General features: G+C 40.8%; 3 long non-coding RNA genes across 3 annotated transcripts; 1 reads left to right on the top strand and 2 right to left on the bottom strand.

The window, feature by feature from the left end:
* The first annotated feature begins 12557 nt into the window (after window positions 1-12557).
* On the top strand, window positions 12558-24433 carry LOC108388605 (uncharacterized). The gene is made up of 3 exons (XR_001851121.3): window positions 12558-12845; window positions 21720-21907; window positions 23513-24433. It is a non-coding gene; the product is annotated as an uncharacterized lncRNA (long non-coding RNA).
* A 3353-nt stretch (window positions 24434-27786) lies between these two features.
* LOC118966938 (uncharacterized) lies at window positions 27787-29421 on the bottom strand. The gene is made up of 2 exons (XR_005053698.2): window positions 29059-29421; window positions 27787-28932 (listed from the first exon to the last, which is right to left on the bottom strand). It is a non-coding gene; the product is annotated as an uncharacterized lncRNA (long non-coding RNA).
* A 3028-nt stretch (window positions 29422-32449) lies between these two features.
* LOC140850082 (uncharacterized) lies at window positions 32450-63764 on the bottom strand. Its single transcript, XR_012132825.1, has 4 exons — window positions 63683-63764; window positions 34011-34132; window positions 33765-33853; window positions 32450-32787 (listed from the first exon to the last, which is right to left on the bottom strand). It is a non-coding gene; the product is annotated as an uncharacterized lncRNA (long non-coding RNA).
* Window positions 63765-72089: the final 8325 nt, after the last annotated feature.

Below are 72089 nucleotides of genomic sequence, written 5' to 3'. Positions count from 1 at the left end.
TAAAACTATTGGTAAATCAAAGATCAACGCATGCTTTAAATATCCTTAATGTTGATCACTTAAAGGGTATCAGATGATCAGCTATGGAGGTACTCTTTTCTGATAATATTCCTTTCTCTTAATTAAAAAAAAAAAAAAAAACCAGTTACTGTGTGCTGACCTCCAATGAGTTCTGCACAGTGGTATAGAGGGCATGTCAAAGTGTGGGCAAAGGGTCTGTTTGTTTCTATGCAGAAGATCAAGGCCTAGCTTGGATACCCAGAAAATGAACTAAGATACGATATGAGGAGGAGCTTCTGGCATCAGCACTCTCTGGAGGACTTGTGCCGGGGGATGATCATCAAAAAGCCTCTACAGGGATCCGGACGATGCTGCGGTTGTGGCTGCATCCAGCCCACCGTCTCCTGGACTTGCCATAAGAAGGAGGAGGGAGATGTCTAGGCTGGCATGTGCATACAGTGAGACAACGAATTTGACCGGATCTGTACTGTTGGAACTCAACCAGGAGTTGGGAGGGGTGCAAGTTGTAGCACTCCAAAATCTCATGACTATAGACTATCTATGGTTAAAAGAACATATGGGATGTGAACAGATCCCAGAAATGGGCTGCTTTAATTTGTCTGATGGTTCAAGTACAGTTGGACAATATCCATCATATCATAGATAAATTTTCACAAATGCCTAGGGTGCCTAAATGGTTTTCTTGGCTTCACTGGAGATGGATGGTAATTATAGATTTGCTTTGTTTATGTCACCGTATTCCTATTATGTTAATATGTGTGTGCAAATTAGTTAGTAGTTTAAAACCTATACATACTTAAGGTACTATATAAGAAGATATGTCAAAGAAATAATCAATCCTCCCATGTTTCCTTCATATGCTACATCTATAGCTTTTCTTCTTCCTTCCTAATTACAACCCTTAAATAGAATTCATGCCTCATATCGAATTTACCGAGTATCATAATTCCTCCAGGTTGTAAAGATACCTCGAGACAAGTGCTGGGCATAGAAGCCACAAGGCATAAATCTGCAAAGAAGTAAAAAAGCTAACCTTTGCAAACAATATGGCTTCTCTCTCACTTACCAACTTTACATTTCCCTGTATGGCCCCGGAAGATGACTGGTTAGCCAGAGACGGGTAAGATTCCTCAAGGGAGGAACAACCTAAGACAGGCACAGTCGCAGGGGGGCCATCAGGTGAGAATTTGGGGATCAACAGAGGTGAGGCTCAGAACCTCACCCCCCCTGCTTTGAGAGAAATCTTCTGCATCCGTGGATGTCTTGCTGCCCTTGTCTAGCCTGGATTAATACTTAGTCCATAGGCACACACCTGATCATCTGATCACCTACATTTGCCTTCTTACAGCACTAAACTATGTTTTCTACCTTTATCTTGCATCTACCTACCACTTCAGCATTTTATTAAAAATAAAAATAATAATAACAATAGGAGAAATGTGGGATCAACATATAAATCAAGTACAAAAATCAAACGAATATTCATATTTGACCTGATTGTTTATAGGTCATACTGCATGATCAAAACCGAAAGTTTCTGTGATGAATGCCCTTGTACTGTTCACCATGTAAGAATTTATACACTATGTAAGAATTCGTTCACCATGTAAGAACTTGTTCGTTATGCTTCAGAAGATTGGAGACTGATGAGAATTAGGCTTGAGATGGATTAATGATTGTACATTGAGCGTTGACCCCCCTATACTGAATTTTATTGTTGTTAACAACCATTTGATCAATAAATATGAGAGATGCCCTCTCAAAAAAAAAAAATAATAATAAGCCTCATGATTTGCATTGGGGAGGAAGAAATGATAGAGTGAGTTCTCTACTGCTTCCTGTTTTTCTATTCAAATTCAGTTTTTCAAGGTATATTATCCACAATTTATTATACAGTGAAGTGTCTCAAGTGATTTCATGTCACTATTTGAAACTAGAAAGACAAACTGAATTCAGTTTTCAGTTCTCACAGGGCATAGAAAAATCCTGATCAACTGTTAACCTCAGATGGTTTAGCAGTCTGAGCTGGTCTTGCTTAACCATCCTCTTCCTTTTCTCTAGTCCCCAGACACAATATCATGACACCCCAACAAACCGGTTGTCAATGGCCGTTCACAGCTGCAGTAGTTGTCTTTCCTCTCCCCTAACCCCCCCACTCGCTGCCCGCCACACACACACACACACACACACACACACACACACATGCATGCAGCTTAGGAAGGCTGAAAAAACTGAAGGCGTATTTTCCATAGCACTTCAGCTCATGGTAATAACTTCAGAGTAAATGTTGACACACAAGAAAACAGTAGCCAACTGGAACTGTAGCTTATGAAATGAACTACAAAGCAAGACTTTATTTGCAGAAACCAATTCTTTTTCTGTGCTGCCACAGGGCTTTATCCTCACCATTAAGATGGAACCACATCTTTTTGACAGCATGAAGCCAATCGGGAAAACAATTCTGAAGGTTCTTTAGTCAGAATGCCATTTCTACCAGAGAAGACGAACCTAGGTCCAGCCCGAGAAGTTGTGACAGAGGGAAGCCATTCCCCCAGCGGCATCTCCAGCCTCTTCTCATAAGCCTCCGTAATAAATGTCTGCAACTATCCCTGTCCTTTCCTATAGGCTTCCTCCCCCAAAGCAAGGGGTATGTGTAACGGAACCTTCAGGGAGAGACATATGATGATTTTAAACTGATTAAGAGCACTTGAAGATGATTGTCTCTTCCTGTTTCATCTTCTACCAAGATCTCCCCTTCTTTAATTTGGTCACAAAGTGGTTGCCTTTTAAAAAACCTATTCGGCTTTTGGAAAATCCACAAGAAGAAACAGAATATTCACACACCGCAGAAAATGGGTACTCAGCTGCTGATAAATTTCACTGTACTCTCATCTCCAACCCTTCTGCCATCAAAAAAAGAGAAAAGAAAAAGACAGTTAATCAGAAATTTAAAATCTTACAGTCCTTTTGAATCAGTGAGCTCTCACTGAGAAAGGAAGGAGAAGGTCAGAAGGAAGGCAAGGATGCCAGAGGGAGGATTAACTACTCAGTTCTCCCAACCCCCTAAAAAAAAAGGTCATTTACAGATTATACACCAAGAAGCACCAAGCCTTGGAATGGGACCTGGCTTGGACTTACCACCCTGTCTCTTCTAGTGAGATAGAGTAGCTTTACTTCACTTGTCAAACCTCAGTTTTATCCACAAAATGATAGTGTGGGAGCAATGCCCAGAACTTAGTAAGTGCTCAGTGTTGGTAGAAATGTTCCTAATAACAATGATAATAACAACCAGTGACTTTATTGACAATTCACCATGACCCAGGCACTAAGACTAATTTTACTCTGCTCAGCTATTCTGTGAGGTAAGTACAATCATTCTTCCTGTTTTCATGACTAGAAAGCTAAGGAACACAGATGTTAAATAACTTGCCCAAAGTCACAAAGCAGCTAAGAAACTAAGCCTACACTTGAACTCAGGAAGCCAGGCTTAGAGCGGTGCAGTCCCATGGACCTTTCTGCAATGCCTGAACTATTCTGTAATAGTTCTTATCCAGTCACTGGCCATATGTGGCTGTTGAGCACTTGAAAGGCGGCTAGTGTGACTGAGGACTTGAACTTTTCATTTTATTTCATTTTATTTCATTTTAATTAATCTAAATTTAAATAGCCACCTGTGAGTATTCGCTCTGGTATTGGAGAGCCCACCTCACCAGGCTACACTATTAACTACAAAGATTAGGTACATCCAGCATAAGCATGAGACTTCAAAAAAAGATAGTAATGAAATAGGGATTCGTTTATTTATACATGTGGCTATAATGCAGGGAGGAGTATTGTCTCATTACTACTAATATATAGTTGCTATAGTCACATTATATTTCTTTTCATGTGGCAAACTTAACTTTTTAAAAATTTCAGAAGTATTACACTGTGTTTAAACAAAGAGTCACATTCAAAAGTGTGTAATCTAGTAAGTTAAAGTTCTTCTCTCCACCACTGCCATCCTGTCCTAATCCCTTCAGACCACACAAACTCTATTTTGAGTACATATGTACATGAGTACACATGGAGGGATGAAAATAGGACCAAACCCCCTTTATTGTGCTACAATATTTTTAAACTGAAAACTACATCTCATTCAACCTTCCATATTGATTGTATATGTATCTTCCCCACTCTTACCTAGTAACTAGTTCATTGTAAGCCTGAACCATAATTTATCTGATCCACTACTGATGAATGTTTTTTGTTAATTCTAAATTTTTCCCTTCAATGTTAATATTGAAATAAGTGTACAATCACCATAGAGTTGCAGCTCTGTGAGAATGCTCCTAAAAAGTGGTTCAGTGGACACCTTCTTTTGCCTAACTAAAAGATACCCACTCTTCCATCCCTTCTTTGCTAACAGAATTGATTTAGTTCAGGTTCCATGCCATCAATCCCTCGAGTCAGCCTTAAGCCCCGATTGGTCTGGGCCAATCATGTGGTCCCATTCCCACTGGCAGTCTATGGTTAGTGGCTAGGCATCGAACTTAATACTGCCTACTGGGAAAAGGCAGAAAATGGCTGGGGCCTTGAGTTCAGGGCCCGTATTGTGTCACATCTGGAGTTGCTGCAGCTTTCACACAGCCACAAGAGGACCTAGTTTGAGACTGAGGCAAAGAAGCCAAGGATGGCAGAGGGGGAAGTCCTTCCTCTGGACTTCTTGTAAGTAAGATAAGTTGTTTTTCCTTTCAGCCAGTTGATTTGAAATTTTTTTACTTACAGCCAAAACTATCCTAACCAATACAAATGGACTTGCTGGTTGAAAGGGTATGCATGGGATTTATTATGAGTACCCCAAAGTCATTTCTGTTCAATCTTTTCATAGCATGAATGCAGAAAGGATCTCAATGGTTTGGATGCATCTTCCATCCTCTGGAACAGGATGTTGCTTTACTGGTCCATTAGTTCAAGCATATTTGAACAGCTCCTCATCAGCAACCCCTGCCTTCAGATGCACACAGATGATACCATATTAAATATAAAATCAGAAAGAATATTCCCAAACTAAAGATGGGCATCTTCCAGAGCTGTGCTTCCTGGACGTTTTCATATCATGTCACACATAGTAAATGATAATGTTTTTGGATGCACTGGGGTAAATGGTTAATGGTACTCAAAGCCAAGGGCTTTCAGTCTAAGGGTTCTAGCTGGCCTAGGTCCTGCCTAGCATCTCTGAGGGTAGAAGAGAACAATATTTTGGCTCACCTGAAACTCATTCGGGGAATACAGCTTATGAGTGCTACTATAAAACTATTCATCATAGTGTAATGTTGGGGGAGGCACAGGGAGGGCTGTGCAACACAGAGAAGACAAGTAGTGACTCTATAGCATCTTACTACGCTGACGGACAGTGACTGCAATGGGGTTTGTGGGGGGGCTTGGTGATGGGGGGAGCCTAGATAATGAGCCTACATAATGTTCCTCATGTAAGTGTAGATTAATGATACCAAAATAAAAAATATATATATTCATCATATTTCACTGATTCTAAGCAACATATTTTCCTACATTTTAATCTCTTTGAAATTCAGATGCATCTTATAACTGATAGCACCTTATAAGTGCTGTCAGCCAGGCAGCAAGCATTATCTTATTGACATTTTCTACCTTTGCACAAATTCAATCTGTAAATCTTACGTTAGGCCCCTCTGGTAGGTTAGCAGAGCGCCAGCAGCATGGGGAGTTATGGCTTAATGATACAGAGTTTCCGTTCAGAAAGATGAAAAAGTTCTAGAGGTGGATAGTAGTGATAGGTTGAACAACAATATGAATGTACTTAATGCTACTGAAGTGTACACTTACAAATGGTTGCAAAATGGTAAATTTCATGTTACATGCATTTTATCACAATTAAAAAAAAAAAGGCCCAACATTAACCTTGCAGAAACAGTGTCAGTAGCTTAGATGCAGAGACAATAGTGGGCAGCCTTCTAGGAAACACTGCATCTTGACTTGTGTTGATGGCCCAGAGGATGAGATTATGTGAAAAAATTAGACAGTGAGGACTCTGAATATGAAGTCCTAGTAATTTATTTCTCTGATAGTTTTCCTTAGTATGTATACACAGGAGTTGAGACAGTAAATTCAGTCCTGGCAACTCCCTATTTAGCCCCCCCAGAATCACTCACCACCCTTTCCTAACCTCTGCAGGCTGACCTCTAGGGACTGTACTGGCAGGCCCCTCCCATTGGATTCAGCCAGTGGGAGGCAATGGCTGGAGCCTAGAGACTGAGAGGAAAAAGCAGCTAGTATTTACTCCCCTGGCTGTCTCCCTGCAGGGCTTTGGGTTGACCATGGCTGCAGTCCTCCCCTCCACAGGGGCAGCTCCTTCGGGATCTGTTCACCCTGGGGCCTGGGCACGTCACCTGTTTCCCCTGCCAGCCTCGAGGGCACTTTACCTCCCCACTGGTGTCCCTCAACCCTGCCCACAGCCTTTGTAAATATTCTTTCTTCAGTCCCTCCAACTTGTAAGGGTGTTGTTTCCTGACCTTTTAAAAATCAGAACTTTTTCTTAATAAATCTCAATTTATTATATCTTAAGTAGCCTGGAGCCTCCCTCCCTTAATCTTAATAAAGATATCTTAATAAATCTATAAGAGATCTTTAACATTTTTTGAAAATCTAAGATACATAAGCACCATGTTGTTTAATTGGCGACACTTTTCCTTTCTTAGTGGCACATAAATAATGGTGCATCTTACAATCACTGACTTCTCAGATTGGATGAACTAGGGTATAAAATCTCCAATATGCTATAAAGGGTTAAGGAGATGTTTCCAATATTACACTTCCAGAATCAACTTGGGATTATAGCCAGGCAAGTCTAATATTTCGAAATATACACAATGCAGCTTAGCGCCAATTTTATTCCCTGAGTGACTACCAGCAGCAAAATGTTTCTGTAAGGTTCTCAGGAGCAGGCTTTCTCTGAAGTTCTTTCGCTTTGCCCTAGGTCAGTCAGTCTTCCCGCTCTCCTTATAAGCCCCTCCACACCCATCCCATACCCCCACCAGCTCATTTTTCCCAGCATTACTCTGACAGCTGCTTGACGAGCTAGTCCACCTCCAAACAACAACCAGAATATTTTCCAAAAATAATCAGAGCTGATCCAGCCATTTCCCTGCTTAAGATCTTTTGGTTACTTCCCATGGCTTTCAAGATGGAATTCAAAATTTTAAACATAGCACATGAGGCCCTTCATTGTCTACCCATGCCAGTCTCCTAGGCTCATTTCCCATTGCTCACTTACATGTGATACTTACACCTGCGGGGAATAAAGACATGCTGATTCCTAAACACAGCATACTGTTCCACATTCCCATGAGTCTCTACTTGCTGATTCCTTGAACTAGAATGCTCTTTCTGCCCTTCACTTACCTACCTCCTAACTCATCCTTCAATATTCTGCTCAGTTATCACTTCCTCTGGGAAGCCTTCCTGGATAGTCCAGGTTGAGCCAGAGGTAGTTGTCAATGCCATGTGTGTGCACTTCACACCACCTGCTACTGCTTACACCCAGGGGCTGCAGGAAGTCAAAGGGTGTTCAAGAAACTCATTAATACAGTTTAGTTATTTTCTGCTTCTATTGCTTTTCTTGCACTGTATCAACCAGGATGCTTTTGAAGAAACTACTGTTCTTTTTCTCAGCACTTAATTCTGCCCAACGGCTAAAGCAGCCAAGACTCAAAATAGTAAAATAATCCCTAAAGTGGTGCTACCACAGGGCCCTGGAAACCAGCCTCACGTGCTAGATAGACTGGAGATTTGCACTGACACTAAGCCCTAATTATGTTCTGTGCTTTTAACTTTGAACCTGCTTTGTACTATACTCTAACCAGTTAAGCACCTGAATGATACCCAGTACAGTATAGCTGCTAAGATCATACTCTGAGCCAGAATGCCTGGGTCTTCTACCTTCCTTTGGCCACTGACTAGCTATGAGCCTTGGGCAGGTTATTTAATCTTTGTGCCTCACTTTCCTTATCTGTAAGATGGGAATGATATTAACAGTATTGACCTCAGAGTCAATTATTTAACATATGTGGATGCTTGTAACAGCGTCTGGTACAAATTAAGTAGTTTAACTACTAGCTATTCTTTGTATTTTTCCTATTAAATGGCAAAAAAAAAGAAAAAGAGAGAGGCACATCTGAAGAGCAAAGCAGTCTTTTCAGGAGGAGCTGTTTGCTGTGAAGTCAATGTGCCTATTTGATGAATTCACAGATCAGAATCATGAGACCTGTGCGTAATACTGCCAGGGGTCTGCTGAAGAGACATCATCTTCCTTCCATCTGGTTCTTCCAAAGCTACCCAAGTGACATAGATTTTTATTTCTTACACATTGCACATAGCAGCGTGAACAATGAGTTCTGCGTTTTTCTTTTCCTGCCTACAGCTTTATCTGTAAGATTCCTCTGGGTCTGTAGTGATTAGCGCATGAAAGCTGTGTGCACTGCCCACATGAATAAGAAAAACTGAAGTCAAAAAACAAGAGAACTTTAACAAGAAACAAAGTGGTTCCTGAAATCACATGTGGACTAGATGGTGGACTTCTGTTGCTGCTGGGGGTCCCAAGACATGTGTCTCCCCACCCTCGACTATTTGAAGAACATCTGAGAGTGCTTGGGAATTCTTTGGAAAAAAACTATTAGTGATGCAAGGTTACCTAGAATCCTAGAATTTCACTGCTGGAAGATGAGATTAAACATTAGATACAGATAAGTTATCAGTGTCCAGCAATGTGGCTCCTCAGCTCCTGGTGGAAGATTTTCTAGCACCCTCACATCTCCCCACATTCAGACGTGGAAAGAAAATGCTCTTTCAAAAAAAGTGAAAGGCTACACTGTTAGAGTGATATATAGTTTCCATTGCAGCTATTGTTTTTGTTTATCCACCTGGAATGTTGGAAAATAGGAGGGCCTAGCTATCAAAGGAGGTTGCTGGGGGTGTCCTCTGGCCTGGCGACCCCGTTCTAACAGTGCTCTCTGCCGCTCCAGGGCCCATGTTCTCCCTGTTCAGCATGCTTTCCATTTTGTATTTTTATTATCTTTCTCTGGCATGAGAATGACCTCCAAGACCAGGATTTTGGCTCATTTTGTTCACTACTGCATCCCTAGCATCCATGGCACCCCTGATAGGAGGGTAGAATACACAGGTTGCTGAGTGCCTGAGGTCTACGAGACAATGCAAGGTTTACAGTAAGCAGCATCCCGAGCCTGCTGATTTTCCTAGTTCATACTCCATCATCCTCAGCACTGAGTAAACCACAGCCCTACTATCTGGTTAGCTCTTTGATTCACCATTAGTCACAAGCAGGAGACAAAGCAAAAGATTTCTAAGCAAATCACTTAAGCATAAAGTCAAACCAGACATAACCATGTCAGGGACTCCAAACCCTACCCTCCTTTAGGGGAGAGACTGAACTCATCTCTTTGTTTGGAGGACTGCTCTCCCAGCCAACCACTCCACCCTACACCCTCACAGAGCCATATGCATTCTCCCACAAAGCTGGTTTCATTGGAAGTTGGCATTTCAGAATACCTCATGGACACACTTAGGCACAAAAATCAGGGGGAAGTATCCTTTTGACAAGTATATCATCTTAAATCTCAAATGAATATTAAGTACTTGAGTTTGAATCACTTTATTTCACTGCACAAATATAATTCAGCCATCTCTCTGGTAAAGGATTGAGGAACTGAAGCTAAACAGTCATTGATGGTAAAGTGGGAGAGGTGGGAGAATGGATAATAGCCATGTAAGAATACAGGTTGCCTTAGGATCAAGACACATTCCTGTGAAAAGCACCTGCTATGTCCTACACCACGAGGCTCTAATATCAAGCAACTGATTACTTTTTTCCACAACTGATTCTTTCTCCATTTATCATCCCTCTCCCATAGGCCAGCTGGAATATCACTAAGTAAAAAAGTGGCTTTTTAAAATCAAGTGTCTCATGGAGACAACCAGGAAACCCCATCTTCTGAAGCATCCCACAAATTATATAAACAGTGACCCACTCCCTTATTTGACTGTCAGCAGCAAGGCACAGGAACCATTTCCTTCTTGCTCACTACCCTGTGCCTGACACCTAGCAGGCACGTCATGAATACTTGTTGGATAAATGCCTTTATTAATAAGGAGTTTTGTAATTCCTTGGGTCAAGCAGTTCCCCAGCCAAATATTCATAAAATCACAACAGGGCAATGTCAATAAAACAGGACTAGAATTTGGTGCCAGTCACTGGCCCATTGCACAGTGCAGGCTATTTACAGGAACTCCCCAAACAGAACCCACATTCCAGCAGGAGGAAAAGAGCAGTATCTCTATACAAAATATCCACCCCACCTCCCAATCTTTCAAAATACTTTCTTGGAAAAAGTGCTTCCTTTCCATTAATAAAAACCTCTTTTAATAAATAAAAGTGAATTGGACCTAAATCAGAAACAGAGTTGAGAACAGATCGCCAAACTCAGTTCTTACAGGATCTCATTTACTTAGCAGGTCACTTGAGCAAAAGGACCACTATCCATGGCTTTTGTACAAATACATTTCCTTTCTCAAGGGTAGAGAGTTGCAATTCCTATAAGGCACTGCACACCCACACACCCATTCATAAACCCGTGGCTCTCTTTGCTCAATAAGAGAGGCCAGTCTTTTGAGTACCTTTTAAATAACCTTGAAAAGCCCAAAGTTTTTTTTTTTCTAAAACCAAAAAAAACTGTGCAGTCAGGAGTCCACCAGGTTAAAAACTGAAGTAAGGGAGATTTGGGAGGATTTTGTTCCTATTTAACCCATTGGCTTCAAAGGAGTTGGCCAAGTTCCCCAAGCAGTACTTGGACGCCCCCCTGGACCCGCCCCTCCCCCACGGGAAAAGCGCAGCGACGTGGCCGCAGGGACTACCCCGCCAGCACCCGAAGCCCTCGCCGCGATGGTGGTGGTGGTGATGGTGGCGGCAGCGGCGACCACGGTCTCCAGGGACAAAGTTCTGTAGTGCACTGACTTCTATCATATTCAGAGTCGAAGTGTCTCAGAACTTTGCCTCAAAAGACCAAACAGGCTGTCTTCCTCCAGAAGTTTCTTCCTGCAGGTGTGCACACCCCTCACCCCTAGCTAAGACAAAGAATAACTCATTAAAAGCAATTTAGCCCAGGATGCGACCGATAATGGAACGGATCATTAATTATGGAAAGTTACTGCCGCAGTCAGCAGAAGCAAATGCCCAAAAGAAATAGTGTTTCAGCAGCCCGGTTCGACCAATTCTGGTCGCAATGTCACAGCAAACGGGCTGCGGGACTCACACACCCTCCCCCTCCTCTCCACCCATCGCAGATTAGAACCCATTCCCAGTCGAACCCCACCTCCTCCTTGGTCCTATTTACCAACTTTTGCAAGCAACTAACTTGCTCCATCAAACTTGTGGCAACTTTTTACCTTCCCTCTGGAAAGTTGACGGGGGAGGGGGCTGCACGAAGACGAATTCTCGGAGCTGGAAGGCTTAAAGGAAGGAGAATACAGGCCCAGGAAATGCCCCGCAGAAGGGACGGCCCAGGAAAGCAAGGCTTTGCGGGGCCTTCACAGATTCCCACCACTTTATTCCCGGTCTTCTCGCAGCTCACGCCCAGCCCCAGAACTCGCGTCTATGCAGTCCGCTCCACCCACCCGCTCTTTGGGGTTCACCTTGCCCCGCGAGGCAGAAAGCTTCCTGCTGACCCCGTCGGCGTACGACCACCCCCCTTGCTCACACGCCCCAAAACTGCCCCTCTGCTTTTAGCCCCCACCCTGCATCCCCTGCCCCCACAGTATATGCGAACCCCTCCCTCCCAACCAAACAGTCCCCTCCCCCTACATACCGCACCTGAACAGCTGTTGCACCCATGCAACAGGTCTAGAAAGTGTCTTCCCCACCTTCATCCCCAACCTCCTGCCACCGTCCCCGTCCCTACGGACCCCCAGAGCCAGGCCCGGAGGTGCAGTGTCCCCCGGGCCGGGGATGTGTCCCCGGGCCGGGGTGCAAAGGCAGCTGTCGAAGTGCGGGGTGCCCAGAGGCACCTCGGGGTCGGAGCGGGTGGTCGCGCTCCGGCCTCCCTCGGCCGGGACGCCCTCCCGTGTGGCCCCTTCTGCGCCCGCCGTGGGCTCCGCAGCCTGTCCTTCCAGCGCCGGCCGCCAGGCATTCCCGGGCGGGCTCCCCCCTTCGCGCTCCGCTCTGCTCCCTTCCATCTTGACTTTTGCCGACGTGGAAATTTTGGGTTTGAAGACGACCTGCGCTCTTATTGGCTGCCGGCGGGCGGGGTCGGAGGTCACGGCTGCTCTAGCTATTCCGCGCCAAGGAGAGCTGCACAACGGCTCGTGTCAAGTCAGCAGGTTCCCTCCGCCTCCCCGGGGGTCACGTGCGCCCCGGGCGGGCCCTGGGGCCGCCTCCTTATGCAAATAGACCAGCGGCGCGGGGCTGGGGGCGGGGAGTGGGCGGGGCGCGTCGGCCAGGCCGGGGGTGGGGCTGGGAGGGGCGGGGCGCTCCAGGTGGCCACCTGGCTCGGCGTCCGGCCTCGCCCTTGCCCAACCGCCATGCCGCCGTACCCCTTCGCCTCTGGAGAGCAGCCGGCCCCTGTACCCGGCCAGCCTCGCCGGGCCTAAGGAACCCGCGGTTTGCAAGGTGCCTCTAAATGCCCTCTTCCTCCGAAGCCCCTTCCACCAGACCCCAGGCGAGCCCAGGTTGAGCCCCCAGTCTCTTCTGGGCTGCGGAAGAGGAAGCGGCAACGCTGTCCGCAGGGCAGAGAACGGTATGGAGACACCGGGGAGGGTAGTTTCCTCCTCTGGCAGGGAGTTGAGAGAACTAATAGCGAGATTCCCGGTAAGAGAATTCTAGGACAAAGCAAAATCAAGAATTCTTCGGGGTTAAAAGTATTCCCTTTTAATTAACTGCCTACCCCATTCCCCAAATTAAAAGGCCAAAATGCTAACGAAAAGTAAAGTGCCAGTTGATTTTTTTTTAACCCTCCTACAAAGACCAACCTAAAGGCCGATCCGTCTCCACCCCGATCTCTGCTCAGTACTGGACGCCGGAGAGTGGAACTCGGGACCCGTTCTCCCCACATCTGGATGGAGGTGTCACTCGGGGGGAGCTCAGAATTCCCCGAGAAGTCCCTGGGCTGATAACAGTAATCAATTCTTAACGTGGTTCCCCAAGCACGCCAAAAAAGGTGCTTTTCTGGAAAGAAAGGCAATCAATAAATAGCCACAAGAACAGGATGTCATCCTTCCCTTCCCTTCCCTTTCCCCAAGGAAAAAAAAGTAACAGCCTTGCAAAGGTAGAGCCCGTATTCTAAAGGCAGACTCTGATGGTTATTGTAGGATCTGCCAGTTTATAGTCACCCAGAAAAAGAAAAGAGCCTGCATTAAAAAAAATAATAAACCTCAGAATTGGCCTAGTTTTTTTCCTTCGTGTAGTAAAATATCTGTATCATCTGTATAATTTCCACCATAAGTGTGACCGAATGATACAGAAAAGCAAAATAAATTTTCATGGGAAGATTCTTACCTGTACAATTCTTCCCATCCTCTCTTCTTAATTTACTCTCTCCTTCTCCCCACTTCCCCCTATGGAAAGACAAATCATTGCTCCTTCCAACTGTTTTATCCTGAAGGGTCTTTTCTCTCCTCTCTCCTCTTTCCTTTCTTTTCCCTCTCCACACTTGGTTGTTTATCTGACCCCTCCCCGGGTTTGCAGGGGCCTCTCCCCGGGCATTGTCTCCTCCGGCCTCCCAGCCCCTCCTCGGCCAAGGCCTGCCGGCAGTGCTTGCTGGGCCTCGGAGTTGGTCTGGGGCCGCCTGTTCTGTTGTGTGCACTGGAATATTGATTTTTCAGTGTGTGTATGCGCCGGCTCTGTAAAAATCAATATTTCAGTAGCTCGAGCACAGCCCAGGGCAGTGTAATGGAGCCGGCCTGCTGATGTAACGTGCGGGGTCCACCCTCAGCGGTAGAGGTCAGTCAGAAAAGGCAGTGTGTTTTCCTATTTCATTGTTTACCAAAGAGAGAGGGAAAGAGTTTGCATACCGTTGTGTACAACAAATTCCAGGACAAAGTAACATTAGGGCTGTTGGGTAACATGCAAACCAAGTTACAAAATCATATATTCTTACTCAAAAAGTTGATAATGGAAAACCTCTGATTATCTGCTGTAAGAACGCCTACATAAAACACAGGGGATGGGAACGTTAATATTTGCCATCAATCCTACCAAATTTTACAATGAGAAAATAAAAATAGCTTCATTCCAGAAAAGGGCTAGTTTTTCTTTTAATCCTGGATATATAGATCATTATTCATCTGCAGCCCCTAAAATATGCTTCTGATTAATGAGGACAAAAGATTTATGGCATGATCTGAATTTTTAAAAATCAGTAATGGTATCTACCTGTAGCTATCCTCTTGACAATTGCAGCAGATGTGAGAAGATGCTAGACTTGGAGTCAGGCCATTGGGTTCTGGCCAGACATGCCCCACCAAATACCTGAATAACTAAATGACCTCTAAGTACACTAGACTCCAACACCTATGATTCTACAGAAAAAAATAACATAGTTAAAACCTCCAAAAATAAAAATGCAATTAGGCCGAGCATATACCATGGATAAGAAAAATGTTAGTTCCAGAAGTGTTGCAGAAACAGAAGTAGGTACGTTCCTTATGTAGTTGTGTTTTATTGTCTTTTAAATTATATTCCAGTGTGATCTTAAAGTAATTTGGCCTTTTTTTTAATGCACTTCCTTTGACCTAGCATTTCTAAGAGATTTTCCCAAATTATTAGTATCATGAGAAAGATTTTAGAATATTGAAACATTAGAAACAACCTATCAAATAATATAGGATTCATTAAATAAAATGTCATAATGGTATATTCATTCAGTGGAACAAAGTAATGTTAGTGTAGTTGGGTAACATGCAAGCCAAGTTATAAAATTATATACTCTTACCCCAAAAAACGATAATGGAAAACCTCTGATGATTATCTGCCCTATTAAATATGGTGGTGCTGAATGTATATTAAAATGATGTGGAGGATTTATATTTATTGAAATACAGTACAGATAAATCTCTTATCTGTCTATGTGTATCTTACAGTGGTAAAGGATATGAGCTCTGGAGCCAGATGGCTTGAATTAAAATCTTTCTCTACCACTAACTAGCTGTATGGCTTTGGTCGACTATAAAGGAGGTGTATGTTCCCTATCCTGCTATAACAGATTACCACAAACAGTGGTTTAAAACAACACAAAAATTAATTTTCTTACGGTTCTGGAGGTCAGAAGTTCCCTACAGAGAGGTTGAAGGAGAGAATTCAATTGCTTACCTTTTCTAGAGGCCCCTGCATTCCTCAGCTTGTGGCCCCCTTCCTGCATCTTCAAAGCCAGAGCTTCAACCTCTGCTTTTGCCATCATGTCTCCTCTCTGCCTCTCCTTCCTGCCTCCTTTTTAAAAGGATCTTTGTGATTACATTGGGTCCACCTGGAGAATCCAGGATATTCTCCCATCTCAAGATGCTTAATCACATCAGCAAAGTTCCTTTTGACAAGTAAAGCAATAGGCTCTAGAGATTAGCATGTGTCCATAGTTGTGGCCATTATTCTATCTACCATATTGGGCTAAAGTCAAGGTGCCAGGAGGGCTGTGTTCCTTCTGGAGGCTCCAGGGGAGAATTTGTCTTCTTGCCTTTTCCAGCTTCTATAAGGCTGCCTGCATTACTTGGATCATGTTCCCCTTCCTCCAACTTTAAAGCCAGTAACGGCTGATTGAATCTTTCTCTTATATCATTCCCACACTGGATCTTCTGTCTCTGAGTTCACATGTAAGATGTTGTGTTTACATTGGGCCCACCTGGATAATACAGGAGACTTTCCCTATTTTAAGGTCAGCTCATTAGCAAACCTAATTCCATCTGCTACCTTAATTATCCTTTGCTGTGTAACGTAACACATCCATAGGGTCCTGGGATTATTAGGACATGGGCATCTTTGGGAGACCAGTATTCTGCCTTCCATACTCAGGATAATGGTGATAAACTGTTGTGGTGTCAAAAGGTTGTGAAGAAAATCAAAAGAACCAAGACATATGAAGTGTTTAGAACAATGCCTGGCATATAGTAAGCACTCCATAATAATCAGTCCACAGTCAGCATTCCGTAATGATTACCTGTTAAGTTATTATCTGGAAAGGAAGTGCAGACTATAAACAGTAGCTGCAGCTGGAAGACAGGATTAAAGATGATTTTTACTATATTCATTTTGCTCGTTTTTTTTTCCTTTTTCTACCATGAGCATATATTACTTGCTCACTTTTTAAAAACTTAAAAATGAGACAAGTTAGTAAAGAGGTTATCATAGTATAATGAGAAAATAATTTGATCTGGGGTTAAAAGCTTCAGGTGCTCATCTTAGCACTGCTACTGACACAAATTATGATATTGGGCAAGTTACCTCTCTGCATTTCACTTTTCCTCATCAGTCTTATAAAGGAGATGAATGATATATTTTGCAAGGTTTTTCCAGTTCTTATATTATAAAGAATACCTACAAAATCAGTAAGAAAAAGACAACCCTATAAGAAAGAAGAAAAAAGGATAAAAGGCATAAGAAAAAACAGAAGAAAAACAAATGGCAAATAAGCATAGGTAAAGATGTTAAGCCTCATTAGTAACAATGAAATGCAATTTAAGGGAGATAGTAAGATACTTTATAACCACTAGGTCAGCAAAAATTCAGATGTCTGACAACATAAAAATGAGAGAGGATGTACATGAATGAATGCTTACACAGTGCTGCAGGGAGTATAAATTGGTACAACTACTTTGGGGAACATTTGACATTACCTTGTATTGTTGATCATGTAAAGTTGAACATTCACACAGCCTGTGTCCAGTGTTTCCACACAGAGAAACTTGCACAAGAATGATCATGGCAGCACTGCTCATTACACTGAAACAATGGAAACAGCCCACAGCAGAAGGGTTAAAGGTTGTCTTTTCACATGGTGGGTTATTTGGCAGCTGTGAAAATAAATGAACAAAGCTCCACACGTGGCTATAATAAAGCTTAGAAACAGTGTTCAGTGAAAAAAAACAAGTACCAAAAGAGTACAGGTATCATGATGCCATTTTGATAAAGTTCAAACACAAACAAAACCAAAAAATGTTTTTTTGCTTGTTTTTAGGGATTCATATTAAGATACAGAAAGCAAGGAAACAGTGAACAGAAAATTCGAGATAGTGGTTACTGGTGGTGCGGGGAGGGAAGGAAGGTGAGGGGATGTATGTGACTGGTAATGTTCTGGTTTTTAAATTGGACAGTAGGCTCAGAAGTGTTCATTTTATTATAACTTGCATATGTATGAGATAATGTGTTTTCTGTATGGACAAACGTTAAATTTTAAGAAGATTTTTAAAGAATACTGTTTAGGGGCTTCTGTGTTCTGATCCAGGATGCTTTACTTCCTGTAGTTGATGCTCATCACTTAGATTCCTTTCAAACTCATGAAAGTGAACTTTCTATTGCCAATTGGTTATTTGCAATCCTGCTAGTTAAACAGACTTCACACCAGCCACCTATACCTGGGCTGTGCAACAGTTTTCAGTTTATGCTGCAAGTGAATCTCATACGCTCTGAGATCTACATCCCCAGGGGTTTTTATACTGCCAGAAGCTTATTACCACTCTGATTCACTGCAGTTTTGATTTCAGTGATGAAGAATTGCATTCCTTGTTCCTCTGACATGTCTTATGTCATTTCGTAATGTTTGTCCACCTAGTAATGGTCCAGAGAGGCTTGGTCTCACGGTCCTGCAATAATCCTGGCACTTGTGCAATTTTTGACTTCCATCTTCAGTCCCATAGTCTCCCAAAGAATAAACCAGCTTTGTTGATTTGGTTTTCTATTGCCTTGACTCAAAGTGAAGCATTTGGAAACAATTATCAGAACTCTGGAGTACCTTAAATATCAATGTTTCTGGTGAGAGAAATGGCTTGCACAGGATTTGCCAAGAGAAGTTGATGCCACATGCATGGAGGAGACTAGATGAGAGCAGTCTTTGGGGCAGCAGTGACACCTGGCATCCAAACATCAATATTTACATCATCCTTTGGATGTTAGACGCACAGTTGGGTGGAGTACTCACTTTTTTAGACTCACTTCCTAAGGTGGAATGGCCCCCTACATCATTACATAATGCTTTGTATGAGGTCTTTGGAGACCACAATTTTTTTAACTTTTTATCATGAAAAATTCCCAAAAATGTACAAAAGGAAAGAATATCATGTAACTATATTCTATAAAAGAGATATAAAAATTATATTCAGAGTATAATGAAATTCATCACCAGTTTCAATAATCACTAACTCATGAAGAGTCTTGTTTCATTTGTAACCCACCATCCTCTCCAGGATTATTTTGAAAAAAATCCCAATCTCATTGGGTGTATAGGTATTGTGAACACATCACCATAATAAGCAGTCTTAAAGATCCTAATAGAGTATTTTTACTAATGGCAATATTGAGTTCCTCTCTGCAACACTATTACAAGCTATTTATTTTAATCAATTAAGTGAATGAGAGAACAAAAGTTTTGCACTCAAGACTACTTTAACGTCCCAGTGAAGGGCTTTCTTGAATAAATTCAGTGTATGGAAAAATACTTCAGTACTTTATAGTGGCGGGAGGGGAGCAACAGAACAATTTAATTTTGTAGAGGTTTCTATTTCTTCAGTGTCACTATGAGAGTATTGAAAGAGTCCATGAAATAACATCAGGTCTATTATAATAGTCTCAGCTGGTCTCTATAAACCATCCTACGTAACAATCTTCCTATAGTTATCTCCCTAAAGCCCACCTTTGCTATTCTTTTTATAAACACGAGTGCCTATTATGTGCAAAGCACTGTACTGGGCACAGGCACGGATTCCAAAAGAATCAGATATAGCTCTTGTTTTAGAATAAAGAATTTGTCTGGTCTTTGTCCTGAGTTCGTGGGAGGGGGCTTCTAAACCCTTTGAGTTTTCCAAGTGATTGGAATGCCTTTGTTATTCAAGGTGGAGGACAGACAAGCTGGAGGACACCTGAGTTTATGACAACCAAATGGACTCACAGGGGCTGGGAGTGATGGAAAGAACCAGCCATGTGATTAGAGGGCTGGGGCTTTGATCCAGGTGATACGGCCCTCATCTCCAGGGAAGGAAGAGGGGCTTGAGATTGAGTTCAATCAGGTAACCAGTGATTCAGTCAATCATGCCTGAATAATGAGACCCCAGCAAAAATTCTGGACACCCAAAGCTCAGGTGAGCTTCCAGGTTGTGAACGTAGCAATGTGGTTAGAGGGTGACATCTCCTAAATCCACACTGAGAGGGCACGAGGCTCTGTGTTTGAGACCCTGGCCCTGTGTGTCTCTGCATTTGGCCCTGATTTATAATCTTTGTAATAAAACTGTAATCATAAGAACAGCGCTGTCCTGAGTGTTGTGAGTCCTTCCAGCGAATTATGAGGGGGTGCTGGGAACCCCTAAATTTGTAACCGGTTGGTCAGAAGTGACAGTGGCCAGGGACCTCCTGCAGCACAGTTGGTGTGTGAAGCCGAAGTGAGGGCAGTTTTGTTGAGGACTGTTCCCTGTATCTGTGGAGTCTGCAGTAGCTCAGAACTGCACTGCTGTATTGCACACCAAAATTCACAGATTAGTAGAGGAGATATGACATAGGTGCTAATAAAAATTAAAAGTGTCATACAACAGTTACAGATGTGCTGGGGCAAACAGGAGACAGGAAAGAGAACTTGCTACTAGGGACACTGACAGAGGCCTTGGGGAGAGGTGGCCCTTGCCTGGAGGCTTTAAGAATTGGACATACAGAAGTAGTAATAACAAACAGCACTTATTGAGTGTTTACTCTGCATCAGCCTCTGTTCTAGTGCTGTAATAAAGTATTTAAAATGCACAGTCCTATGAGGTGACACCAATATTATCCCTCTTTTACAGGAGATCAGATTAGAGGGTTGGGGCTTTGAGGTACCCAGAGATCAAGCAACTTTCCAGAGGTTGCACAGCTCAAAATATCGGTTTGAACCTAGACAATATGAGTCTAGCATCCATGTCTTTAACCACTACACTGACTGCCTTTCAAGTGAGAGGAAAGAACATTCCAGGAGGAAGGAAGAGCAGAAAAAGGTATAAACCTAAGGGAAAAGAAGGAATGTCGGATAGGTACTATTTTTTGTTGTTGCTGGAATAAAGGTGATACACAATGCTATATTGGTTTCAGACATACCGCATAGTGATAGACAGGTACTTTGAATGCCAGACTAAGGGCTTTGAACTTGACTCAGGAGGCACTGGGGAGCCGAAGGTCTTGGGGATGGGCTTTCTCATGGGATTCTGTGGGCTTTCAGGCACTGCGATGAGGTAGCGAACTACCACTGAAATCATAGTCTGTTCCTCCAAACCAGCATGCTGCTCTTCCCCTCCTAGGGACAAATCACTCTCTTCGTGGTACTCAAATTGTGGTGTCTAGATTCAGAGCTCCAAGAAGGAGCCTCTCATTCTCATTTTTTAATCTCTCATGGCAGGCTAACACACACTCCAGGCACATTTGTGGAATGAGTGGATGTACTAGGTTGTACCACATCAAATTACTAATACTTGACCCTTTCTGACATACAAAAATGGTAATTATGATTTCAACCTATTTTAAGACATTGCATTACAATTAAATGCAGAGATTGACTAATGTTAAAATTCAAGTACATTACTGTTAAAGTCATTAAAGCAGGCATGGAAAATTTATAAGGGACTATTGTTTGGTTGTGCCAATGTACAGAATTTAAACTGTAATTTTGAATATTGTAGTATATTGGAGATAAATTGTATATATATATGTGTGTTGTGTGTATCTAATACACATGTATTGGTATATTGTAGAATATGTGTGTATATGTGGAGAGAGACATAGACAAAAAAGCCTATCCATAGGTTATTTCTACAAGGACTATTATCCATGCAATCTGATCCTGATGTCAAATCAGTTCAAATTCCATTCCAACCAGGTTTATAAACTTGAGGTAAAGCTCAGTACAGTGGATCAAAGATAAAGAAGAGAAAGAGAAAGAGAAAGAAGAAAATTGGATAAACTTTATCCAATAGTTGATGTTAGATACATTGTTTCATAGAGGATTCCTTCTCAGTGGGTAAGAAGAGGTCATTTTTAACTGCCTTCAACCAAGAAGTTAGGAAATTTTAATAGGTGTCACATTAAAGATGATGCCATCGATCAAAGGAAAAAGAGCTGATGTTAGTGTGCCTCCTAAAGCAAAAAAGACCTTCCTTTCTCAGTGAGCTCATGGCTGGTTCCAGAGGGTCAAGCATCAAAGCTAAACTCCCAAGGGTGGGGAGTCATCACCTGTGCAGCATAACCAAGGGTAACGAACTAGTAACACAGACAGCGTAAGTGAAGTATGCAGCATGCAGCCCAGACTTTGCATCCCCCAAACTTCCAGCAAGGAGATTACACCCACAGAAGAATTGCAATTCAAGAAGGGGAATTAAAAGTAGATTGAAATCCAACTCAAAATCCCACCCAGCAAATATGTTTTTATTCAGTGTGTTTATTTTGTTTAATTGAACAGGAGATTGAAAAAGCCAATTTATTCCTGAAAGCAGCTCAGACCTGCGTGTTGCTTGCTGCCTCCTGAAACAGATCTACTTAATGGAAAAGACTTTGCCTCAAGATTCTCTGCAAAATATGGTGCTCTAAACTCAGTATTCAATAGAGATCATTATTTACAAGCTAGAGGAAGCAGAGCAGTTGGACAAGGTATGTGAGTCATCTGACTTTCAGTTTGCAAAGGGTGCTCTTCTTTCACAAGGCCTAAGGGGAGGCCAAACTGCATAAATGTTCCCCCTAAATTAAAAAAATATTGATCAAATGGCATCAGGTGTATCTCACATTTACAAATCACTGGGAAATTCTGTTACAAATCTCCAGCTACTTAACTTTTCTTATTTTTTAAAATCGTATTCATCACGATTTTCCCTGCCCTGTCACTTTCCTTTTTTCTTTGCTATTTGCCCAACAAAAATTTAAAAAACAACTTCTATTTACCCATCCATCTGCCCTCAATTATCTACTATTGGTTTATGTCATAACAGGAGCTCAGGGCAGGTATGCTTTAGTATTTTCTCCTAGTTATAAAAGTATTTTAACATTTTAATCAACTAGAATTCATTGCCCCATATGGTATGAAATGTGAATCTACTTATTCTTTCCATATTCTTTCCAATTATCTCCACTAATACATTGTTCATATTATTTTGTTACACTTAGTTTGTCACAGATTAAACGGATATATACTTTAGCATCTATTTCTAGAATCTCAATTCTATTTCACTTGCTTATTTTATTTTTATTTTTAATTGATGTATAGTTGACATACAGTATATGTTAGTTTCAGGTTTACAACATAGTGATTCAATATTTAATATACTTTACAAAATCCTCACCACAGTTAAGTGTAGTTACTATCTGTCACCATACAAAGTTATTACATTATTGACTATATTTCCTAATCATGTACTTTTCATCCCCATGACTTACTTATTTTATGACTGGAAGTTTGTACCCCTTGATCCTTATCACCTATTTCACCCATCCAACCACCCCTCTCCCCTCAATCAAACTACAACCACCAGTTTGTTCTCACAATTATGAGTCTGTTTCTGGTTTTCTTTGTTTTTTTTTTTTTAATTCTAGTTGTAAATGAAATCATGATATTTGTTTTTCACTGTTCTGACTTATTTCACTGAGCATAATACCCTCTAGGTCCAGCCATCTTGTTGTAAATGGCAACATTCATTCATTTTTTGTGGCTGAGTAATATTCCACTTTGTGTATGTACCACCTCTTCTTTATCCATTCATCTAGTGATGGACACTTAGGTTGCTTCCATATTTTGGTCATTGTAGATAATGTTGCAATAAACAGAGGGGCAGAGTATTTTTGAATTAGTGTTTTCATTTCTTTTGGGTAAATATGCAGAAATGGAATTGCTGGGTGTATGGCATTTCTAGTTTTAGTTTTTTAAGAAACTTCTATACTGTTTTCCATAGTAGCTGCACCAATGTGCAATCCCATTAGCTGTGTACACGGGTTCTCTGTGCTCTACATCCTTGCCAACACTTGTTATTTCTTGTCTTGTTGGTACTAGCCATTCTGACTAGTGTGAGGTAATATCTCATTGTGGTTTTGAAGGTATTTTAAGTTTTCTAACACTATAATCAGAAACACCCCAGCTTCTAATCTTTATACTTCATAATCAGAACTAAGTTTACCCACCCTCAATCTCTCTTTAAATCTCTCAGATTTTGGGTCCCATGGAAATAATAGTATACTCCTAATAGAATTGCTTTTCTTTTTCTCCAGATTCTCAGGCATTTTCTTTACCAGGGAAGAGAGACTTGGGGAACCAGTTGTCCAAGCTGGGATGTCTGCAGGGTCTTCTCTCCAGTTGCTTGCAATCCTGCAAAGCATGGTGGTCCATGCCAAGCACCCCAGTTGCTTACCCCTGATTCCCATCCCCTTCTGTTCCTCTTGCTCTAACAAGAGGGAGAGGCTGTTTTTCCAGAAGTCCCTCTTGGTGGGAGAAATCAGAAACCCCAAAAACTCAGGAAAGTGAAAGAGCACAGCCTTTTAAAAGGAGAGGTCAATCCTAAACTCTGAGAACCCGCTCCCCTGTTTTCTGTCTATCTAGTACCTTCTTTCGTGTTCAGATTTCCACTGAGGCTAAGAAGTCTGGACAAATGCCTATCTTCTTGACCTTTATAGCTTTCCTCCCTTTTGTTCCTCTCTGCTCCAAAGAGCTTTTTCTTCTTTTTTAGCAATAAAATAATTATATAAACACCCTTCTGGAACTCTTCCCCGAACTACATGAAATAATACACCCACCCCCGTACTCCGAGCTCCCTAGCCCCTTCACCCTCCTTCTGCCCACCCAGCAAAGCATATGTTTACTCAATGTTTTTTCTCCCCACCTTTCCCAAAATTGTAAGCTCCCTGAGGGCAGTAAGTTTGTCTTTCACTACTGTGTTCCCAGAGGCCAGCATACACATTATAGGCATTCTATAAATATTTGTTGAATTCATGAATACATGTGCCTTGATTGGACAGTATAAACAGAGAATGAAACAAACTTGCATAAAACAATTTTTCTAGTATTTTTTCATGTAAGAGTGTGATGAATATCTGGTAAAGGGTTACAGAATTACCCAACCGGTGTTAAGACTGTCAAAGGCATTCTGAACCTGTCCCTCATAATAATAGGAAAATAAATGGCTTTTGCTTTCAGATGCATACTGTAGCCTGACATTTTTTGTGGGAACTTTTTATTTTTTAAAGTAATAATCTGACAGACAAATATGTGAAGCCTTTTTGTTTAAAGCATATAAAATAAGAAATCATCAAACTCAATGAGTTTTTCTTTCTTTGTATGCCTCAACCACCACCAACCTGACACACCTTTTAAAATAATTTGATTATCTTTTTGGAGAAAAGTCACCTTCACCAAAGATCATATGAAAAGTGCACATGCCTTTTTAACCAACATCCTTTAAAACAGTGACTACACAATCACATGGTACTTTCTGAAAGGTTCCAAACTAGTCAAAAAGTTTGTTTCTCTAAAAAATGAAAGAGGAAAAGGGAGGACATATGTTATAAACTTATTTAATCTTACAGAATGTTTCACTTTTTATAATTTTATTTCTCCACTTATTGTCAATGTCACAGTAAAGTGTGTGACTGTGGGTAAAATTGTAACATTTCCAGATTATCTCGCCTGGCTTTAGCTCATTTGCATATCCTCAGGGGTGGAGAGAAGTTCATCTCCATGTTAATGGGCAATTACATGTCTGGGCAACTACATGTCTGAACCTGAGAGTTTAAGGGGAGGGGCTGGCTTGCTTGCTTCCTTGCTTCTTCCGGAGCACGGGAGAGAGAGATGGTGCTGGACTGCAGTTTGTAAGCAATAAACGGGTTTTAAGCTTGCTTTATTTCTCCCTTTGACTGATTTCAGTTTTTATAAGTATTTTGCCTGGGGATTTCCTCTCCGAACTTACAGTGATTTACTCAAGATCAAGGACTCTCTTGTTAAATCAAAAGCTGATGAGTACATTATAAATGCAACTCAGTTCAAATTTACCAACCTACACAGCAGGGATAACTGCTCTGCATTCCATTTTGGGTATTAAACATGAGTGGCACTACTGGAGCTGATACTGATCCTCAGGCTTATTTCTACTCACTGACCAGATTTTGATTGCAAGATTCAATGACCTCAACACTCTGCCCAGTGGAGGAGTCTTTGCATGATGCATAACACCAGATGCTCCCGTTCTGCTCCTCCTACCTGGACTGAAACTGAGGTAGTGAAGATGTCTAACTTAACTAATTATTAATAATAAACACTCTTCTTGAAAAATAATGAGCATATACCATGCTAGTACTAGGAAGGGTGCATACTATTACAAAATCATGTAGTTTTTTTTTAATGGTGGGAAATTAAAGTCACTCAAAGAAAAACTAAATAGAATGTCATCCTCCAGATGCTCACACACACATCATTTTCCATTGCAAACTCAAGTGTATAGAAGTCTAAGTCTATAGAAGTAAGTGTGTGTGTGTGTGTGCCTGTGCATATATATATAATGTTTGTTTTATAAACATTTTAAATTACATCTGCAACTTGGCTCCAATTTGCTGGCTCATGTAAACTTCCCTTCACTGACATCTGTAATGCAACAGAAAAAACCTGAGCAACCAGTCCTTCCAAAGATCTTTAATGAAGCTTGCTTGGTCAAAGAAGGGCCAATTGGTCTGTTTGTGATCAAAAGGGTCTTTCAGTTAGACACTAGGGGACTCTACCGATGTAGGAAAAAGACAGTGGGATGCATCTGAACTAAAGAGCCATCTAGCAAGGGTGCCAGTCCAGAGCAACCTGGACAAAGCTCAACAACCTCACAGCCCATCACTCGTGAATGGCTCACCCTCAGGGCTGCACCACAGTAACCTCAACTGACTCTGACCTCATTACCCCAGAAGAGTAGTATTTCCATTAAGGTAAGTTAATCTTTAAAAATGAAGCCCTAAATTTCAGCAACCAGCATACTTTCCTTCACTAAAGGCATGCATGCCTTCCGGTCCCACCTGTTTTTATTCTGTTTAAAAAAAAAAAGGCTGCTCCAGCCAAAGCAAATCCTCTCTCTCTCTCTCTCACCAGCCGTAAGGCTGATCTCCCAACCGCCTGGTATGGAACTGAAGATGCAGCACACTGATTTGGCCCATGTTTTTTTTTTTTCATCGATAAGGTACCTGTTCACTGGTTCATGTGTCATCTGATGAAAGCAGTGATGACCTTTTCCAACAATTGGCCTCTATCTTTACATTGGCTTTCTGCACTTGACTGGGAGCCATGAAGATCACCTTTCAGGCACTTTTCAACCTATTCCTGTAAAATGGCAATAAAACAAAGTGGCACAGAAGTAAAGGACTTCTGTGACTATACTGAGGACTAGATAGAGGCACTCTTAGCTTGTGAATGTAAAAATGTCACAGATCATCTCTGAGCATGTTCCAGCTGGAGGCAAAAAAATGCTTCGGGGTAAACATATGGACTACATGTGCAGAAGCACTAAAAGTTTGGTATGAAAGTTACATATGCAAAATTACCACAAAAATCTCTGCTGTGATCATTAGAAAATTGCCTTGGAGTGTGGGTTTCCAGCTCACCTTCCAAGCTATGCAATTCCTTCCATAAAACCCCAGGCAGCATTATTCCCTTTCCCTGGCCTACCTTACCTCAGGATGGCACAGTAAATGTGCCTGTTCCAAGCCCTAACTGCTAAGATAACTGTAAGAAGTGATCCCTTTTTGGGGAGGTAGGAAGAATAAATCAGAAGGTTTGATTCTAACCTCTAAAAATCAATTTTTAAAAATTGGTACACATCTGTACTTTCTAAAACAGACATCTTAAATACCGCCTAACTGTGTTTGCTTTGGCAGACACATGGGTAACTCTTATGACAGGCAGGCTTCCATATCCGTATTTATGGCAAATATGTCAGAATGTAATCCATCTCAGTGTCTGTGAAGGTCTCAACAATTACGAGTTATCATTTCCTTCTCATTATATCACTTTACTTCTTTTCAAAGACAGACATAGAAATTACCATGAAGTGGAGAATACTCAAACCTCAGAAAAAATAGAACACCACTCTTACAGCTGAGCAGATGGGTGGTATATATAATATTTGTTTCATTTCTTGTCTCCTCTTTGACTGATGCAATGTAACACACCACAACTCAATATTTTCAAGGAGGTGGCATTTCACAGGAGGGACTGCTAGCATGGCAGAGAGGAGCTTCCATCAGCCAGATTTACTACTGATGACACTAGTGATTCAGTGACATTAAAGTAATAATCAAGTACCACTTCCAAAAGGGAACAGGTACCTTTGAAGAAGTAATATTGCCTTTTCTTTGACTTTCATGCTCCAGTTTATCCCCAACAGATAGATGCAGTAAAGAACCTGCACCCATACTGTGAACCATTTCCTTTAACATCAGTTCCAGGTGAAATGACAGCAGCCAGAAAAGCACAACAATTTCTCTGATGTTAATAATGAGCAGTTCTCCAAAAAACGGATGGGTGATTGTTTTTATTCCAGCAAGTTGGCCATTTGCAAACAGATTGTGTCCAAAAATTTAACTTGTATATTTGGAATATGGGGCATCAAGTATAGGTGCCCATATGTGCAGTATAAAAATGATAGGTTCCCAGACCAGCCACAGACATCTATATCATTCATATTTTGCTGATGGTGTTGGGAGAGACCAAGAAGTTGCAGGATTCAGAGTAGCAGTCAGCTTTAGGAAGACCATCTGCGGCCTAACATCCTAAAACAATCTCCTTACGATGTGCACCACTTCCAGGAAAAGAAGGAAAGAAGGAAGGGGGGGAGGAGTGAAGGAGAAAAGGAGGGAGGGAGGAAGGGAGGAATAATTATATCAACCATGGTCCAACCAGGAAACAGAAACGACTCTGTTTTGGTTTCTCAGGAGACAGCAAAGCTGAGTAGCTACTAGGAGGTGGTAAGGCAACCCAGAAATTAGCAGCAGCAGGAAATTACTACCACCCCTTAGAGTAGAGGGTCAAAAGGAGGAGGTGATGTTACTAGAATCCAGAAGCCAAATTACCCTGTGGAAGCTAGAACCACAGTAGGCCTGTCCAGTGGAGGCTGGAGCCATGAAGGAACTGCCATCGATGCTGTCAGTGAAGAATCTGTGGATTCAGGGCTTCTCCCTCCCAACACCCAATTCTTGTTGGTGCCTTCCATTGACCAAACTCAGCCAGAAGCCAGCTGACACAAGATCTTAGGAGCTCAGCCTGCAGGGGTCAGCGTCCTGCAATACACAGCAGAGCAGAGAAGGGCAAGGAATGGATCTGAGGACTCACAAGCCAGGCCTGGCACACAGTTTAAATAACTAAAAATAAGGGGGAAAAAAAAGAATCTAATCTCAATCCTAACAGATTCAACAGGATGGGGTTGCTTATTAGCTCTGAGAATAAGGAGTCAGGTCCAATCTGCAGGAAAAGTCAAATTAGGATACAACAAAAGTAACACTATCAGACATCAGTATGAAAGATGCCACAAGATAAACCATGACACCTGCCGAGTGAGTGATCACGAGGTGGGAGAGACCACGTTGGCCTGTGACAGACTGGTTCTATTTCAGAAAGAAGGAAGATCAGGATGAAGTCAGGGCTTCCTGGGCAGAGCAGGCACCATCTGCAGAAACAAACGGGTGTTTCACTGGGTCAAACACTACATACTCACAGTCAAAAGATAAATGACACCTGTGGAAAGGCACTGTATTCCTTGGTGGGGAGGAGAGCAGGTGGCCTGTGATCTTACCACAGAGGGCCCTGGTCCAGGCTAGAAGCCACACTGCAGGGCGTGGAATGACTAGGCGCAGTCATACTGTAGTGCGGCAATGAGCGGAAAGACAAAAACAAGCTTGCAGGGTGATAGGTTTCCACAAAGAATCTGGTTTGAAAACAGAGGAGAGAAAAAGCAGAGACTAAAGTCAATGGCCAAGAACCCACACAAGAAATTTCTTGTCAGTCTTTACCTGCAGCCTGAAGGACTGAGGGAGGATGTGCGTCTCATTTGTCTTAGTATTCCCAGAGCCCTGAGCAGTGTCTTACACCTAGTAGGTGCTCACTGCAAAGTTGTTGAATGAATGATTGGGCTGAGGTGGAACCAAAGTCAATTGGAAGAGCAGAAGAACCACCTAGAAGGCATGAAAGATGCTCTGAGGCAATGGGGCCGCATGGTGGCCTGCTGGAAAACCCCAGCAGCAGCCAGACCAGGTGGGCAGCCGCAGTCAGAAAATGAGACAGTTCCTTCTGAGCAAATATGCAATCAGAAATAGCACAGGTCTATGCAAATGGCCACAGCTGCGCAGCTAAGGACTGCAGTGTGTGCTCAGCGTAGAATACACTTCTGCCCACCAAGTGCTTCCCAGCCATCCCTCAGCTCAAGCGGCCAGGAGGGGAGACCCATGGTGGGAACAGGCTTGTCTCCATTCTGGTTTCAAAAAGGCTTTCAGAAATGCCTCAAATGTAAAGTTGTTAGGTAACAACAGCATGTTTAATGTAAGAATTGTTAGTGTTCTCCTCTATCTCTAGGTGTACCGGACCTTCTCATTTAGAGGGCTGCTTTAACAGAGACAGCTGTAATATATGACTGCTTTCTGACTTGTCTTGCCTCCTTAAAACCTACACCAGGGCCAGGATGAGGGCAAGGCCCTGAGCAGAACCAGTGAGGAGTCAGTGCTACCTAGGATTTTGACAGGAAGAGCCACATCCTACTGACATTGTGCCTCTCCTTTTCCGCAGGCGAGAATCTAGCCCAGAGTTGGCTTGAGGCAGAGACTCAAGTACTTGTTAAATGAAGTAGAAGTTATAACAATTCTCTACTTTGAAAGAAACCAAAAAAACCCAAATACCTTTAGTTACAATTTATATCAATACTATCAATAACAATTAAAATGTACTAAACACAAACTGAGGTCCAGGAGCCATGCCCACCTACAAAACGGTCAACCCACTAGCCCGCATACTCTTCAGCAATTCACAGTCCACATTGAGAAAGCTCCTACTGGATGGAATCAAGGGCTCAGTCGTATGCTTATTTGCTATTCTCCACCTTCTTCCATTAAAGATCTGAGGTGACCTACAATAACATATATGAATATAAGATTTTTAAAGTACTTTGGTTTCCTGTGACTGCCACAGTAAAGTACCACATGTTGAGCAGCTTACACAACAGAAGTTTATTGACTCATAGTTCTGGAGGCTAAAGTTCAAGACCAGGTTTTGGCAGGTTGGTTCCTTCTGAAGGAGGTAGGGAAGGATCTATTTCAGGCCTTTCTCCTTACTTGTGGTAGTGTTTTGGCTTCTGACAGCATAATTACAAATCTTCACATGGCATTCTTCCTGTTTGCATGTCTATGTCCAGATTTCTCCTTTTCATAAGGACACCAGTCATATTGCTAAGGGTCCACCCTACTCCAGGATGACCTCGTCTTAATTAATTACATCTGCAATGATCCTGCTTCCAAATAAGATCACATTCTGAGGTACTGGGAGTTAGGACTTCAACATACGAATTTTGAGGGGTACAACACAAGTCATAAAAAAAAGCAAAAATGAAGAAAGCATGGAGAAATTCCCAGCAGACAGAAAACACACTTTTTATCTATTCACTCTCCTAAAATTAATAAATAATAAAAAGTTATTAATCCATGTGCAGAAAGAGGCTCCAGAAAAGACAACAGTCCATTGGAAATGGAAATGGAATAGCACAGAGAGAAGCAGTAACTGACCTGGCAGAAAAGAAAGAAGTGACAACCCAAGGCCAATAAAATGTGAGGCATTTTATCCTCCACAGCATCCAGAAACCCTGCCCTGGGGGATGCCAGATGAGGCAAAGGCTGGCAAGAAGCTTGACACTACATTGGTTTAACAGTCTATGTTCAGAAGGGCCTCTTCCCCACCTCACAAGCCAGACAACAGCCTAAAAAACTTCGAGCATTATTTTTCAAAAGATTGAATGGGAAGTTCCAACCCATAGGACACCAGCCTTATAAGAGACCTGGGGTAGGTGCTAGGCATGATGCTAAAACCAGGGATACCAAGTGAAAGCCCACATAGTCCATGGGACTCTCAGCCCTCTGCCCCTACCCAGATCTTAGAACAGCTGCAACCAGAAATATGAACATAAAGACAGGAGGATGGAAGCTTCTACACTGGAGACCCAAAGGAACCTGGGGAATATCATATGATAATGATATTCAAGGTTCCTCAACAAAAAACTGGCTCCCTGCCAGGTTATCCTATAGTGATCCCTACCAATCAACAATCCTTGTCCATGTTTATAAAACTTCAAGTAAGCTTTTAGCATCTCACTCTTAAAACAAAGGGACAATCAGACACTAGAAGAAAGTCAGACATGGGCTGATTAAACAGACACCAGGAGGAAACAGAAAATAAAAGGAACCAAATACACTTAAAATTTTTTTTTAAATCAGTGATTAATATACTTAGGTAAGGAAGAACAAAATTTGATGAAAAGGAAATAATTGGTGAACAAGAAAGGCCTCTTGGCAATTAAAAACAGGATTGTTAAAACTCATGCAGAACATTAGAAAATAAAGACAAGAAAATCTCTCAGAAAGTAGAACAAAGTGTCCAAGAGTTACAAAATAGGAAAGAAGAGATAAGAAAGAAAGAGATAAAGGAAAAGGACCGATTTGAGAAGTCCAACATCTGAATAATAGGAGTTGCCAAGTAGAGATTTGTGAAATGGAGGGAAGAAAATTATCAAATAGTAGCCATAATAATAATAAGAGAAAATTTTCTGAAACTAAAGGAAACATGTCTCCCGATAGTAACAGTCCACTGAGACACTAGCATGATGAATGGAAGAATACACACAACCATGGTCCACCACTGTGAAATTTAAGAACATCAGGACTAAAGAGAAGACTTGAATGCTCCCAAAAAGACAATACAGGTCACATTGAAAGTACTGGGAAAGAAAAGCGCACTGCAGATAAAATAGGGTAGTAGGTAAGAGCATATACTTTGGAGCCAACTACCTGGGTTAGCAACCTAACTAATTAGTTGTGTGACTTTGGGTAAGTTACTTGACCTCTCTTGACTGGGCTCTCCATCTCTAAAACAGAAATAACAAGAATCTGTCCTTTATAAGTGAGAAAATAGAGCCTGATTCATGAAAAATGTTACATAAGTGCTAATTTACTTCTTTCTCTAGTCCTCTCAACAGCAACACTGGAAGCTAGAAGACCATGGACTATTATCTTCAAAAGTCTGAAAGAAAATATTTTCAGATCTAAAATTCTATGCCAACTAAGCTAAAGGGAAGACATTTTCAGACACATGGGGTATCTAGGATTTTATTTCCCTTCTGTCCCTTCTCAAGAAGAGATTGTTTGCTTAAACAAAACCAGAGAAGTTGAAGACATAAAATGCAGGTAACAGAAGATTCAACAGGATGACAACTGTACTTCAGGTATTCAGTCCTAAAAATGGAGGGTGGGGTCCCCAGGAGACAGACCTAGAAGAAAAAAGGTATTATGGTAACACAGTATATAAACAATATTATCGGTAGACATTCAGTAGCGATACAGAGCGTTGGGGGGTGCACATTCCTGTATGATCAGATAATCCTGGACACTTCAGCATTCCTTTGAAAAGGATGTCTAGTAATTGCTTTTTCCCATTTGAAAGTCTCAAAATTTTTCCTTACACTTTGTTAAGGGCTAATTAGTCCATAGAAACGTGTGCCATAAGTTTTCATATAATTATTCAACAGTGGGATGCAAGTTTGGTTTGAGTTCATAGACGTCAAAATAAAAAGGAAGACTGGTTATAAGTTTACTGGGGTGCCCAGTGGGGCTTCAAATATTTTGAAACTGAAGAAGTTTCATTTCATTTTTAATTGCTGGAAAATTTTTTCTCTGAAGAAATTAACAGCTCAATTTGCCTTTGTAGCCACTTTCCTTTGCTTGGGAGAAAATTACTAAAATGGTCCCTTTATTTATACAAATGTAAATACCCACCTGTTGCTTCAAACAGCCCATGAAGTTGCCATTAACTTTGAATGCAGTTAGGTTAGGCAATATGTTTAATAAGGGAAATTGGGTTCATTTTAACTAATAGCATTTCACTGGAGAGTTTTTTATTTTGATTCCTTTCTCTATGGGTTTAGACTAAACCATCTCTAAAAATTAGTTTTCAGGGTACATATGTTTCTTTTTGTACAAGTATCTGCTCCTACAAAAGATAAGACTGAACTTTGCCAGGAAGCCTATCCTTCTGACCTTCTGTCTATGCCAGACTGTGAACAGGGACTAACCTTGTCTGGACTAAACTATAAGAGCCACACAGTGTTTCTTAAATGGCCCAGATTTTAGGAGCTATATAATCAATTATTGGGATTTTCTTCTTCAAGCCAGAAAAACCCAAACACATACTACAGGTTCGTGTCTCCCTGTTCCTATAGTTTTATCATCCTAAGAGAAGGGAGCATACCTCAAACAGTTTCTGAGAGCACAAGGGGCAGAAGATGACCAAGTCTTCCCCATCCCAGAACAATCCTCAGGAACTGTGTTCTTTTTCATCTGTATAAGGAAAATTTAGAACTTGAACATCTATTAATAAAGGATTGGTTTAAAGATTTAATTTCTGTATGGTATATCCAAATAATGGAATATAATATAAACATTAAAATAAACATAGAAGGTAAATATGAATTGACAAGTAAAATATTTTCCTCACATGAAAAGGGTGGGCAAGGGAGAGCTGGTGCAGCTCCTCAAAGAACCAGTCACCTCTGTCTTCCCAGACCACCGTCCTCCGGGGATGGTCACAGGAGACAGTGGTGCTCCCAGGATTCGCTTCTAAGCTCCAGGCAGGATGAAGAGGGAAGGAAAAAGTATAAAAGGTACTGGCTAGCTGTCTTTTTTTTTCTAACCAGAGAGATGATAGTATTTCTAGAAGGTCCTCCCCATATATACTTCTGCTTTCATTTAGTTGGCCAGAATTGGGTCATGTGACTGCTGTGACATCACTAGCTACAAGGGAGCCTGTGCAATTTGGTTTCTCAGTTGGGCACTGTTGCTACCCTGAACGCAATCAGGGTATAGACCTGGCAGTGTCTGCTCCATGAGTGTAGTAAAGACTAGAAGAAAGACCCCAAACAGTTAACAGGCCTTGTCTCTAGGTGCAACATTCTAAATCATCCATAGTAGTCTTCTTTATGTTCTTCTGTATCACTTGAAGTTGTATCATCAGTTGTATTATTAAAAATCCAGAACCTCACCTCCCACCACAGAATTACTAAATCAGAAACTCTGGGACTAATAATCTACTACAAGGTTGACTGCTTCTCAAGGTGATTCTGAAACTCAGGGAGGATTGAGAAAGAGTGCACTATATCTATCACTTTTAAAAATCAGCAAAGAGATAAAGAAAAAGTACTTGTATTTTGAGAGAAAAAATTGTGACATGTCAAGGATCTCACTCAAGTTAGCAAGCATTTTTCACAACAGAGCTACAAATACAACCTAATAATGAGTGTGTCAACTGTTTCTTCCCGCTTTAAATCATTAACATTTATTCTGGCCTATTACCAGTAAGATTTTTTTCAAAACTGACCTTCAGAAAAAGGGGGGAAAAAATTAACCTTGTGTTTTGATGAATTCCTCTACATTTTTCTTGAGTTGCATTGCCCAAATTTACAGACTCAATTAGATTTATCGTAAACCTTTATGTAAAGAAATAAAAGAACATGGAGTGGAAGTGGGAAAGGGAGAAACAGGTCTGAGGTGGGCAGACTCAGGACCACATGACCTTGAACTATTCAAGGAAATTCGGCTGAAAGCTGGAAATGACTCCCTTTCTCTTCTAAATGATGAGTGGGCAGAGAAGGAGAAAGGAAAGCTGATACCATTTTGACTGGGAGGTGAAGGCAATGAGATTAATTTTTAGGCGTTGCCAAATACCTGATGATAACACCTGTGCCTTTTGGCATCAGGAAGCAGGTTTTGTTTTGGTTTTTTGGATATTGCATTAACACCATAATAATTTCATTTTCTCTTTTTGTTAAATGTATTATCTACCTCTGTTTTAATTGTCAGGGGATGTATAAATAAGTATGTATTGCACCTGAAATGACTTCTCATCAGATTGAAAATAAAAAATCCCCAGTCACTATTTAGAGGGAAACTAATGTTTTTTCCTGCAAAAGTTTCACACACTTAAGTAGATCCTGAATTATATCATCATACCCACAATATGTAAGAAGTCAACAAAGTTATTACTCAAATTTCATTAATCTAAAAATGTCACCCAGAGAAATGGTATGAGAGTGATTTTAAAGGACTAGAATTTCACACAGAATTGTAACGGTCGATTCCTTCTATCATGAGATTTCACACTAAGAGCTCAAATCGGAGTTAAACATGGATTTCCAGGTAAGACACCCAGAGCCTGGGAGAAGTCGGTCAACATGGAGGGCTCCTGGCTGTTCTTCATGTTGTTTACCTTCTGGGTATCAGTGAATCTTCAGCCACCTGTCTGACCGCTACATATACTTCACGAATACAGAGTGCTCTAAAAAAATTCTAGTGTCACAAACATTCTTGTAGAAATAATCACCTACAATTCTTGCTTCTTGCCTTTATTTTTCTAAAATTAAATAAAATATTCTTATATGTTCACAGACATGTAGACTACTGAATGGTATGACTGACAGTACTCTTAAGTATTGTCAAATTTGAGTAGACAGAGGCCAAACAAGCCAGGAGAGCTGAGGTTGGATAAAGTTAAAACTAAAGATGTTTCACTGTCTTCAAAGCTGTTTATAGCTTTTCCTAGAACTTGATTGACTGGGTTAACCATTTGTGAAGGATAGATCAGGCATGAGGAAATGTTGGGGAATAGAGGATCACTGAAGCCAATGCTAGCAGTATTCATGCTGCTGTCACAGCCCTGCCCTGCCCTCAAGCTCACCATCTACGGGAGAGAGGGTGCAGCGAGCACAGCTCAGTCTGACATGAGCTAGAGCAAGAGGACGCGCATGGCTGTATGGCACTTAATCCTATGTGGCAGGGAACAGGAAAGAAAGGGTCCCAAAAAGGCAGAGAGTGGTGTAAAGAGAGGGAATCATATGTAAAAAAGGATGAAGGCTAAAAGAGCAAAGACATTCCAAGAAGTACAGCCCTGCACGGCCAGAGTGGAGAGTGCCTGTGGGCACAAAGCCACATGTGCCAACAGGTGCTTTGCTAACAGGTATGAACTGTGTCCTGAAGGTTTGGGGAGCCACTGAGGAACCTTACAGAAGTAGTGACATGATCACATTCAATAGGATTGGGACAGAGGGCCTGACTCATGGCCGTGGCAGATGGGATGGAGAAGAGAAGACATATTTGAGAGATATTCAGGAGGCAAACTTGACAGAACTTGGTGAGTTATGTTGGAGGAAAGGGGAAAAGAGAGGAGTCCAGAATGTTTAATTTCTCTTGGTGAGTAAGTAAGTAATGGTACCCTTTCCCAGATAAGGGAATAAGGGCAGATTGGATAGAAGGTGAGGCTGGTTGCCAGCCCAGCAGCCATATCCCTTGCTAAGAGAACCCCAAATGTGTTCACCTTCCTCTGAGGGCCCATGATTTCAAGTGAGGCTGGACCCCTTCCCAGCACTCAAGCAAGATATCTTATTAGATCTAGACCTGCACTGTCCAGTACAAGAGCCACTGGCCACATGTGGCTATTGCTCATAAAAATGTGGTTAATCCTTTGCCCCCTTACAGCACTAAATTATGTTTTCTACCTTTATCTTGCATCTACCTACCACTTCAGCATTTTATTAAAAAATATAAAAATAAAAAATAAGGGAGAAATGTGGGATTCACATATAAATCAAGTATAAAAATCAAATGAATAATCATATCTGACTTGATTGTTTATAGTTCATGATGTGTGATCAAAACCAAAAGTTTCTGTGATATGACTGCCCTTGCACTGTTCACCATGTAAGAACTTATTCACTATGTAAGAACTTGTTCACCATGTAAGAACTTGTTCGTTATGCTTCAGAAGATTGGAGACTGTTGAGAATTAGGCTTGGGGTTGATTAATGATTGTGCATTGAGTCCCCTGTACAGAATTTTATTGTTGTTAACAACCATTTGATCAATAAATATGAGAGATGCCCTCTCAAAAAAAAAATACTCATATACGCTTTGTCTGCTTCATAGAGTTTTTGTGAGATTCAAATAAAATATTTGTGGAAAAAAAATGTGGTTAATCCAAACTGAGCTGTGCTGTGAATGTAAAATATATACTTGATTTCAAAGACTTAGTATTAAAAAATGTAAAATATAACATTAATATTTATTGTATCATTATATATTGAAATAATATTTCAGATATGTTGGGGTCAGGAAGATATGGTAGTAGGACTGATAACACCTGCTTTTTTTTTTTAGTGTGACTTAGACAATTTAAAATTATATATGTGGCTCACAATATATTTCTGCTAGACAATGCAAGCCTAAGCCAATCATGGTGGTCTCATTCACTTACCAAGTGATCTAGGAAGGTATATGCATATAATGCTACAATCACCAATGAAAATGGGGTATCAGAAGGAATTTCCTCAGTTCAGATGAAATATAAGACAGGCAGAGACATTCCTTTTTCTGCCATGGATGTCATCACAGTGTGCTGCCTGGAACAATGGCAACCATTTTGGGACCTTAAGGACAGCTGGCTTAATAAATCAAAGTAGAAAGATGGAGAAAAACTGTGTGCTTGATGACACAATTGAGCCCCTGAATTCACAGAATTTTTGTGTTGCAATTATGTTTATTATGCTAAATTAATAAATGTTGTTAAAGCCAAATTTAAATGGGTTTCCTGTTACCATCTACTGTTCCATCTAGTGACAGCAGTGTCAGAAAGCTGCTATCTGTGTGTTTTATCCCTCTACTTCATTTATATTTAGTTTTCCTCTGAAAACTAAGGGGAAAATTGGGGAGATATTTGGATAATTCTTTTGTGATCTATTTCAAAATGCCATCATTTGTGTCTGAAAAAAGTAAGTCCTCAGTAGCTGAATTGGCCTTGATAGGATAATCCTCTTCCTGATTAATAATCCACTTTTTTTTAAACATGTAAATAAGGAGTAGGCCCAGGTTAGGCAATAGAGGATTGATTCATTTCGGTAGTGACACATGTGCAGTTCCCTGAGTTCTGTAAATGGTGGGGAGGGAGCCGTTTCCCTGGCCAGCTGCCAGTCTCCCAACCAGGGAGCACTTGGTAGCCATTGTCTTTGAAAGCAGCTTTATGTGGCTTCATGGAGAAGGAGGCTTGATGTGATAATCACAGTCTGCTGCATTTTTGGAACCAGTATGAACAATCTAAATTTCACAGATCTTTTCTCTGGTACTTGGTTATAATACTAATAGGAAAATTTTAGTGTACATGACTCTTCCCGCCAATCAACAGCTTTATTGATCTGTCCTCCCCTAGGTCCAAATATAATAAGCAGACCACATCAGAAGTGAGCGGCTGCTGGGGGCCTGGTCAATGCCTGAAGCAAGAAAGAGAGGCATGGAGAAGGAAGAGTTTTTAAAGTTTTTTAGTGTTGGCTACAAAGAATCCGTGAGCATGAAGCCGTAGAGAGAAAACAGAGAAGGTGGGGAATGTAGTGTTGAAGCTGAAAGGGACCTTTGAGCTCATTCGGTCCAACCCCTTCCCTTAAACATGAGGTAATGGGGCCCAGAGAGGTGCCCTTGGCTCCTTCCCTTTCCTTCTACTGACACTGAGCGCTGGCCACCCCCCACCCTCTACAAGGCCCAGGGCTGAGGGACGGGGGAGGCCCAGACAGCCCTGCCCTCCTGGGGTCCCTCAATACCAGCTGCAACACAGTCAAGGTCAAACTCCAGCTAGGGTTTATTTTTGTTCTTGTTTTGCTTTGTATTTTTCCGAAGTCACTGCCTCCCTCTCTATCCCAGATATGAATCAGTGCTGGCTCGCAGACTAGTTCTGCTTTATGTCTGTGCTAGCGTGGTTTGGTCACCATTAGATTAAGAAAAGAAAGTAATAAATTTATTCTCTCTCTTTCTCTCCCTCCTTCCTTCCTTCCTTCTTACATTATTTCCCTGAGCAGATTTATTTATATATATGTATTATATTCTTCCTGACGTTGGGAATGACAAAGAAATGTCTTGGTTGGAATCATGATCCAAACAGAACTACTATAAGATGAGAATTCAAGGGATTAGTGCCACTCACTGCACTGACCATTTTCTCACTCGTACATCAAATTTTCACTTCAAATGTAGCTATCCTTTGGAGAAATATGAAGCCGGACAAATTTGTATCCTTTATCCTTTCCAGAAGCCTGGAATGACAGGTTGAAGTTAGACTAGCTGAAGGGGAGAGAGGTACATTTAGAAAAACATCCAAAAGATGGACCAAGGGGAAGGTCAGCTGTGGTGGTGGACTCTTTCCCCTCCCCCTCCCTGACCTTAAAACCCAAAAATCTCCACCCTCCACTCCCAACAACAACAGGCAGGTAGTTGTGGAACTCAAGCGCCAAAAACCTGGCCTGGGTGCCCACAGAAGAGCCCATCAGGAGGGTTGGGCAGGGTGTGGCCAGTGAATAGGGCAAATGGGAGGGAGAAGAGAAATGGCATTTCCCCTCTGAGAACCTTAGGGAGTCATACCAGAGCCTCTTGTGCCTCACTCGGGTCCTGCTGGTGCTCAGTATATTCCTAACCCACCAGCCCCTTCCTCCACCCTTGCCCCAGGCACCATCATCATCCCGTAGGGGCACAGCATCCAGATGCTCTCCGAGCATCTATGGTTTCCTCCTTTAAATACATTCTCCCTGGAGCACTGGAGTGAGGTTTTAGATCCATAAATCAGCTTGTACATGCCCAGGTGGCTTTCCCGGAGACCTCACCTCTGCTGTGGTCTGAGTTCCTTGCTGGCTTTGTACGTGACCCAGGTGCCCCTAGTTCACCAATCCATCTCCTGGACTTCTTTCTGTTCTCCCTGCAAACAGTCCCATTGTCTCAAGGTCTTCCACTAGCCAGTCCCTCTGCCTGACTGCTCTCCCCCCAGGCCCTGCACTGGCTCCCTCAGCCTCCAAGCCTCAGCGCAGCATCGAGGCTCCGAGGGCGTCTTCTCTGGCCACCTGGGCCAGCCTTGCTGTTCTTCCTCATTCATACCACTCATCACTATCTGAAGTTATCTTGCTGATCCTTCCTTCTTCCCTCCCTTCCTCCCTCCCTCCCTTCCTTCCTTCCCTACTTCTCTGTCTCTCTGTCTCTCTCTCTCTCTCTATCTCTTTCTTTCTTTTTAATACCTTCTTTTGGTCAGTTTTTCCAGTAAGACTGTAAGTTCTAAAAGAGTGGGGGGCCAGTGCCTCTCTTGTTTGGGGCTTTCTCCATAGAGCCTAGAACAAAACCTGGCAGAGTAAATGCTCCCTAAGTGTTGAATGAATGAGTCAGTGAAGGAAGGAATGTGGGGTGGCCTTGAGAGTCCAGAATGAAGGCCCCAGACTAGGGTTGCCAGATTTTGCATATACAAATACAGAACTTCAGACAAACAATGAATGCATGCAACACTAAATTAGCATATGTCCCAAATATTGCAAGCATTCATTATTCACCTGAAATTCAAAGGTAACTGGGTATCCGGTATTACATCTAGCAGCCCTACACCACATCCATGGAGAAGTTTGTGTGCATTGGACAGAGTAAAGACGACCCTCTGCAATCTCTCTGTTGTAACCCTTGTGGGCTGTAATAGACATGAACTGACATACAGAACTGTTTTGTCCTTCCTTTGGGACTTAGGGTGTGTGTGTGTTTACTATTTAGCTAATAATAAGGTGGTTTTGGTAATGGATTACCATCCATCCCTTTCACCCTAAAGGGTACAGGACAGCATACAGAACAGGGGACACAGAGAGGGAGCAGATACAGCCACAGGAAGGTATGGCTTGTTTTGTGTTGGCTCAACAAGACCTTCAGCTGCCCTTGCTCAAACTCTCTATTCTCACAAAGAAAAGGAGTTCTGAAGATGATTTTTTTCTTTTTGCAAAAACAGAATAATTAAATAAATTAAATTTTTTCTTGGACTTTGTGATTAAAGGAAAGCTCATATTTCTCACAAAAATATTTTCAGTTTTCAGTCTCAAAAATACCAAACTTTATGAGGAAACCAAATTATATACATTCCACTATTATCCTCTGGTGTCCATAAAATAGTTTCAGATGTGGAAAGTGCATTTAAAAAGTTGCATACATTTCAGTTTCCTCCAAAGTTTCAATCCAAAGAATAATTTTTTTCCCATGGCTTCAAAATGTCTAGAAATCATTTGAATCTGAAGTTGTCCAGTTGCACTGTCTCCAGGAGGCTGTGGAAACACCCTCAGGGTGAAATGGGCGCCCATGGACTAGAGACATTTTTGCATATGGAACAGGTTGGGTCAAGTTCCTTAGCATATTGAAGGAAAGCAAAGCATGAGATGCTCTGCTTTGCACTGGTTGAAAGACTGCAATGCATCATTCCTAGAACTCTAAGCACTTCATCTAGAGGGAGCCCAGAGTCGTTATGTCTTAAAGAAGCTCACATAGCTGAAAGATACCTTAATTATTGCAAAATAGAATATTGTTAAAAATATACCTGTGGGTGTTTTGATTTGGTTTTGAGGCCAACAGGGCAGCTCATTAACAACAGTGTTCTTTGGACTGATGCAGCCATTTCCAAGGACCTCAGAACAATTCATACATCTTATCTCATTTTCTTTGCAATAACTTTTGGTCTTGGTATTGACATCCTCTCCTTATGTTTTATGCATGGGACAGGTGCCTGATACATTTAGTGATCTATAGAAGTTAAAATCAAAAAGCTTCCACTTCTCCACAATCACCTGTTACATGGAAACCAATTCAATACTTCAATTTAGCGGGAGACTAAGAGAGATACAAAGGTGATGACATGTACTCTACTTACCTGTCAAACATATCCAACATCTGCCCTCTCCCCATTAACATTATTATACATTTCTTATTTATACACTTCATTCCAAAAGGAATCCATGATGGTTGTAGAAAACACAAAGACAAAATACATAAGTTTTTAATAAAAATATAGAAAATAAAGAAGGACATAAATAAGGATCTAATACTTTTTTTCTTGGATCTAAGTACATAGAACTTTCTAGAGCAGAGGCTTAGTGACAGGTTAACGTGTGAAATAGCAAATTAGTACACTATTCACTTTTAAGAATAGTGACCTCAAAAATCAGGTATTCAGATGCTGGCTGAATAAAAAGAGTGATACAAGCAGAGAAAGGACGCATCCCCAAAATAAGGCTCTAAAAATATATGCAATCATACACTATTTCTTCATTGCAAGAAAGTTATGCAGGGTGCCTGCTTGGCAGCTTCACAGATTAATTGAGCTGGAACTTCTGCATTGGGATTCCTGGGAAAGCTCGGTTACCATGAACTCAGCTCAGTTTTCTCAAAACATCTCACATTTTCTCCAGGATGCCAAAATCCTACTTCTTGCTAGTTCCCCTGGATTAAAAAGTGTAACTATACTACAATGCAAAGAACATTCCTAGAAAAATTGTTTGTCAAGTAAAATTTTGTGACTTGAACTATATTTAAAATGTGTAAGATGAAACGAGGAAGGCAGAATTTGGCAGGAAGTCTGCTGTTTAAGAAGCCCTTCAGTGAATCTTTTTTTATTTACATGTCAAATAATTTTTTCTATTTTATTGGATCTTAATTTTGTAAGTAATACACACTTACAGTGAGTCAGATAATGCATAGAGGTGCAAACAAAACGTTAACCTTCCCATCAGCTCCCATTTCACCCCAGGGGATTAACACTGACAGGTTTGATGGGGTTTCTTCCACATGCTACTCATAAAAATGTGGACAAACACACACATATTCCTGAAGGCTGTTGGGATTTTAGTTCTTGCCTTCACTCTTTTTTAGTAAAACAAATTCTATTACACACATTATCCTCTCATCTTTCTCACTTAGGTATGTAGTACATACAGTAAGCCCTCTAGGTCAGTATCAGGGTTCCACCTCATGTTTGATAGCAGCCATAATTTTACCTACCAAATATTACATAGTGTAAATATATAATGGTTCACGCTTACTGGAAATTTTGACTTCAAACTCAGATATCTTTGGAAAATATGAATCAGGGTAAATTCCCGTTTCATCCATCACGGGCTATGCCTCTTTAGAAGGACATTCCATTTTTTCCTTTTCCTTTTCTTTTTTTTCTTTAATGCTGCAAGAAGCAATCTGGTACAGCATTTCCTGTCGGACAAGCCACTGTTGTGCTTCCTTTCCAAGTTTATATTTTTGCATGTCAGTTTTCCTTAAAATAATTTAGAACTAACTTAACAGAGCATAGAAATCTCTTGGAGCAAACTACTATGTCTCCTTTTTAACATGCATGTTTTTACATCGATTGAGTCGAGGGCCAATGAACAGCAAGCCAGCTCTCTGTCTTGAACTGGTGCAGCATCTGCTCCTTGGGGGAAGCAGGAAGTGTTTGTCCTACTAAGGCTTTGATCATCTCCTGGCCTTTCCACACTGGGAACAATTCTTCCCGATCCCCAGATGCTGTAACCAGTTTGTGAACTTTGACTCTTCTGGAAATGCATTAGTCTGAACATTCAGCCTCAAGACATGTTACTAATGGAGTCCTCTGTAAAACTACAAACTGTTTATTTGAATGGGGGAGTGAAACTCCAGCAATGGTTTGTATATTTGTTGTGTGCAAACGTGTAGCATGTTAGGATGTTAGAGAGAGCTACATGGCTCCAAAATACTTGATTTTGAACCTATCTCACCTCAGAGAGTAATCATATTTCTTGCTACACTGTAATAGCAGAGTTACAATATTTAGGAAATACAAACACAATATGCTTATATAAACTTGAACTTCAAATTAACCACAAACAATTTTTGTTATTATATGCATATATAATATATAATATATAATATTTTATAATAGTGCATGGGATATACATTATCTGAAATTCAAACTTAATCAGTATTCTGTATATTATCTGGCAAACCTATATAACAACAGAAATTTGCTCCCTGCTCCCCACCCTGAGAATGATCTAAGTATTTCCTGACACTTTAAGGTTCTAGGGACTTCTCCCCTTAGATCCAGTTCTAGTTCTCATTGGAGCTGGCCCTAACACTGCCTCTGTCCTAGCTTGACACTCAGCTTTCCTAATAGAAACCATTTAACCTAGCTCTCAGGGTAGGCTCCTCAATCCCTCCTCTTCTAAACACTATAAGCTAATAGCATAAATTGCCAGCTTTTAAGCCAAGGAAAATGCTTTACCTTTTTGTTAGAGATGGTCAATGCAAAGGTCCTGATGGTATAAATTATGGTGTTTTAAATCAAGACACTTGCACATTAGCACAGTGGAATACTATACAGCTGTAATGATCCTAGAGTGGGTCAATTTTCACTATGTAGAAATCTTTAAGAAAATGCTGTGACCCTAAACATAAAAGATGTATAAATACACTCAACCAATAATCAGAAGATAACTCAAAAGAAAGTAAATGTGTTTAAATTCAGAAGTTTAAAAAAATGAAATTGCTAATGTTCATAATGGTTTTTATGGCTTTAGTCACATCAACTATTTTAAAATAGAAGGTTGTGGTGAACACTTAGAAGGGCTGGTGTGATAGAGCATTCTAATTCCTCACAACCTGAACTTTCCAAATCACAGGACAATTTATATTTTATTTATATGCAGAACATTGTTCTGAAACATGCAGAAATTTATACTAGGCAAGGAGAGTGTGAAACTCATTCATTATGGTAATTAGTGAATCAAAAAATGAAAATGAATGGTCCTTAGACATTATCTAATCCAGCATTTTATAAAATTATTTTTTCTGATCCACCATATATACTTTCACAAGGTAATACTTACCCTTATTATGTGTGATATGTGAGACCATCTGCTACTTTCATTATATTTTATTTCATTTTTTAAAAATTGTTTGTGACCTACCTTACTGATTTCACAACCCATGAATGGGTCAGAACCCACAGTTGGAAAAACACTAAAAAGACCCCAGCTCCTTCATCCCATTTCAAAATGGGAAAATTAGAGGACATTGTGCAAAAAAACTTGACCAAGGTTAGTTCAAGGTAATCACATAACCATGAGAAACATAAGTATGCTAGTATGAAATATGCTAATAAATGAGTCTATTCAATCAAAATACTAAATGGATAAGGGTCAGTGAGGCATACTGTGTATAGGAAGTTGATATCTAAAAAATTAAGTGAAAACTAAAAAAAAAAAAGGAGAAGGAGGCCATCTCTTATTGAGCATCTGCTATGTATCAAGCACACATTTAAGCAAAAAAGAAGAATCTATGAGAATTGATATGAGAATATACCAAAACCAAAATTATAAGGATGTCTTTTGTTCTTTTCCTTATCTCTGCCTCTAAAAAATTCATTTTGCCCAATAGGAAAACAATGGAGAAAAATCAATGAAACCAAGAGATTCTTTGAGAAGATCAGTGAAAGTGAAAAACCTATAGCCAGATTGACTAGGACCAACAGAGAGAAGCTACAAATTATCAGTATCAAGAATAAAAGAGGAGGAATCACGGGAAGATGGCGGCATGAGTAGTTCAGAGGAAATCTCCTCCCCAAAACATATATATTTATGAAAATACAATAAATACAACTACTCCTAAAAGAGACACCAGTGGATGCAGTACAACAGCCAGGACACATCTACATCTGCAAGAACTCAGCATCACACAAAGGGGGTAAGATACAAGCAGCAGCCAGGCGGGACACAAATGCTCCCCAACCCCAAAACGCGGCAGGAAGAAAGGAGTCAAATGGGGAAGGAGTGAAAGCCCAGGATTGCTAAACAACCAGCTCTAGAAATACACACCCGGAACACAGACACAAGGTGCACAGAGTGCTGGACATTAGAGAAATGGTAAAGCAAAACCTGTGTGCAGGTCCCCACAACCAGCACCCCTGAGACAAAAGAAAAGTGAGTGCTTTCTGAAAGTCTTAAAGAGACAGGGACCCCATAGCTGGATGAAGTTGTCATGGCACACATAGCCAGCAGCTGGGAATCTTGGGGAAACTTAGGTGCCCTAAACCCCAGGAAGGCAGTGCAGCTCTGAAGCTCCTCACAGTACTAAGCAGCCTGCCAGTCATTCCTCCAACTGGCGCGGACCCCAACACACCGGCCCAGTAGCAGGAGAGTGGCAGCACGTGCTGAGGACGGCAGTGCCGGAAGGGATCGAGAGCAGATCCGTGCGCCAATGGCACCAGGAGAAGCTTGTGTGAGCCTGCAGTGGCAGGACCGAACAGCCCAGGCGCAACTCGAACGCACCATTGGCAGGGGAGCCAGAGGAGCCTGGTAGAGGCCCGTGTGCACCTGCAGTGGAGCCAGAGGGAGCAGGCATGCACCCAGCAGCTGACCAGAATCCCAGCCCAAGGCACAGCTGCCCAGGCCAGATCCAAAGGCTGCTGCTGACACAGAGCTGCCTGGCAGGGTCACCACTAGCGCGGAGGAATGCACCTGGCATTCCTGCCACTCCCCGCAGGGCTCCGTGCTGCTGAAAGACACTCAGTCCACAGCAGCTTAGGGGACTAACCCAGTGGCTGCTCCAGGAGTGTGGGTAACAATCACAGGCAGTGGAAAAGGGCAACGCATCCAGCAAGGAGGAAAGGACTTCCTTCTCCCAGCTGACACACCCGCAACCTGCCTACAGCCACTGCTATCACCATGAAAAAGCAAAAAAAATTGGTCCAGACCAAGATACTTCAAATAACACATGAGAAAGGATCTTCAAAGGCAGACCTAACCAGTCACCCTGAAAAAGAATTCAAAATAAAAATCATGAACATGCTGACAGAGCTGCAGAGAAATATGCAAGAGCTAAGGGATGAAGTCCAGAGGGAGATTACAGATGTCCGGAAGGAGATTACAGAAGTGAAACAAACACTGGAAGGATTTATAAGCAGAATGTATAAGATGCAAGAGGCCATTGATGGAATAGAAACCAGAAAACAGGAATGCATAGAAGCTGATGCAGAGATAAAAGGATCTCCAGGAATGAAACAATATTAAGAGAACTATGTGACCAATCCAAAAGGAACAATATCTGCATTATAGGGTACCAGAGGAAGAAGAGAGAGAAAAAGGGATAGAAAGTGTCTTTGAAGAAATAATTGCTGAGAACTTCCCCAAACTGGGGGAGGCAATAGTTGCTCAGACTACAGAGGCACACAGAACTGCCTGGAGATGGGATAGTTGCTCAGACTACAGAGGCACACAGAACTGCCTGGAGATGGGATCCAAAGAGGGCAACACCAAGACACATAATAATTAAAATGGCAAAGATCAAGGACAAGGACAGAGTATTACAGGCAGCCAGAGAGAGAAAAAAGGTCACCTACAAAGGAAAACCCATCAGGCTATCATCAGACTTCTCAACAGAAACCTTACAGGCCAGAAGAAAATGGCATGATATATTTAATGCAATGAAACAGAAGGGCCTTGAACCAAGGATACTGTATCCACCACGATTATCATTTAAATATGAAGGATGGATTAAACAATTTCCAGACAAGCAAAAGTTGAGGAAATTTGCCTCCCACAAACCACCTCTACAGGGTCTCTTAGAGGGACTGCTCTAGATGGGAGCACTCCTAAAAAGAGCACAGAACAAAACACCCAACATATGAAGAATGGAGGAGAAGGAAAAAGAAGGGAAAGAAATAATCATCAGACTGTGTTTATAACAGCTCAATAAGTGAGTGAGGTCAGAAAGTAAGGTAGTAAACAAGCTAACTTTGAACCTTTGGTAACCACAAATCTAAAGCCTGCAATGGCAATAAGTACATATCTTTTGATAATCACCCTAAATGTAAATGGAATGAATGCACCAATCAAAAGATACAGAGTAATAGAATGGATAAAAAAGCAGACCCATCTATATGCTGCTTACAAGAGACTCACCTCAAATCCAAAGACATGCACAGATTAGAAGTCAAGGGATGGAGAAATATATTTCATGCAAAGAACAGAGAGAAAAAAAGCAGGTGTTGCAATACTAGTATCAGACAAAATAGATTTCAAAACAAAGAAAGTAACAAGAGATAAAGAAGGACACTACATAATGACAAAGGGCTCAGTCCAACAAGAGGATATAACCATTATAAACATATATGCACCCAATACAGAACCACCAATATATGTGAAACAAATACTAACAGAATTAAAGGAGGATACAGAATGTAATGCATTCATTTGGGGAGACTTTAACACACTGCTCACTCCAAAGGACAGATCCACCAGACAGAAAATAAATAAGGACACAGAGGCACTGAACAACACACTAGAACAGATGGACCTAATAGACATCTATACAACTCTACATCCAAAAGTAACAGGATAAACATTCTTTTCAAGTGCACATGGAACATTCTCCAGAATAGACCACATACTGGGCCACAAAAAGAGCCTTAGTAAATTCCAAAAGATTGAAATCCTACCAACCAACTTTTCAGATCACAAAGGTATAAAACTAGAAATAAATTCTAAAAAGAAAGCAAAAAGGCTCACAAATACATGGAGGCCTAACAACATGCTCCTAAATAATCAATGGATCAATGACCAAACTAAAATGGAGATCCAGCAATATATGGAAACAAATGACAACAACACAAAGCCCCATCTTCTGTGGGACGCAGCAAAAGCAGTCTTAAGAGGAAAGTATATAGCAAGAAGGAAGAACAATCCCAAATGAATTGTCTAATGTCACAATTATTGAAATTGGAAAAAGAAGAACAAATGAGGCCTAAGGTCAGCATAAGGAGGGACATAATAAAGATCAGAGAAGAAATAAATAAAATCGAGAAGAATCAAACAATAGAAAAAAATCAATGAAACCAAGAACTGGTTTTTTTAGAAAATCAACAAAATAGATAAGCCTCTAGCCAGACTTATTAAGAGAAAAAGAGAGTCAACACACATCAACAGAATCAGAAACGAGAAAGGCAAAATCACGACGGACCCCACAGAAATACAAAGAATTATTAGACAATACTATGAAAACCTATATGCTAACAAGCTGGAAAACCTAGGAGAAATGGACAACTTCCTAGAAAAATACAACCTTCCAAGACTGACCCAGAAAGAAACAGAAAATCTAAACAGACCAATTACCAGCAACAAAATTGAATAGGTAATCAAAACACTACCCAAGAAAAAAACCTCCAGGCCAGATGGATTTACCTCGGAATTTTATCAGACATACAGAGAAGACATAACACCCATTCTCCTTAAAGTTTTCCAAAAAATTGAAGAGGAGGGAATATTCCCAAACTCATTCTATGAAGCCAACATCATCCTAATACCAAAACCAGGCAACGACCCCACCAAAAAAGAAAACTACAGACCAATATCCCTGATGAATGTAGATGCAAAAATACTCAACAAAATATTAGCAAACCGAATTCAAAAATACATTAAGAGGATCATACACCATGACAAAGTGGGATTCATCCCAGGGATGCAAGGATGGTACAACATTCGAAAATCCATCAACATCATCCACCACATAAACAAAAAGAAGGACAAAAACCACATGATCCACAAAAACTATAGATGCTGAAAAAGCATTCGACAAAATTCAACATCCATTCATGACAAAAACTCTCAACAAAATGGGCATAGAAGGCAAGTACCTCAGCAGAATAAAGGCCATATATGATAAACCCACAGCTAACATCATACTGAACAGTGAGAGGCTGAAAGCTTTTCCTCTGAGATTGGGAACAAGACAGGGATGCCCACTCTCCCCACTGTTATTCAACGTGGTACTGGAGGTCCTACCCACAGCAATCAGACAAAACAAAGAAATACAAGGAATCCAGATTGGTAAAGAAAAAGTCAAACTGTCACTATTTGCAGATGACATGATATTGTACATAAAAAACCCTTAAGACTCCACTCCAAAACTACTAGAACTGATATCAGAATTCAGCAAAGTTGCAGGATACAAAATTAACACACAGAAATCTGTGGCTTTCCTATACACTAACAATGAACTAATAGAAAGAGAAATCAGGAAAACAATTCCATTCACAATAGCATCAAAAATAATAAAATACCTAGGAATAAACCTAACCAAGGAAGTGAAAGCCCTATACCCTGAAAACTATAAGACACTCTTAAGAGAAATTAAAGAGGCCACTAACAAATGGAAACTCATCCCAAGCCACTGGCTAGGAAGAATTAATATCATCAAAATGGCCATCCTGCCCAAAGCAATATACAGATTCGATGCAATCCCTATCAAATTACCAACAGCATTCTTCAATGAACTGGAACAAATAGTTCAAAAATTCATATGGAACTGTCAAAGACCTTGAATAGCCAAAGCAATCCTGAGAAGTAAGAATAAAGTGGGGGGGATCTCGCCCCCCAACTTCAAGCTCTACTACAAAGCCATAGTAATCAAGACAATTTGGTACTGGCACAAGAACAGAGCCACAGATCAGTGGAACAGAATAGAGACTCCAGATATTAACCCAAACATATATGGCCAATTAATATACGATAAAGGAGCCATGGACATACAATGGGAAATGACAGTCTCTTCAACAGATTGTGCTGGCAAAACTGGACAGCTACATGTAAGAGAATGAAACTGGATCACTAACCCCATACACAAAAGTAAATTCGAATGGATCAAAGACCTGAATGTAAGTCATGAAACCATAAAACTCTTAGAAAAAAACATAGGCAAAAATCTCTTGGACATAAACATGAGTGACTTCTTCATGAACACATCTCCCCGGGCAAGGGAAACAAAGGCAAAAATGAACAAGTGGGGCTATATCAAGCTAAAAAGCTTCTGTACAGCAAAGGACACCATCAATAGAACAAAAAGGTATCCTACAGTATGAGAGAACATATTCATAAATGACAGATCCGATAAAGGATTGACATCCAAAATATATAAAGAGCTCACATGCCTCAACAAACGAAAAGCAAATAATCCAATTAAAAAATGGGCAGAGGAGTTGAATAGACAGTTCTCTAAAGAAGAAATCCAGATGGCCAACAGGTACATGAAAACATGCTCCACATCACTAATCATCAGAGAAATGCAAATTAAAACCACAATGAGATATCACCTCACACCAGTAAGGATCGCCATCATCAAAAAGACAAACAACAACAAATGTTGGTGAGGTTGTGGAGAAAGGGGAACCCTCCTCCACTGCTGGTGGGATTGTAAATTAGTTCAACCATTGTGGAAAGCAGTATGGAGGTTCCTCAGAATGCTCAAAATAGAAATACCATTTGACCCAGGAATTCCACTTCTAGGAATTTACCCTAAGAATGCAGCATTCCAGTTTGAAAAAGACAGATGCACCCCTATGTTTATCACTGCAGTATTTACAATAGCCAAGGTATGGAAGCAACCCGAATGTCCATCAGTAGATGAATGGATAAAGAAGATGTGGTACATATACACAATGGAATATTACTCAGCCATAAGAAAAAAACAGATCCTACTATTTGCAACAACATGGATGGAGCTAGAGGGTATTATGCTCAGTGAAATAAGCCAGGCAGAGAAAGACGAGTACCAAATGATTTCACTCATATGTGGAGTATAAGAACAAAGGAAAACTGAAGGAACAAAACAGCAACAGAATCACAGAACTCAAGAATAGACTAATAGTTACCAAAGGGAAAGAGACTGGGGAGGGTGGGAGGGAAGGGAGGAATAAGGGTTGGGAAAAAGAAAGAGGGCATTACGATTTGCATGTGTAGTGCATGGGGGGGTAACGGGGAGGGCTGTGCAACACAGAGGAGACAAGTAGTGATTTTACAGCATCTTACTACACAGATGGACAGTGACTGTGAAGGGGTATGTGAGGGGGACTTGGTGAAGGGGGGAGCCTAGTAAACATAATGTTCTTCATGTAATTGTAGATTAATGATACCAAAATAAAAAAAAAAAGAAAAGCACGAAAGCAATTGAAAAAAAAAAGAATAAAAGAGGTGAGGAGGGACTACTCCCAAACTCATTCTATGAGGCCAACATCACTCTAATACCAAAACCAGGCAAAGATATCACACAAAAAAAATTACAGACCAATATACCCGATTAACATTGATGCAAAAATACTCAACAAAATATTAGCAAACCAAATTCAAAAATACATCAAAAAGATCATCCATCATGATCAAGTGGGATTCATCCCAGGGATGCAAGGATGGTATGACATTTGAAAATCCATCAACATCATCCACCACATCAACAAAAAGAAGGACAAAAATCACATGATCATCTCCATAGATGCTGAAAAAGCATTTGAGAAAATTCAACATCCATTCATGATAAAAACTCTCAATAAAATGGGTATAGAGGGCAAGTACCTCAACTTAATAAAGGCCATATATGACAAACCCACAGCCAACATCATACTTAACAGCGAGAAGCTGAAACCTTTTACTTTAAGATCAGCAACAAGACAAGGATGCCCACTCTCCCCACTTTTATTCAACATAGTTCTGGAGGTCCTAGCCACGGCAATCAGACAACACAAAGAAATAAAAGGCATCCAGATTGGCAAGGAAGAAGTCAAACTGTCCCTGTTTGCAGATGATATGATATTGTACAGATGATATGATATTGTACAGAAAAAACCCTAAAGAATCCACTCCAAAACTACTAGAACTAATATCCGAATTCAGTAAAATTGCAGGATATAAAATTAATACACAGAAATATGTTGCTTTCCTATACACTAATGATGAACCAGCAGAAAGAGAAATCAGGAAAACAATTTCATCAACAATTGCATCAAAAAGAATAAAATACCTAGGAATAAACCTAACCAAGGAAGTGAAAGACCTATACCCTAAAAAGTACAGGACACTCTTAAAAGAAATTAAAGAGGACACTAATAAATGGAAATTCACTCCATGCTCTTGGCTAGGAAGAATTAATATTGTCAAAATGGCCATCCTGCCTAAAACAATCTACAGATTCAATGCAATCCCTATGAAAATACCTAGAGCATTCTTCAATGGACTAGAGCAAATTGTTCTAAAATTCATATGGAACCACAAAAGACCCTAAATAGCCAAAGCAATCCTGAGAAGGAAGAATAAAGCAGGGGGACTTATGCTCCCTGACTTTGAGCTCTACTACAAAGCCACAGTAATCAAGACAATTTGGTACTGGCACAAGAACAGACCCATAGACCAGTGGAACAGACTAGAGAGTCAGATATAAACCCAAGCATATATGCTCAATTAATATATGATAAAGGAGCCATGGATATACAATGGGGAAATGACAGCCTCTTCAACAGCTGGTGTTGGCAAAACTGGATAGCTACATGTAAGAGAATGAAACTGGATTATTGTCTAACCCTGTACACAAAAGTAAACTCAAAATGGATCAAAGACCTGAATGTAAGTCATGAAACCATAAAACTCTTAGAAAAAAATATAGGGAAAAATCTCTTGGACATAAACATGAGCAACTTCTTCATGAACATATCTCCCTGGGCAAAGGAATCAAAAGCAAAAATGAACAAGCTGAAAAGCTTCTGCACAGCAAAGGACACCACCAATATAACAAAAAGACATCCTACAGTATGGGGGAATACATTCATAAATGATAGATCCGATAAAGGGTTGACATCTAAAATATATAAAGAGCTCACACACCTCAACAAACAAAAAGCAAATAATCCGATAAAAAAAATGGGCACAGGATCTGAACAGACACTTCTCCAAAGAAGAAATTCAGATGGCCAACAGACACATGAAAAGATGCTCCACATCGCTAATCATCAGGAAAACGCAAATTAAAACCACAGTGATATATCACCTCACACCAGTAAGGATGGCCACCATCCAAAGGACAAACAACAACAAATGTTGGAGAGGATATGGAGAAAGGGGAACCCTCCTACACTGCTAGTGGGAATGTAAACTGGTTCATCCATTGTGGAAAGCAGTATGGAGGTTCCTCAAAAACCTCAAAATAGAAATACCATTTGACCCAGGAATTCCACTCTTAGGAATTTACCCTAAGAATGCAACAGCCCAGGTTGAAAAAGGCATATGCACTTCTATGTTTGTCGCAGTACTATTTACAATAGCTAAGAAATGGAAGCAACCTAAGTGTCGATCAGTAGATGAATGGATAAAGATGTGGTACATATATACAACAGAATATTATTCAGCCATAAGAAGAAAACAAATCCTACCATTTGCAACAACATGGATGGAGCTAGAGGGTATTATGCTCAGTGAAATAAGCCAGGTGGAGAAAGACAAGTATCAAATGATTTCACTCATCAGTGGAGTATAACAAAAAAGAAAAAACTAAAGGAACAAAACATCAGATTCACAGAACCCAAGAATGGACTAACAGTTACTAAAGGGAAAAGGACTGGGGAGGAATGGGTGGGAAGGGAGGGATAAGGGGGAAAACAGAGCATTACGATTAACACACATAATGTAGGGGGATGGGGACACGGGGAATGCAGTATATACAGAGAAGACAAGTAATGATTCTATAGTATCTTACTATGCTATGGACAGTGACTGTAATGGGGTATGTGGGGGGAACTTGATAACAGGGGGCGTCTAGTAACCATAATATTGTTCACGTAATTGTACATTAACAATATCAAAAAAAAAAAAGAATAGAAGAGGTGAACATCACAATATACTCTATAGATGTTACCAGGACAATAATGGGATATGTTAAGCAACTTCATGCCTATAAATTGAACAGTTTAGATGAATTAGAAAATTCCTTCAGAAACATATATTACAAAAGCTTACTCAATAAGAAATAATCTGAATATCTATGTCTGTTTTAAAAATTAAAATTATAGTTAAAAACCTTCCCACGAAGAAAATATCAGTTCCTGATGGCTTCATTGGTGAATTCTATGAAACACTTAAGAAAGAAAAAGATCAATTGTGGGGCCCGGCCTACGGCCAAGGCTGAGCCCCACTCTAGCTGGACAACACCCTAAAGATGGCGCCTGCTTCCTAGACACCACCCTTCCTGGCCCTACAGCTCAGCGCATAAGGAAGTCTCCATGATTGGCTTGTCCCCATTTCCGTGCTCATGCTCATAGCATGCTTTTCACATGCTTCCAATAAGACTGAACCTGGTGCGTGATCAGTCAGCTGATTGGTTGGGATATGCTATATAAGCTGCTGCCCTGGAGGAAGTGGTGGTGCTTTTTGCTTTTGCCTTTCGCTAGATGGTTGCTCGGACGCCCATAATAAAGATTCCTAATGAACCAGGCCTTCGGTGATCGTTCTCCTGCCGTCGCCCTAGATGGCGGGATGCGATAATCAATCTTATAAATTCTTCCCCAAAAGTTGAACAGGAAGGAATGCTTCCTAACTTATTCTATATGGCCAGCATTACTCTAGTAATATTAAAAGAATAATATATGATGACCAAGTGGAGTTTATCCTGGGAATGCATTACATATGATATACAAAATCAATTGTATTTCTATATAATACCAACAAACAGAAAATGAAATTGAAAATTTCATGATAGCATACCATTTCATGATAGCTATACCATTCATGATAGCATAGAAAGGAGAAATATTTAGGGATACATCTGACTAAAGATAAGTAAGACCTATACATTGAAAGGCTGATAGAAATTCTTAGATACCCAAATAAACAAAGACTGGATCAGAAGACTCAATATTGTTAGGATTTCAATTTTCCTCAAATTGTTCTATAGATTCAATGCAATTCCCAAAAAGTTTTTTTTATAGACACTGACAAACTGATTTAAGTTCATATAGAAATTAAAAGGACTGTATTACAGACAAAATAAGTCTGTAAAAGAAGGGCAAAGTGAAATGGATAACACTCTCTGACTGTAAAAACTGTTACAGAGGGCTCTGGATTAAAGATGGCAGCATGAGAGGTGAGACAGAGGCCTCCGCCTAAAACTTCATACAATATGAAAATATAATTAATACAACTAATCCTGAAAGAGCAACAGGAAAGAGGGCTGCGCCAGACTGCATACACCTGGAGAAAGGAAGAGACCTCATGGAACACAATGACATACCAAAGCCATGGCCTGGCAGGACCCAAGGCCTTCCCCCACGCAGCTCACCACAGGAGGAAGAGAAACAGAGTGGGGAAGGAGTGGAGGCCTGGGACTGTTGAATACCTAGCTCTGGAGATCTTCTCTGGGAGCACAAACCTACATTGGATGGTGCTCTGGTAATTAGGGTGGTTGGAAAGCTAAGACAGGCAGAATACCTGGAGAGACTGTGATTCCAGCTGCTGCGGAAATCAGGAATCCATATCCGGCTGCTCTTGGATAAAAGAAAGGTGGGCAGTCTGAGAGACTTCCTAAGAGCAAGAGGGCTGCTAAAGGGGCAAGGATTGCACAGAGCTTACTGCTCAGGAGAAAGGACAGGTAGACAAAATTGTCCGGGCGGGTGTACTCTGCCCAGCGGGTTGGGAACTTTCACGATCTTGAGATGCTCCAGCCCCCTGGCTGGCTATGAAGCTCCAAGAGCCCCCTCAGTGATACACAGCCTGCTGTGCCTTCCTCCCAGCCAGCCCGCACCTGGCTCACAAACTGGCAAACCCTGCCCTGGCATCAGGCCAGCCAGAGGAAAGCCCTGCCTACAGCAGCTACAAACACAAAGCACAGAGGCTTACACTTGTGTGCTTGACCCACTGGTTCTGGTAGTGGAGACAGGCATAGCAGCCAGGAAGTAGGAAACAGCTCTTTCCTCCCCCCAGGGACCAAGACTGCTCCCCTGCGACCCCCAACATTGCTCCAGGGCCCAACATTGCTCCAGGGGCTAAGCAGCTCCAGAGAGTGGAGCTTCTGGCCACTAGAGGGTGCCACATACAAATATGAAATGTCAAAGAACCTGGTTCAAAGCAAAATCATACATACACCAGAGAAAGAGTCAAATGAAACCAATTTCATGGATCTTCCTGAAAGAGATTTCAAAATAAAAATCATAAACATGCTCAAGGAGGTACAGAAAAATATTCAAGAACTCAGGAATCAATTCTGGTCAGAGATCCATCATTACAGAACACAGTATTAGAAATGAAACCTACAATGGAAGGTTTTAAAAGAAGGTTAGATATGGTGGAGGGAGATGATAAATGAAATAGAAATTAGAGAAGAGGAATACAAAGAAGCTGAGCCACAGAGAGAAAAAAGATCTCTAAGAATGAAAGAATATTGAGAGAACTGTGTGAGCAATCCAAATGGAACAATATTCATATTAAAGGGGTACCAGAAGAAGAAGAGAGAGAGAAAGGGATAGAAAGTGTCTTTGAGGAGGTAATTGCTGAAAACTTCCCCAATGTGGGGAAGGAGATAGTCTGTCAGGCCATGGAGGTACACAGATTTCCCAGCACAAGGGACCCAAAGAAGACAACACTAAGACATACAATAATTAAAATGGCAAAGATCAAGGATAAGGACTAATAAAAGCAGCCACAGAGAGAAATAAGATCACATACAAAGGAAATACCATCAGGCTATCACCAGACTACTCAGCAGAAACCTTACATGCCAGAAGGGAGTGGCATGATATACTTAATGGAATGAAGCAGAAGGGCCTCAAACCAAGAATACTTTATCTGGCAAGATTATCATTTACATTTGAAGGAGGGATTAAACAATTTCAAGATATGCAAAAGCTGAGAGAATTTACCTCCCACAAACTGTCTCTACAGTGTATTTTGGAGAGACTGATATAGATGGAAGTGTTCCTAAGGTTTAATAGCTGTCACCAGAGATAATAAAACCACAATAAAGAAAGTAGAATAACTAATACTAAGCAAATGCAAAATTAAATCAACTACCTCCAAAGTCAATCAAGGGATAGACAAAAAGTACAGAATATTATACATAATATATGAAGATTGGAGGAGGAAGAAAAAGGAGGAGAAAAAAACAACCTTTAGATTGTGTTTGTAATAGCATACTAAGTGAGTTAAGTTAGACTCTTAGATAGTAAGGAAGTTAACCTTGAACCTTTGGTAACCACAAATCTAAAGCCTGCAATGGCAATAAGTACATACCTGTCAATAATCACCCTAAATGTAAATAGTCTGAATGCACCAATCAAAAGACATAGAGTCACTGAATGGATAAAAAAACAAGACCCATCTATATGCTGCCTACAAGAGACTCACATTAAACCCAAAGACATACACAGACTAAAAGTGAAGGGATGGAAAAAGATATTTCATGCAACTAATAGAGAGAAAAAAGCAGGAGTTGCAGTATTTGTATCAGACAAAATAGACTTCAAAACAAAGAAAGTCACAAGAGACAAAGAGGATATTACATAATGATAAAGGGGTCAATCCAACAAGAAGATATAACCATTATAAATATCTATGTAACCAACTCAGAAGCACCTACATATGTGAAACAAATACTAACAGAATTAAAAGGGGAAATAGAATGCAATGCATTCATCCTAGGAGACTTCAACACTCCACTCACTCCAAAGGACAGATCAACCAGACAGAAAATAAGTCAGGAGACAGAGGCACTGAACAACATATTAGAACAGATGGACCTAACAGACATCTACAAAACTCTACACCCAAAAGCAGCAGGATACACATTCTTCTCAAGTGCACATGGAACATTTTCAAGAATAGACCATATACTATGCCACAAAAAGAGCCTCGTTAAATTCAAAAGGATTCAAATTATACCAATCAGTTTCTCAGACCACAAAGGTATGAAACTAGGAATAAATTATTCAAAGAAAATGAAAAATCCCACAAACACATGGAGGCTTCACAACATGCTCCTAAATAACCAATGGATCAATGACCAAATAAAAACAGAGATCAAGCAATATATGGAGACAAGTGACAGCAATGATTCAACACCACAAAGTCTGTGGGAGGCAGCAAAGGCCATGCTAAGAGGAAAATATATTGTAATACAGGCCTACCTCAGGAAAGAAGAACAATCCCATATGAACAGTCTAAACTCACAATTAATGAAACTAGGAAAAAGAAGAACAAATGAGGCCCAAAGTCAGTAGAAGGAGGGACATAATAAAGATTAGAGCAGAAATAAATAAAATCAAGAAGAATAAAACAATAGAATCAATGAAGGCAAGAGCTGGTTCTTAGAGAAAATAAACAAAATAGATAAACCCCTAGCCAGACTTATCAAGAAAAAAGAGAGTCTATACACATAAACAGAATCAGAAATGAGAAAGGAAATTTCACCACAGATACCACAGAAATACAAAGAATTATTAGAGAATACTATGAAAAATTATATGGTAAACTGGATAACCTTGAAGAAATGGACAACTTTCTAGAAAAATACAACCTTCCAAGGCCAACCCAGAAACAGAAAATCTGAACAGATCAATTACCAGCAATGAAATTGAGTTGATAATCAAAACACTACCTAAAAACAAAACTCCTTAACCAGATGGCTTCACCGCTGAATTTTATGAAACATTTAGTGAAGACCTAATACCCATTCCCCTTAAAGTTTTCCAAAGAGTAGAAAAGGCGGGAATTCCAAACTCATTCTATGAGGCCAGCATCACTCTAATACCAAAACCAGGCAAAGACACCACACACCAAAAAATTACAGACCAAATCTCTGATGAACATAGATACAAAAATACTCAACAAAATATTATCAAACTGAATTCAAAAATATATCAAAAAGATCATCCACCATGATCAAGTAGGATTTATTCCAGGGTTGCAAAGATGGTAAAATATTTGAAAATCCATCATCATCCACCACATCAACAAAAAGAAGGACAAAAACCACATGATGATCTCCAAAGATGCTGAAAAAGCATTTGACAAAATTCAACATCCATTCATGATAAAAACTCTCAACAAAATGGACATAGAGGGCAAGTACCTCAACATAATAAAGGCCATACATGATAAACCCACAGCCAACATCATACTTAACAGTGAGAAGCTGAAAGCCTTTCCTTTAAGATCAGGAACAAGACAGGGATGCCCACTCTCCCCACTTTTATTCAACATAGTTCTGGAGGTCTTTGCCACAGCAATTAGACAACACAAGAAATAAAGATTGGTAAGGAAGAAGTTAAACTGTCACTGTTTGCAGATGACATGATATTGTACATAAAAACCCTAAAGAATCCACTCTAAAACTACTAGAATATCTGAATTCAGCAAAGCTGCAGGATACAAAATTAGTACACAGAAATCTGTTGCATTCCTATACACTAACAATGAACTAGAAGAAAGAGAAATCAGGAAAACAATTCCATTCACAATTGCATCAAAAAGAATAAAATACCTAGGAACAAACCTAACCAAGGAAGTGAAAGACCTATACCCTAAAAAGTACAGGACACTCTTAAAAGAAATTAAAGAGGACACTAATAAATGGAAATTCACTCCATGCTCTTGGCTAGGAAGAATTAATATTCTCAAAAATGGCCATCCTGCCTAAAGCAATCTACAGATTCAATGCAATTCGTATCAAAATACCAACAGCATTTTTCAATGAACTAGAGCAAATCATTCTAAAATTCATATGGAACCACAAAAGACCCCGAATAGCCAAAGCAATCCTGAGAAGGAAGAATAAAGCAGGGGGACTTATGCTCCCTGACTTCAAGCTCTACTACAAAGCCACAGTAATCAAGACAATTTGGTACTGGCACAAGAACAGAACCATAGACCAATGGAACAGACTAGAGAGCCCAGATATATACCCAACCATATATAGTCAATTAATACATGATAAAGGAGCTATGGACATATAATGGGGAAATGACAGCCTCTTTAACAACTGGTGTTGGCAAAGCTGGATAGCTACATGAAAGAGAATGAAACTGGATTATTGTTTAACCCCATACACAAAAGTAAACTCAAAATGGATCAAAGACCCAAATGTAAGTCATGAAACCATAAAACTCTTAGAAGACAACAAAGGTAAAAATCTCCTGAATAAAAACATGAGCAACTTCTTCCTGAACACATTTCCTCAAGCAGGGGAAACAAAAGCAAAACTGAACACATGGGACTACATCAAACTAAAAAGCTTCTGTACAGTAAGGGACACCATCAACAGAACAAAAAGACATCCTACAGTATGGGAGAATATATTTGTAAACAACATATCCAACAAGGGGTTAACATCCAAAATATATAAATAACTCACATGGCTCAACACCCAAAAAGCAAATAACTCGATTAAAAAATGGGCAGAGGATATCAACAGACAGTTCTCCAAAGAAGAAATTCAGATGGCCAACAGGCACATGAAAAGATGCTCCGCATCACTAATCATCAGGGAAATACAAATTAAAATCACAATGATATATCATCTCACACCAATAAGGATGGCCAGCATCGAAAAGACTAAGAACAACAAATGCTGGTGAGGATACAAAGAAAGGGAAACCCTCCTACACTGCTGGTGGGAATGTAAGCTAGTTGAACCATTGTGGAAAGCAATTTGGAGGTTCCTCAAAAAACTAAAAATAGAAATACCATTTGACCCAGGAATCCCACTCTTAGGAATTTACCCAAAGAATACAAGTTCTCCGATTCAACAAACATATGCACCCCTATGTTTATCACAGCACTATTTACAATAGCCAAGATACGGAAGCAACCTAAGTGTCCATCAGTAGATGAATGAATAAAGAAGAGGTGGTACATATACACATGGAATACTATCCAGCCATAAGAAAGAAATGAATCTAGCATTTGCAACAATATGCATGGAGCCAGAGGATATTATGCTCAGCGAAATAAGCCAGGCAGAGAAAGACAAGTGCCAGATGATTTCACTCATTTGTGGAGTATAACAACAAAGAAAAACTGAAAGAAAAACAGCAGCAGACTCACAGACTCCAAGAAGAGACTAGCAGTTACCAAAGGGGAGGGGTGTGGGAGGGTGGGTGGAGAGATGGGGAAGGGGATGAGGGGTATTATGTTTAGGACACATGGTGTGAGGGGTCATGGGGAAGACAGATAGCAAGAGAAGGCAAATAGTCAATTGGTGGGTACTTGATAATATGGGTAAATGTAGTAACCACATTGCTTTTTCATGTGAAACCTTCATAAGAGTGTATACCAATAATACCTTAATAATAAAAAAAACTGTTACAGAGCAACAGTGATCAAAATAGGATGTTTGCTATGAAGGCAGAAAATAAGTCAACAGAAAAAAAATAATCTAGAAATAGACCCACACATGCATGGATAATTGGTTTTGGATAGTAATGCTACAGAGGATGGATAGCCTTTTCAACAAATGATGTTAGAACAATTGGATAATTAGGTCTTTGCAGATGTAACTAAGTTAAGATGACATCATACTGGAGTAAGGTGGATCCTAAATCCAATAGCTGCGGAAGAAGGCCATGTGATGACAGAGGCAGAGCTCAGAGAGACATAGTGAAAAGTGAAGGAAATTCAAGGATTGCCAGTAACCACCAGAAACTAGAAGAGAGGCATGGAATAGGTTTTCACTCAGAGCCTTTGGAAGGAACCAACCCTGCTAACACCTTGATTTTTTACTTCTGGCCTCTAGAATTGGGAAAGAATAAATTTCTGTTGATTTAGGCCACCTAGTTTATGGGCATTTGTTACAGCAGCTATAGGAGACTAATACATACAATGAATCAGCTCATAGCAGAGTTGGAATTCAACAGGTCTGTTTGCCACTGAAGAGCCTAGGCTTTGCCTTGCTCCCCAACTTAATAAACATCTGTGAGATGTTTCTATGAAACAAGCCTAATGCCAGTCAGCAGTGACACCCAGATGAGGAGGTAAGATCCCTGCCAAAAGGACTTGGCAGTCTGTGGAAACACTGACCCACAAACAAAGTCAACACCCCACAGGTTTGCACACTGGAGTGGTGAAGGACGCAGATAAGCCAGAGACTGGCCACTTATGAGCCCTGCTACTTACTAGCCATGTGGCTGTGGGATCTTTGCTTAGCCTCTCAGCCCCTCGGTTCCCTCACCAGTAAAACAGCACCTACTTTATAGGGTCACTCTGAAGATTTATTTAAATGAGACAGGACTTAGAGAATGGCATCTGGCACACAGTTTGCAGGACGTGAATGCTGGCTATCCTAACTGTGTCAGCCTTCACAGCAAGTTGTGATAACTTGTGTATGTGTCTAAAGGTAAGCAACAATTTGACAAGAGAAGATAGAGTAGAATTCAAGCAGAGGAAAAGCCAACTGGTTGTCTCATGGAGACAGGAAAAAACTGAGGAGGGGGCACATTCATTACTCATGTACAGTCCTTTAGCTCACTGTTAGGAGGGCGGTCCTGGTGATTGGAAGTTCCCTTGTTGGCGAAGGCATGAGGAGGTGAGGCTGCTGAGCAGGAGAGGAGAAATGCACGAGGTGTGGGGGCAGTTTCTCCAGCAAAGCTGATGCACAAATGTGGGTTGGGTCTGGCTGTGAGACAAGGGGAAGCTGGGGAGGAAGCCAGCCTATGGGTGTGACATTCAGAGCACAGTGCAGGGAAACCTCACCACCAACAAAAGCAATCACCTTCGAGATAACATTCATTTCTCACTGGTGTCTTATGGTTTTATTTTGGAGAATCCAGAAAAGTGCCCCAGAGTGGGCACAGGCCAGGAACTCAGCCTTGCGCTTGAGCCCCACTAATACCTAGGTTCCTGAAATAGAGAAAGACTTACTTCCTTACTGAGACTTAGTACATGTCAGGCCTTGTGCTAAATGACTAAGATACACTTTTTGCCCTTGAGAACCTCACAGACCAGCTAGAGGACAGACCAGTAAACAAATAATTATAATAAACTGTTGTCAAAAAAATAAAATATGTCATTGGAAGGACCACATTAGGATTGAGTATAAAATGCCTTGAAAATGTAGATAAACAATCTAACCATGTAGCAGATTAAAAGTATCAGGACTAAAGGGGCAAATATTAGAATTAAAAGAAAAGAACATTTTCCAGCTAATTTTGGAGTCTCTGAGCCCCCCATGATGAAAAGAGTTTCTTAATCATATCCATATCCAGCTTTTATTTCCAGGCCAGATGATAGCCGCTTCTGTTTTCCACTTAATCCAGCAAAACATTTCATTCCAACCAGGTTGTCTCCCATCATCTATCAAGTAGAGCTGCTTTGGATATAATACTGGCCTCTGGAGGGGGAACAGAGGCTATATTAGTGGGAGAATGTTGTCTTTACATTCCCTTAGAACTGCCTGGGATCTCTGCTATTGCTCAAAAAGATCTAGCAAGTAAACAAAACAAAACAAAAACAGAAAATTAGGTGATTTGGCTAATACTCCCACATCTGGTTCCGAGGGCTGGTCAGACAAGGGATGAGTCTGTTCTCTTGATATAATTTGGGCAGTCTAGTCTCCTGGCACAGAAGTATATTACAAAACCTAGCCATAATCCTTCTCTTCATGTTTGTGCTGCAATGTTCACATGTATGATCTCCAGAATCCTTATGCTGCTCTGCAGCCATTGTCTCACCAGCTAAGCTAACAAATGAGCAGCCAGCAATAAGAACTAGAAAGCCTGGCACCAATACAGGTTGAAACAACCACCTCAGAAACCTGGTGTACAATCAGAACTCAAGCAGTGCTGGTGATCTGGTTTGACGGTGTCCCCAGAATGTAAGGATCTGTCCTCCAGTTCGGGCTGAAGAATGACCACAAGTGGCCAGGCATTGCCTGTCAGATGCCTGAAGCCCCGTGACTTAATTATTAGGGCAAAGACTACTGCCGCTGCATCAACATGACTTTACTGTTTGTTCAGGGAAATTCTAGCTCAGAAAGATAAGGCCTTAACCCAATAATATCCTCCAATACTCATTTATCTGAATAATAGACTGCTCAACCAGTTGACTTCTCAGGACAATAGGTTGTTCATCTGAGCAAACAGCCCACTTCTTAGGACAGGAGTTCACTCACCTGGGCAATTCTGTTTGACTTACTGTCTTACCTAAGGGTTTCAGCCCCAGGAAAGTTCACTATGGATTTGGTGAGACCGAGAAATGAAAACAACATTCTTGGAGTAAAAGGCTTTATGCCTGACTTTATTCTTACAGTGGTAGGTACCTTGCCAATGGGTTTCAGTCCCCAGCAAGTTCACTATGGATTCAATGTGACCAAAGAAATGACAGGACATTCTTGGGGTGAAAGGGTTATACCCAACTTCATTTCCACTGTGGCAGGTCAATCAGTAGAATCCCGTTCACTCAGAGCGAGTCTGCATGAAGGAAGCCAGTCTCTGCCTCTGGGCCTCTCTGCCTGCACAACCATCCCACACAGCCATCCTCTGATCTCTCTGCCTGCACAGTCGTCCCACACAGCTGTCCTCTGGTCCTCTGTCCTCTGCTCTCCTGCAGCCTTGCAGCTGTGCCACTGTCACCCAGCGCACTGGGTGGAGCTCTTTATGTAGAGTCAATAGCAATGTATTGCCCACACGTGTGTAGTGAGCTAGCCAACCAGGGCCAGGTGAGAAACCTGGCCACAGGAACTTTCATTTTATCCACATAGGTAAAGCACTAGAATCATGTCTGCATTTAGCAGTCTGCAGATCCATAATCCACCTCCATCTCTGCCTCTACCCAGAGTACTAGGTGGGAGCTCTTAATATAGTGACTCAATCAATAGCTCATTGCCAATAGGTGTGGAAGCATTAGCCTAGCAATAGCCTATCATCGAGTAGTTTAGGGTCAGGTGAGTATCCTGGCCATAAGAACTTCCATTTTCCCCACACCTGTCAAATAACTATTATTCATTAAGTCTCATTTAAAAACTCCCTCCTCTTTGTTGTGTCCACTTACCCTAAACAATTTTATTCTCTGCCCAGTTCTAATAAGATTCCTGAATTTAAAGATCCACCTTAAACCACTTGAACCCAGACCCCAAAACTTGTGAATATATTCCTCCTGAGGCACTACTAACACCTCAGCAAAGTGATATTTTTCCTTATTATAGTAAATAACAAACTCAGCTTTGTTTGATCAACAGGTAATTCTAGTGGGCTTTTAGGAGAATCAGCAGTTGATACCTAAATAGTTTAAATGAAGAAAGTTTAATGAAGAGTCTCCTTACAGAAGTGAGGGCAGGTTTGCTGGAATAAACAAGGGGTGATGAGGCATCTGGGGAGCAGCAAATATGGGAAGCCATTTGTAACTCCAGGGAAAGGAAATCCAGGGGCAAAATACCTTTAACACCGAAATCAGTCAAAGGGAGAAATAAAGTTTAAAACCTGTTTATTGCTTACAAACTGCAGGCTGGGGCTGTTTCTTTCCTGCTCAAGCAGAAGCAAGCAATACCTCCCCCTAACCTCTCAGGTTCAGGTAAGCCCTCGGTTGCTCAGGCAATTACCCATTGATATGGAGATAAACTACTCTCCACCCCCTGAGGAACACCTGTAGATACACAGATGTACTGAAGCCAGGGGAGATATTCTGGAAATGTTACAATTTTACCCACACCATTATCAACCGTAGGGCTAAGGGGGCAAGGGATGATATCAGTGTCACTAGAACCCAGTGAGAGTGGGAGCTGGAGAGTGTGGGGCACCCAGCAAAAGCTGCAGCTGTGGAGGACTGTCAGAAATGAGGTGCACATGGGGGGCAGGGAGGAAACATTGCCACACCACGTTTCTCTCACCCTTCAGCTGACTGCTGGTTCCTCCCAGTGACCAAACCCAAATGGAAGACAGCAAGCAAGCACTCGGATAATGCAGGAATCAGCCTCCTGGGCCACACAGCAGGGCAGAGAAGGGAGAACGGATCTGTGTGGACATGGGGAAGGAAGGGAGGGGTCAACAAATGGAGAATAAAGCGCAGTTTGTATTTGCTGAATAAATGAATCCAGCAAGGTGCATAGTAAGTAATGTTCGCTAATGAATGAAAAAATGAGTTACATTGAATATACACCCTCCTTCTACTTAGGCTTTTGGTTTTTGGGGGTCATAATCAGTAAATGTCAATTTTGTTTCTCTGCTTATAACTTCATCTTATGCCAAAATCAATAAGGAACTTAAAGAATGAGGAAAATTGGACATGTTTTAGAGATTTCATTGAAATGTCTGTGGTAGTTTGGCTCTAAGCCTGGATTTAGGTGTTGTAGCACAAATAATTCTTCACCCAACTCCCTAAATATCACCGAACCAAAACTTTATATCTAGGGAGCTTACCATAATGGCAAGAGCTACCCAAATCACATTTTCTGGAAAGAGTTGAAAAAATTAGAAAATTTGGAAATACCACCAAGTCTGTTGCCAAAATAGTCCTTTTGTAACAGTCTATTTTGCATTATATAGCCTAAAAGAATATGAGCTGGTAAGGGTTAAAGCTAAGGCAGGGAAAATGGAAGTTCCCTTGGCCAGGAAACTCACCTGACCCTAAACTACATGATGATGTAATTGGCCCACTGCTAGGCTAATGCTTCCACACCCATGGGCAATAAACTATTAATTGAGTCACTGTATAAAGAGCTCTGGCCAGGCTCCAGGCAGAGATGGATGGGATTATGGACCTGCAGACTGCTGGATGCAGACGTGATTCTGGTGCTCGACTTGCTGCCATAAGAATAAAGATGGGTAAAACCCTTTTACCCCCAAGAACATTCTATTGTCATTTCTCAGTCTCACCAAATCCATAGAGAACTTGCCCAGGGTTGAAACCCTTAAGCAAGATACCAAAGAAGCAAAGTTAGTTTTGAAGCTATCTGCCATGTAGGTACTTCCCAGTATAATCACTAAACATCTCTGTTCTGAAATCACGTAGGTCTGGTTTTGAATCTCATACTAAGTGGTTTGGGGCAAGTTATTGACTCCCATGCTTCAGTTTCCTCATCTATAAAATGGAAATAATATTCCATACTTCTTTTGGCTATTATTTCCAAGCAACCAGCATTCATCCTCACCCTTTTCAATGCTTTTCCTTAAATCCCAGGACTGGAAGGCTGGTAATTACATGTCCCAGACTCCATTGCGTTCATGGTTCTTGGTAAGAAATATGTTTGACAATGATATGTATGACCTTGTGCAAGATTTGGAAGTTAAGCCTTTAGTAGATGTGAAATTTCACAGCAACGACTAGGTTTTCCCTTTCTAGTTATCAGCCTGGGTACTGCAGGATGGCTATGACCAGCTGTAACCATGGGCAGCAGTTCCTAAAGTTTTCCTGATCTGAGTGGTAGCAGCACCTTCTTGTAATAAGACTGCAGGGACAAACCTGAGAGCTAGCAGGTGCCTCCCTGACTTCATCTGCAATTTCTTTTCATAAGCATCTCATTCCTTTTGTTAAATCCTTTCCTACTTGAAAGACCTGAGGTGGTTTTTGTTTTTCTAACTGAACCCTGAGTAATATCTATTAGAGTATAAGTTTCATACCCAAAGAGTGCCTTCTGTAGAAATAATTCTTGAATTAATCACTCCAGTGGCCATCCTTTGGATGTGTATAACTGTTTGTGGGGCATCCTATAAAATCAAAGACTTCAGATTTCTCCACAACAATGAAGAAAAGTTAGCAAAATTTATTATCCTGTTGACACTTTAATTAAAATCATTTATTTGGTTAAGAACCATTTCTAACATCTTAATTATAGAATCATATCATACAAAAATGTAGGCTAAACTAGGTTTCTTGGTAAGAGAAGTACAATTTATAAAATTCAAACGTATATATTTCGAAATCAAATGAAATTTTCATTTATTAAGAGCCACTATAATCATTCCGTAAAATACAAGTAAAAAGTCACTTTTACTTTAAGTGACTAGTCCTCTCAGTAGAAATATAAATACTCTACATGTTTGTTTATTGTTCTCCCATCTAGTTTGATACGTTGTACTTAAAGTAACAGATTCATTAGTAACTTTTATATTATTTTCATTAAAGACAGAAGAGAGTCGCACAATTTGTTATAAACGCAGTCATTCTTTGCCAACCCTGCTAAAATTTAGTGGGATAGAAGACGGCCTCTAGCATGCCACTTCCCCGCCTTCCTGCTTCCAGCACTTTACATAAGTACATTGCAGTATATATTTGAAAATACTGCATGCCATATTAATTCAGCATTCCTATTCTTCCTGAATGAGACTGTATTCTTCTTGAAGGTAGGCTTATCCCTTCTGGGAAACTCCTGGGATGGTGTTCTGCATACCAAAAATATTACTGAGGCAGTCACACCTCACAGATTTGCAGAGAACCACCAGCTGAGTCTCCAGCACTGCTTCCTTTATTTAGTGCCTGGGTTTTTCAAAGCCAAGGCCAGCCCTCACTTACCTCAAAAATCTTAATAATCTTATCTCTTAACTAATGAAACTGATTGCATGGCATTTTGTAAATATCCAAGGTACTCCCCAAAAGGTAAACAGCAGTAATGGTCCAGATCAAAGCCTCAGGTATGGTATGCTGCTATTATGGTTTCAAAGTCATGCCTGCCTAGGAAGAACAATAAACACAGGCTGCCTTTGATCATGTCACTCCCAGCACAGAACCTTCAGTGGTTCCCCATTGCCTTCAAAAGCCCACTCTTCTTGATGGACTCACCCTCCAGTCACTGCCACCTGGTCCCACCCCACCTTCCCAGCTACTATCCACTCCTGTGAACAAACTCACCAGGCATGCTGCACATGGCTCATCACTGGCTTCATTGGCCTCCAAACTACTCTTCTCCTTCCTGTGCCTCTGGTCATCCTGTGCATTCTGAGTAACCCCACCTGGTCCCTCCTCTTCTCTGAACCATGGTATAATAATCCGTCACTCTGTACGAGCGAATAACAGAGGATGCTTCTCTTATATTTAGTAAGTACTTTACATGTATTATCTCACTTAATCCTCAAAATGACTCAAGGTTAGGATTATTTCCTCCATTTTATGAATGAGGAAATGAGAAAGATGCTATAGTATTTTCAGACTGTGTGAGTCAACTTCCAGATAGTATTTACACCTCACTTATGCTCCAGAAGAAAATCTGACTAATTAACTTCTAAAACAGCTGAAGGAAAACTAAGATTTCTTGAACAAAGTAACCAATACTTTCAAAATTCAATATAATAATCTCAAAATTGCAACAGTGTATATGATATAAAATACTTTATAGCCAATAAACACAGGAAAATATACTCAACATCACTAATGACTGGAGAAAAGCAAATCAAACCTACAAAGAGATACCACTTCCCACTCATTAGGACAGCTATTACATTTAAAAGAAAGAAAAAAAGAAGTGTTGGTGAGAATGTGGAGAAATTGAAATCCTGCGTATTGCAGTGCAGTTGTGATGGAAAAACAATATGGAAGTTCCCCAAAAGACTAAACATAGAATTACCATATAATACAGCAATTCCACTTTTGCATATATACCAAAAAAAAATGAAAGCAAGGACTCAGAGATATTTGTACACCAATGTTCATAGCAGCATTCTTCAAAATAGCTAAAAGGGAGAAAGAACTCAAATGTCCATCCGCAGATACATGAATAAGCAAAATGTAGTATGTACATACAATTGATTATTATTCAGTCTTAAAAAGGAATGAAATTCTTATACATGCTAGATCATGTATGACTGTTAAGGACACCATACTAAGTGAAATAAGCCAATCACAAAAGGACAAATACATCATAATTCTACTTATACGAGGTACTAGAGTAGTTAAACTCATAGAGACAGAAAGTAGTATGGTGGCTGCCAAGAGCTGGAGGAAGCGCAAATGGGTAGTTATTGTTTAATGGGCACAGAATTTCAGTTTGGGATGATTACAATTTCTAGAGCTGGATAGGGTGACAGTCGCACAGCAATATGAATACTTAATGCCATTGAAATGGATACATAGAGTATTTTAAATGATCGAGTTTATGTTCTGTATATTTTAATCACAATAAAGAAATGCTTTATGAAAATACTTTCATATCATGCATTTGGTTCTCAAATACCCTGTAGAGAAGCAAAAGAGATAATAGGACAACACCCTACCCACCCTCCGTCACCACCCCCACCCCATCCATTGCTAAGTTATAGAAAAAAGGTTCAGAGGAATCCATTAACTTGCTCTGGCTGTGCCCAGAATCCCTGGGGGCCTTGACACAATGCAGAAGTCAAATTCAGTGGATCTGTATGGGGCCCAAGACCCTACCTTTCCAATCTGTCCCCAAGAGATGCTGGGGACCTACAGACCACTGCCCTGGGTCAGGACCAGGAAATAGGACTCACACTCAAAACCTGATTCTTTAGACTCATGATAGAGAATTCTTTTAACTATCAGGGAGTTTCTCAGAAATCACTTCACCCTCAAGGAGAAAAACAAGAAAAGGCCCACTGAAAACACAGATCTTCATCATCTCAATGGACTGATTAACTCAGGTATTTCCAGATGATCATAATCAGACTCACCTGTTTTTTGTTTTTGTTTTATTATTAAGGTATGATTGATATACACTCTTAGGATAGTGATATACACTTTTAGGATGTCTTAGGTTTCACATGACAAAACAATGTGGTTACTACATTTACCCACATTATCAAGTCCCCACCCATACCCCAATGCAGTCACTGTCCATCAGTGTAGTCAGATGCCACAGATTCACTATGTGCCTTCTCTGTGCTACACTGTTCTCCCCGTGATCCCTCACACCATGTGTACTAAACATAATACCCTTCAGTCCCCTTCTCCCTCCCTCCCCACCCGCCCTCCCACACCCCTCCCCTTTGGTA

Source organism: Manis javanica, chromosome 6 (assembly GCF_040802235.1).
Source record: "Manis javanica isolate MJ-LG chromosome 6, MJ_LKY, whole genome shotgun sequence".
Taxonomy (NCBI): Eukaryota; Metazoa; Chordata; class Mammalia; order Pholidota; family Manidae; genus Manis; species Manis javanica.
The sequence above is the reverse complement of the archived record's forward strand: the minus strand, read 5'-3'. Positions and strand labels throughout refer to the sequence as shown.